Source organism: Spea bombifrons, chromosome 3, assembly GCF_027358695.1.
Source record: "Spea bombifrons isolate aSpeBom1 chromosome 3, aSpeBom1.2.pri, whole genome shotgun sequence".
Taxonomy (NCBI): domain Eukaryota; kingdom Metazoa; phylum Chordata; class Amphibia; order Anura; family Pelobatidae; genus Spea; species Spea bombifrons.
In genome coordinates, this window is record NC_071089.1 from 90,015,328 (window position 1) to 90,073,990 (window position 58,663).

Sequence of the window (58,663 nt, forward strand, 5' to 3'; positions counted from 1 at the left end):
TGAATAATAAAGTCAATACTAGCCATCAGAATGGCGGTATAAAAATGATTTTGCTTTCCAGCTGAAAGGCCAGGCCGGTGAATGAACAGAACCTTCCTGGGTCTTGTGTCCTGCAGGTTTAGAATAACACATCAAGTTTCAAAGTATGGCTTTCTGATATAGGACCAAGTGATTTAGTAGTTGCTTTTAGCAGCTGTGTTAGGTATTACATCTGATCTTCACTAAGATGGAAATAATAAAAATATTGTATGCTTAGTGAGGGAAAACTCAGATTAACATGATTTTTAGTAAGGTGTCTTGGCATATTAAGTGGTTGTTTCTACAGTGAGCCCTTGCAAATCCCTAAAGCTAAAGCGGTTGGACATCAAAATATCCTACAATAAAATAACCGGAAAAAAGAGTCTGAAAGAAATTAAAAAGCATTCTTAAAATACCCATGCTTATCACGACATCACAGTAGAGATTCTTTTTTATTTTGTAACCTGAGCTACTGTCTGACTCACCCGCTCAAGTATTAAATGTATTCTTCTTTCTAACCAAAACCTTAAGACGTTCCAAGCCAAAGTCCACTGCCTACTTCCTGGGTTGTTATTTACCTGCGTACGCTGAGCATTCGTCTCATACAGGTCTGTAGGAATGCTATCTCATACTAGAGGAGCTGGTTTGACTGCAAGATCGTGTTCGGAACTGGATATTTTTAACTCCTAATCTCAAATCTTAACAGTATGGAGTACATACAATCGGTATACGTAGGATTTATGGATTGCTTATGCAGATGGCACCTATGAAGCTACACCTGTTTGAGGAATCTTGAATTTGAAGGGGTTGGATTCATTACAAAAATGGTTTTTGGGACTAAACCAGCAGAATCTAAAGCAATCCAAATGGAGACCAAAGGTGTGTTGCTGTTGTCTGGATATTTCTTTGTTTCCTTTTTACAATCATGTACAGCTCAAGCCAAGAGGAAAATGAAAACTCTGAGGCTAGGTTTTGTATATATGTATTTTTTAGATACATGTTTTTATTTTTAATATATCCAAGTAATAGGGGATTTTAGTAGTTTAGTTTTATATTCATCAAAACCACCGTCACCACCCTGGATTAATCTTGAATACACAAGGTACAGAGAACTAGGTACTGGGTGTACTGTATGGATATGTTTGTACAATTTAACAGGGACATCAGTCGGAATGTGTATTCACTGTCAGCTTAAGAACATAGCATATGTTTTGTGATCAATACATGCTGTATGACTATTACCTGTCCACAATGAACTACTATCCTACTTAAACCTGCAAATATTCCAGGTCTGAAACAGTCTTTTCCTGCAGATGTAGTAACTGTTTTACATTTTGTTTTATTATTATGGTATTATTATTATTATTATTTATTGTTTTATATATTCAGCGGGTAGACAGGACATGACAAGTAGTATGTAACATAACGTTAGACATACAGAAACAACAGATTGGCCCTGCTCACACAAGCTTACAATCTAGAGGATATTTATAATTTCCTTTCTTAATGTGTGGTGATGCAACCATTTTTACTGTAGCTGGGATAGTTCCAAAACGGGTAAGATTTAACCCTAGAGAACATATACATCATTATAACACTAAGTTATAGAGCACTAGCAGATGCTGTCGCGTTGTTACAGTTGGGGAACAGCGAAAATTAACAACAGTATCAAAATTGCCAATATACAATTTGACAATAAGATTACTATGCATTGGGACACAGTGGTAGAGAAGCTTACCGTCTATTAGGAGGTTAAGGGGAATGAGATGGAAGGACTGCTTGGGCGAGGATGATTTAATTGTAGTGAAGTGGAGAACTGAGTGGCCTGGAGATCTTAAAGTAAAGAGGGCTTTTTAAGAATGTAGGTTGATTGTATTAAGTTGTATGCTTCTCTGAATTTGTGGGTTCTTATTGTTTAAAGTAAGTAGTGGGGAATCCGACCATTACAGGATCGGGAATTTTGGAATATAGGTAAAAGATTCCTGAATATGTACATCCAAAATGCCCACTGAAAAGATATTTTCTACTACTACTATTTCATGTTTCATTTTCCAAGTGTAAGAAAAATGTATTCTCATTCTCTCCAGGCCTCAAAACTCAGGCTTTTCAGGTTTTCAGTGTCTACACCTCACAGTACCAATCAGTATGGTAGAGTTAATACTCGGGAGCCCCTCTGCCTCAGTCCCACACTTGTGTACCCCCTATACCCCTAGCCTGAATAGTAATCCCTGGAAGAAGCTGTCCTTCTTTAACATGGGAGACTGGTGGAAAGGGGGTTTACTTTTTAACATTAAAATAAAAAAGTAGTGAATTTATCACTGTGGAAATAAAATCTGCATAACTATTTTGCTTGTGAAACGCAGTGTTTATTATCGTTTTGTATTGTTTTTACAGGAAAAAATCTTAACCTAATATTTTTCTCATTTAAGATGGACAAGAATCAGAAAAGGACCGTGATGTTCAGAAAAAGTCTCCTTTTGATCTGATTTTTAACCAGATACAAAGAAAAAAGTCCAACAAGGGAAAGAGTGATTTTTTCCAAGTAAACAGGTTTTTCAGAGGATTTGAGAGAAATGTGGCAAAGCCTGAGAAGGAAAATGCACCCCAGGAAACTGATGGAGCACAAGCTACAGATCCCACCCCAGACAATGTTGATGGAAACTCTTCTACTGGTATATGTACTTTGTTAAATTCACAGACTAATCAATGTGAGGCAGTTTAAGGCACAGTCATACTTATGTAACTAATGTAAAAGGGACCAATTGCCTTCACCCCAGGGTCACCTTAGGATCCTGCAGCAGTTGCCCCTTGAGCCCCCAGGAGCCTGCCATAGTCTAGTGGATAGACTTCTAATGCTTCCTACTTAGAGTCCTGTGCACTCCGCTCTTGGAGAATGGCTGATATAATGTAATACCCCAATGCCCAGCATCAAGTGTTAGTGTCTGTACCCCTACTAATAGATATAAACAGGCTCACAGGAAAGCTTCCCCCAAGCCTTATTATATTTGAAGAGTATCCTGCTGGTATCCATTGTTGCTATGGTAACAAAGCAACTTTTCATACGTGATAATACAGAATTATTTAATATATGTAATTTATGATGACTAAATGCCCCCTTAAACTGGAGGTTCTTATCAAAAAAAGTGCCTTATGGGGCTTCACTGAGTTTAATGGCTGAAGTAGCCATCTTGTTACTCTAATATGACCCCTCTTCCTATGGAAATGTGATCTCATAACTTCTGACTCATCAGTCAACCTTAAGAGCTAAAAACCCAAGGACCAGCACCGAGGCCAAGTACTCGATAATATGCCCATGTCTAGGTAAGCAGGGACCACTCAAGGTTTTAAAGGGCTCTAAAGAAAAAAGAAGGCCCGTTTTCAAAATGAGTAATGAAAAGTTTGTTTAAAAAAAAGATACATTATAGTGATATAAATTAATGAGGAACACATCCCACATCAATTACATCAATGAGACTTCTAGAGAACGGTTTAATCTCATTGTATGATATCCCCACCTCTGTATTTAAGTATCACAAAGGTTTAAAATATTTTTTGATGGTTTGGTTATATTAAATATACGGTAATTAGCATTATTTTTAAAACCAATAGTATTACATATTGCACCCTCATTTTCATGACACTACTAACTCTTTTGGGTCGGCCACTGACTACAAGAACACATTTCACAGAATCATGCAATAAAATGTTGGCTGCGTGACTTGCTTATATATTATGTTAAAATGTTATTTAGTGTTATGTGGTTTTACAAAGTGCTACATTGTTAATTTATTTAGCAGAAAAAACAGAATTTGAATCGGAGGAGTCTGCTTGGTGGAAAGTGGAGCAGTTGATGCAGAAATTTGGAAAACGAGCAGAGAGAAATTATATCACTCTAAACAACTGTGAACTGACAGCTGCTGACATGAAAGAACTCAGTAGGTCAAATGTCAAATTATTGAAAATGATATTTAAGATACTACTTTCTGCAATTGTCACTAGATGTCACATGAAGGTGTCAGGACTGATTAGTCTAATACTGTTAAAAATGTCTATGTTCAGCACCTTACTTTGCACTACATAAAGAAAATGTAATGTCAAAAAGCCATGGATCTTCAGGGCATCAGTGCCTTTTTTACTGACAATGTGGTAAATACATGGAACAGCCTGCCAGCAGAAATGAGAGAGGCTAATACAGTCATGCATTGGATAGGCATATGGCTACTCTGACTCTAATCTGAGACCATAGCCTAAGGTTTGAGTCTCTACTAATGGAAAAACCAGTTGGTTCTTATTTGCCATCAAATTCTACGTTTTTATTTTTCTAAGGAGCGAGCCAATTAACTCTGAATCCCCCTAAGCAACAACGGAATTTAAATATTAACTGGTCTGTCTGTGAGGTAGATCTATGGGGGAAATAAAGTATATTTATGGCTTTCAATACTAGCTGTATGCTGATGACACTCAGATTTACCTATCCTCTTCTGATCTCCCTCCCTCTGTCTTAGATCGTGTAACTAACTGCCTGGCATCTGTCTCTAAATGGATGTCGGCATGTTTCTTAAACCTCAGTCTCTCCATAACCAAACTCCTCATATTCCCTCCCTCCAATGTTAAGATTCCCTCATCAGTCTCCCTCAATGTTAATGGTGCAATCATCTCCCTGTGCCTTACTGCTCACTGCCTTGGTGTCACCTTGGCTTCTCTTTCACCCCACGCATTCAGTATGTCTCAAAAAAACTATCTCCATCTTAAAATCGTCTCTGTTCGTCCCTTCCTAACACAAGATGTCAATAAGGCTCTTGTCCATTTTCTCATTATCTCGCACCTTGGCTATTGTAACTGTTTTTGCTGGGCTCCCTCATACCCATCTCGCCCCTCCACAATCCAGCAAGAACGCTGCTGCTAGACTTATCTTCCTCTCCAATCGTTTTATTAACACCTCTCCCCTCTGTCAGTCTCTTCACTGGCTGCCTGTTCGTTTCAGGATTCGTTTCAGGATTCATTTCAAAATCCTGACTCTTACTTTTAAAGCCCTTCACAGCGGTTCCCCACCCTACATCTCCTCACTCATCTCAAAATACGCTCCTAACCGGTCACATCCAATGATCTCTGTCTGTCCACTTCTGATTTCTAGCTCTCATGCACGCTACAGCATTTCTCAAGGGCTGCCCCTATCCATTAAAATTCCCTCCCGGCCCATCCATCTTTCCCCCTGCTTTCGGTCCTTCAAAAAATCCCTCAAAACCCATAGTTTTAAGGATGCCTAGGAACTTACACAATAACACCCCCCTCCCATATTCATTAAGCTCACCTTTCTTAGTCCCTCTCCCACAATACTTATGCTAGTGTAGCTGGTCCATATGTAACAATGTTATGTTATATACTAGCTGTTATGTCCTGTGTACCCATTGTACAGCTCTACGGAATATGAAATATAAAAAATAAGAATATTTTTTTAATAATTAGTATCACAAGCCCATATGTCTGCCAAAGTGACAGAAATTTGAGTTTGTGACAAGTAATAACAATAAAATCTGGCAAATTTAGCAGCTTATTCCAACCTGCCATACCTGTTGGATTTTTGCTACATTTTGAATCTGGCCCTTTTACCAACAGGCAGCATCACTAAATTCACTAAAGGGAGGGTTGATCGGAGTGTTTGCAGGAGAGTTGTGCTTCAGTTTCTTGACTTCTCTATACAATAGAGCCGAAGAGCTTGGTTGGCCATGTATAATACATGGTAAATCCATCCATCTTCTCATCCATTGAACTATGCATTATAGAAGGCCAGATCAGCCTTTCTTGCCAGAGGAACTAGCTAATGTCGGTCCTTCATAATGAATAGTGAAGTCAAGCAGTTAAAACCGCAACTCTCATGCCAAATCTCATTTTAGTGAATGAACTCCTTGTGTAATATGCTTTCTTGAGTGCTAATTGTGTCTTGTTTTTGTAGGCGTACTTCTGTGTTGTCTATCAGATGTGGAAGAGCTCGACATTTCATGGAATGATCTGATCGGTGGATCTGTGCATTTGCTGACCTCACAATTCAGTCATATTAGCAATCTTAAAATACTGGCTCTAAGTAACTGCAGTCTCACGGTCAATGACTTTGTCGCTTTAGGTAAAGTGGAGGCTTTATTGAAAAAGGTTCATAAATGATGGTAAAGCATCTGCTTCTTGTGTTATTAATTTTAACATATATGAAGTTGTCTAAGGTCCTCATTGGCTTATCAGGCCCCCATAAGACCTATATTAACATTAGCAGATTAATGTTTTATCACTGTGATGATTATTTCTTTAGTAAAAAATGTCTGGCACCAAAGACCCCTGCTGTTAGTGAAAGAAACTTAGCGCATGGAACGCAGAGAACAAAGCTAGATTAATTTGTTGTTTTTTATCAAAGAACAAATATTTATAGGGACATGTGGGACATGTTGAATGACTCAAGAACGCATGGTATGTTAAATCTCCTAAAGTTTAGGATGCAGCAGGGTTTTGCTTATTAGTCGGGAATGTATAACCCCAGTGAGTCCACTCAATAAGGCTTTACTGATCGATGCATTACTCAGATAGCACAATGACCCCTTACTTAAGAAAAAAAAAAGTTTATTCTGTTACATTTGTCTATGTTTATGTCATGAAAGACAAAAAAAATAATGCTGTAGGAATTTCAATGTACCAATCACCTCCCTAAAAATAAACAGAAGACCGAGTTATGCAAAATAGTTTTCACTTGCCTATTTACAATGGGTGGATAATTCACATATAGGAAAGCTGCCAGGATCCAGTTAAACAATACAGAGCCATGTGTTAAGGGCATATAACTGCTCAGGGTGAATATGCGGTATAGCCACATACACTGTACTTTTGTAACGTTTATGTATAGCTGACACTTTTGATGATCCTTTTTTTGTTAGGAGAAGCTCTCAAATTGGTTCCTCATTTAGAAGGACTTGATTTGTCGTGGAACACTCACCTAGGTGGAAATCTGACCAGCGTCACCCAACACTTCTCCAGCCAATGTAACATAAAGAGCCTTAATTTAACAGAATGTAACCTCAAGTCACAAGACATTGACGCCCTAGGTAAGATGCCTCCTACTATTCTTCTGGCCTTCACATGTGCTCTGGTGAATATGTACAGTATATATAACTAAATAAACTAGAGAAATTACTAAATCATGTTAAATGAAGCATAGTTGTCATAAAATGGTACAGGATTAAAGAGCCATCAAACATTTTAAACCACCTAGGCTTCTATGTAGAACACTACTTTCTAGTTTAACACTAATTATTTTTGGCTTCTAGCACAGGCTCTAAGTAAGATGCCGAAACTGGAGTCTTTGGATCTTTCAGCAAACAAAGAAATTGGGGCTGTTATCATGAAAATCACTGAGGAACTGATGCTCTGCTCTTATCTGAGGGAATTAAAGCTTCATGCTGCTGGCTTAAAGCAGGACGGCATCAAGAATTTAAGTGAGTAATCATGAGGGATTAATAGTGTTGTGAAAGTAATTGTAAAGGAATCCAGTGGTGTGAGTGTGTTTCCTAAAATACATAAATCTAAGTTTTACTTTACTGTCTTATATATATATACAGTCTGTCTATCTATCTATCTATCTATCTATCTATCTATCTATCTATCTATACCTTCATTATCCTAGGCATAGGGCATACCAGTGCACGGGTTCATCATAATGGCCATTTCCGCAAAGCCTTTAAAAGAAGCAAATATGTCACACAATAGCAAGGGAGATATCTATAGTTTTCTCATACAGTAGACAGTGCAGAGAAGGTTAGGTATGATTCTTCCAAAAGGGCAATGAAAAATAGGTAAATACAGGCCAGGTATGACGCTTGTTTCTTTCTCCCTGCTTGCGTTCTGCAGGCCTTAGTAGAGGATTCACTGTTCATGTAACTCTCAGCTTGCATGATGTTTAGGAATCAAGTGGTAAGTACACAAAATCTAACATTAGACAGGGTTGATGATGCTAATGAGCACTGGCTGCACAATTTGGTGACAAACAATCATGTCTCACGCCTTGAGCGGTTATTTTTCTTTCACCTGATTAACGGAAAAGTATCAGGTTTGGACAGACAGGATAAACCAGTTTTGTGTATTACATGGGTGAGATCTCGTTGTTCTCATCATATCGCAAAGGATTTTACTGTAAAAATGTAAGGGCGCGGGCTTATTCTTTTAGTTAAAATACCAGTTTTTTTTGCACATACTAAAGAGCGCAATAAATGCTGGAACCAGATTTTTACCTTGTGTCATATATGTCTTTGATTGAAATAAATAAATGTGTATTTCATATGTTTACAGTATTTAATAAATAAAAATGACTCAAGCTTGCTTATTGATACAGACCATATCACATGTTCCCACCTAGCACCGAGTAACGTCACCTTTCCTAGGTTCTGCGTTTGAGCACTGGCCATGTTTACGACAGCTTGATCTGTCTGGGAATAAGGAAGCTGGAGGAGGATTTCGAGAAGCGGCGGCTCGTCTTACGTCATTCAAGCAACTAGAACTCTTAGATATTCACAAGTGTTGCCTTTCAGCAGATGACATCGCAGCTCTTAGTAATACCTTTTGACTTTTTATTTTTTACATTATAATGTCGAGTACTAGCTCTCTGAAAAATAAGTCACTATACATATATATATAAATATATATATACATATATACACATGCACACTACATTTCAAAAGATTGGGGTCACTTAGCTGTTTTCATGGGAAAACAAGAGACTTTCTAGCTGCAGTAACATAATTGGAAAGTGGTTTTCTAACGATCAATGTGCTGTTGGAACCCAGGCATGATAGGAGTGATAAAAGGGCTTTTGTACGCCTATGAAGTTTCCCGCTACAATATTCATTTACAAAATTAACATCTACAGTGTATTTCTGAACTATTTCATGTTATTTGGCAATAAACAATAATTGTTGCAAGACTCACAGAGTATGGAAAAGCTTCGGTTGACATTCTTTATCAAAAGTCCGGTCATATGTCAAATCACCATATATTGCTCCACCATTGATACTGTATATTCTTCTAAAATGCTTTGTTTTTGTTTTAAAAGCCCAGGTCATTCCTTTGCTATCAAATCTCCAAGTGCTGAATATATCATCAAATAAATCTGTTGGCCAGTCCCCTGAACATCTTTTCAGTAGACTGAGATTTTTGCCAAAGCTCAAATCCGTGATCGCCAGCAACTGTGCCTTAAGGACAGAATCCATTGTAGCACTAGGTACGCTCTTGTTTTTATTTCTACAACATCCCCAAAGTAATTGCAAATAGTTATAGAACATGTCCCTTGCTCTTCTTCTTGTCCTATTAAAGCTGGACCCTATAGTGCAACATTAAACCATGCTCTGCCATATTAAAGGGATCGACACGCCAGCTTTTTTTTGTTTTAGGAATCATTGAAACAAAATTATGTATCACTGGAATGATAACCTGTTGGCCAGACTAACAAGTCAGACTAACTACATTTTATATGTTCAGCTGAAGCATCCAACTATCTCTTGGACCTGGAAATTCTGGATCTATCATGGAACAAGTGTGTCGGAGGAAACCTAAAACTATTTTCAAAAACCCTAAAAAACACAGCTGCCCTCCACAGTCTGATGCTGAGTTCCTGTAACCTGGTGACTCAAGACATGGCAGTGTTGGGTAAGTGTTATAACCATGAAGGCTTGCCATTGTTTACAGAAAAATAGCAAGACATTCTCTTCCAATTGTATCTTTCGTTGGTGACAAAACTATATTTTAGCTAAGGCATAGGCTTACTATATTGAAAAGAGAACATGTATTTATAATGTATAATCCTACAGAGCAGAGAGTGAAGCCAAACCTGTAATGTGTATTTTTCATTACCCTCTAGAGGCAAAGGGTTGGCGTATTAAATCTACAATAAGTTGTCTTTTAAGTGGATATTTTATCTAAAATGAATTAATGAGTTGGAAAATTAAAAAATGATTTGTTATTAAACATATATGTTTAGTGCCAACTTTTTAAATAAAATGTCAATACTAACTTAAAAAATTTTAATACGTTGCTAGAAAAATCCTAACTATGGACATTGTAGAAAGTACTACCTGCAGTTTAAAACAAAACAAAACATTGAATTGCAAAGACATTTAACTGATATACAAAGTTTATAAAAAATATTCTGCAATAGTTGTATTATCAGACTTATTGTTATGTTTCAAGCCGTATTCAAGAATATTTACGATACTTAGAAATTCCCAAATTATTTCTTTAATCAAGTACAATTTTCATAATCGTCAATCATAATTTTAATTGAGAATACTTCTCATGTGACACAAACACGTACACTGAGGTTGTTACTGTCAGAAATGGGATATATTTGGGGTAAGGGAATTCCAGGTGCCCAGTTACTACAGAATTGGGGAATGCTACATATATACAGTATATACAGTATATATATATATATAAGACAAAATGCCGCCTGGGGCGAAGTTTAAAATGCCCCCCCCATTATCTATCCGCCCCGTAATTACCTTTCAGCAGTGCTGCGGTGAGTCTCCCTGCTCAGTCTCGGTGCCAGCTTGTAATGCCGAGCGCCGGAAATGACATCATCTTCCGGCGCTCAACATTACAAGCCGGCACCGAGACCGAGTTAGAGGGCTTGCAGAGGAGAGAGTGAGGGGCGCCGAGCGGGTACTGACAACTTGGTAAGATAAAACCACTCGGCGCACTCTCTTCTCGGCTTTTAAAAAAAAAAAGCAAAGTGCCGCCTCTTCAAAAGTGCCGCCTCTTCAAAAGTGCCGCCTGGAACGGTTGCCCTGTATATATATATATATATCAATATTAAACATGCACAGCATAAAGAATTTGCAAACAAAAAGAAATGTGTTTTGCCTCATTTGCACCAGTTTCAGATTTTATCACATATAAATATATATTTAATGTATTTAATATATAATGTATTTAATGTATTTAATATATATAATGTATGCTAGCTGTAGGGTACCTGCTCCTCACGTGCTTACAATGTTTTTCAGCATCAGCGGTACAGGATGGACACCTGCAGGATTTACAGCTACTGGATCTTGCGTACAATGATACAATATCTGATGAAGGATGGGGTCTATTTTTTGAAAGTTTAGGTGACCTAAAGAACATTGCTGAACTAGATATAAGCCTACGGCCTTCTTCCAGTCGTCATTGCGGACCATGGTTCATTCATTTGCTTTCAAGCTTCTTAAAACTGCCTAAACTCAAAGACCTGGGAATGCAGAGATGGGTGCTTTCAGATGCAGAGCAGCAGCAACTGGACCGTGTTAGTAAAGAGAGAACTATTAATATTAATTTTGACTGATCTTTGTCCCCAGTCTACCCACAAGTGTTGAGCACACTTTCTTAAAGACAAAGTAAAGTCTATGTATATATAGCTAGAATTTATTATCATCAAATTATTTCATGAATTAGTTAAAAAATGCAATTGGACAATAGCATTGTTAGGCCAGAGATAATTTAAAACATTAGTTAGCTGTTTTAAAAATAATGCTACACTAAGAAATAGATATAGCCCAGAGAACATGGAATATTTCATTGTTTTTTTTGTTACCAGAAAATGTTTCCATCTGAAGAAGAGGTCTTGAAAGCTTATGTATCTTTTTTTATCTTAGTCTAATAAATCACCACTGTGGCCTTAATGGTTTGTCAATATTCATTGACAGTAAACATAAAGAATTTGCAAACAAAAAGAAATGTGTTTTGCCTCATTTGCACCAGTTTCAGATTTTATCACATGGAGTCAAGTTATCCATTTTGCAAGTGTTGTTACGTAACAAATTGATTACATTTGTTTAGTGCATCATGTGTTGTATTTAATGTGTTCATAATGTGTTTCTACAATTTTCGTTTTATTAAACATTGTGGATTTTATAAATTGCCATCATTTTGTGAATTATACATAACATTTTGAAAAATAGGGTGTTTCCTGGGCCTTTATCAGTATGTTTTCTTCTTAAAGGTGAATTCCAAATGATCCGGAATTGTAATTCTTATATCTCAATATATTTATTGTATTTGTTTATTATGTAATATAATTACCTCTGTGGTTTTAATTTGCTGAATATGGGAGCTGCCATCTTCCTGCAGTGCCACAACTAGCAGTGTGTTACAACTTTCTACTCTGGCTGATTACAATACAGCTTTCACAAATGGATTATGGTAAATGCGCACAGAATACTGGTTAGTGAACTATATATTTACACTTATTATCACCAATAAAGGCGATGAATGCCAGACTCACCCTAATCTAGAGCCCAGTGTGTTTGCTTATTTTAATAACTGGAAGCCTGGTTAATGATCATAGTAGACAAAAACAGCCCAGTAGTTCTTTACAAACCACAGCCTCCTCGTTTCCAGGATTTGTTCTGTCCTTCCAACAGGGTACAATGGTAAAAAAGCACCTCTGTTTGAAGATTCACTAGTAAGATGTGTAGTAGAGTGAAGAGGGTTTATTTTAACAAAATATAGGCTATACATTTGGCAAAAAGAGACAGAAAAACGTTTTGCCAAATTTACATAGAGAAAGATTCATCCTTACAGACTCAACAATTATTTCCATCAGCGATTCAGATGATATAACCAGGCTGGCTCTTTGTACAAGAGTCACAATCTTCATGTGGTTTTACTACCTTAGGGCTGAGACCCTCTTGGTACATAACTGTTTCAATGAAGCAGCTGGAGACCATGGATTTCCACAAGCTTATTCATTCCTGCATATCTCCTCAATTATACCACACGTAACCCAGGTATATCTGTGCAAGAAAACATCCATAGTAGTCTAACAGGCTAGCTGAGACTTACAAGTGCTCTCAAACAAATGCCCAAGGTGGCTCTCAGCCAAAGTCCCAAGGTGGGCTTTGTTTTCTTGTACAGATACACATGATATAGTAGTGTAGCACTGAGCAATTACCCAGCTACAACAGATTTTGAACTTTGCTTAACACAGAAGTAGAAAAGCAAACTGATAGTATCATTACCATTTATTCACTCTGTTGCTTTGTGTTATATCATATCAGAAGTAGAACTGGTAAATGATGCACACAGTGACAGAAAGTATACAATTCATGTCTATGTATGTTGCATTAGTTTATTGCCTATAAATTCTTAGGAGCTGCTATCAAATAGATGCCAGCTTGTTGTCCTCAGTTTTTCTTCTTCCCTTTTGTTTGACCTTTCTTGTCTTTGCCTTTTGTTTTCTTATCTTTTTTGGATTTCTTTCCTTTTTGTCGAGCATTGCTTAAATACGCAAATGGCCCCAGTCCTTTCCGTACCAAGAGCCCACGCCACCATGCTTGGATCTGAAACACATATTGAAAATTGTTATATACTTGTTATCATTACTTCCTGCAGATACCAGAAACATTCCATACATCTGAGAGACATGTGCGTGTATTGTGGTATTTTTTACTTAAACTTAGAGACACTATGAACTTATTTTTTTTTTTTTTTAAAAGACAAGATTGCCTTATGTAGGGATGATTCAGAGAGAGTTCATTACTAATTTGAGAACATCCAGAGACATAAATTAGAATAATGTATTGGAAGTATAGACCTACTGGCTTCATTACTACATAACAGTTAGAACCCTTGATAACAGCCCTTGATGATCACTCAGCATGGACAGCTGCCATGCTCCCCTGTTCCCTATGGGAATGTTCACACGAGGCATTTGCCTGTTATGCCCAAACCACCTGTCCTCGACTGTCAGTGGGATATCTTGTCTCCCTGAATTATCTAACATAATAGAGCTTCATGACGTAACATGGGGTGGTTGTGATTGAGTGGCACAGACATGGATTCAAGTGGACAGGATGTTTAAAGTAATCTTATTACACACAATACCTGAACATAGAAGAAACATCTCTGTTTATTGTTAAAGTAAAATGAAGCTGCATAAAATGAGAAAGGACACATAAGTGGTTGGTGGAGAGGGTAGGGAGACATTCAGAGAGCGTGAGAGAGCATTTTTGTTTGTTTCATTGGGGGCCTCTCTTTTTCTGTTGTTGGGCATTCATATGAATTGATGAAATTGCCAAGATGTGTCTAGTAATTAGTGATATTTACATTACTACATATGTAATAGCAGTGATGCTGAAAACAGAAGATAGTTTTCCTGCACTTCCTAAATGAAAGGATGCCATTGGATGCCAACAATTACTAATATTATAGCTACTACTTATAGAGTGCCAGCAAGTTTTCCAATAATGTACTTCAGGATGCATATATATTTCTGATATAGTGATAGTGTAGACATCATACCGTATTGGCCCGAATATAGGCCGCACTTTTTTCCCCCACTTTAAGTCTTTAAAGTGGGGGTGCGGCCTATATTCGGGGTCTAGCGCCCGACGCCCGGGACATGCAGTCCCGGGCGCCGGGCAGAAAGCGGGGTCAGGATACAGATCCCCCGCAGCGGTGCAAGGGACCTGTATCCTACTGTCTGATACGCTCAGACAGCCTCCCCTGCCAGCACTTCCCACGGGGGGGAGTACCGGCACGGGAGGTTGTCTAAGCGCATCGCACGGACGTTCACCGGCAGCGGCGATGCGCCGTTGCCGGTGAACGTGCGCACGATGCATTCTAACCCCCCCGACTTACCAGGGCAGACTCCCGGGTGTCTTGCAGGGCCGGCGGAAGACATCTACGCAATACGCGTATACAACTTCCGGTGCCGGCACTTCCGCTGAGTGCCGGTACCGGGAGTTGTATACACGATGTGCATAGATGTCCCCCTCCGGCCCCGTAAGACACCCGGGAGTCTGCTCTGGTAAGTCGGGGGGGGGGGACAGAGTGGCAGCATATCGCGGGGAGGACAGAGTGGCAGCGTATCTCGAGGGGGGGGGACAGAGTGGCAGCGTATCTCGAGGGGGGAGGACAGAGTGGCAGCGTATCTCGAGGGGGGGAGGACAGAGTGGCAGCGTATCTCGAGGGGGGGGAGGACAGAGTGGCAGCATATCTCGGGGAGGGGGGGAGGACAGAGTGGCAGCGTATCTCGGGGAGGGGGGAGGACAGAGTGGCAGCGTATCTCGGGGAGGGGGGGAGGACAGAGTGGCAGCGTATCTCGGGGGGGAGAGGACAGAGTGGCAGGATGTTTTTTGGTGCTTTTTTTTAAGAAAAAAAACTTTTTCTTTAAAAAAGCACCAAACTTTTAGGGTGCGGCCTATATACGGGGGCGGCCTACATCCGAGCCAATACCGTATATCCCAATTAAGAGTTGTTACGACTATGGTGAATAATGTTGTGGAAAATATTTCATTTATGGTGCATACCTTTGTGGCAAATGCATTTTTACGCCTCTTTTCCTTTAAGTATTCCCAGACATAGGATTTTCCGAGGTTGTACACCTCAATGGGTGGGTCTACCAAGGCATTTCCATCAAGCAAAATCACCTCCAACTTCTGCAACAGGTCCAAGTTTTCTGGAAGACTAGAAAGTTGATTGTTCTGAAGAGACAATTTCTTTAAACCTGGAAGAAAACTTTTAGAGGTTGGTGTTCCCAGAATAAGATGCTTCTGAGGTCTCTTCTTCAGTTGCAACTTATTCAGGAATGTGCTGGAACCTTTTGGCCCAGGAGAGAAAGGGCTAGATCTGCTGTCTAAGGTAAAAATACTGTACACCTGCCGTCCAATGGTACTACGATCACTTGACATCTACTTCAAGAGACAAAGACAACTTGCCTTAAGTTACTGGTGTGTTGTATACTAAATGGATTGAATATGGGGTTTCTAAAAATGCAACAAGTTTTCCATCTCCAAATGTTTTACTTTTATAGAAATAGTTTCTGCAAAATCAACAATTATTTTGAAAAAAATGTCTATAGCTGTGCATCTGGTGCTCTTGCTCGATATTATCTCAAAATAAATCCCACAGTACAGTGTATGATATTGAAGTTACCTTGAAGCTGGCAGATCTCATCTGGTAGGCGTTTTAAAAGGTTGTTGTGACAATCCAAAACTTCTAGATTTTGCAGTTGGTTAAAAGTTGATGGAAGAAATTCCAAATTGTTGTTTTCAATGTACAACTCCTTCAAATTCTAATGGGACAAAATGATAACACTGCATAAAGTAGTAGTTAAAATACCACGTCTAACCCAGCTTTACACAGCAACACCACTTGTTGTCTTCTTTCTGGAACATCATACTGACTAGGCCTTCTTCATTAAATTATCAATTTACCTCATGGTGAAAATTTTGCTCAATCATACCAACTATAGGTCTACATGGATTATTTTAACAATATGCTATGGTACCTTACATGACCTTATCATTTGCACAGGCCAGAATATTTCCTTTAACCTTTTTGGGAACATTGCACAACATATATTTTTTACATGTTATTTTCGGACATGGTTATAAAAATTATGCACTCTAAATAAAAATCATTAGTCAGATTCAGTTATTTCCTAGTCAACCATCTAGTGCAGGGGGTCGACAAAAAAAATTAGGAGCCTGCTTTTTTTCTTCACACCTTAGAGTAACACACTCTAACACCATATGCTGATACACACACTTATGCAGTGCTGCCTATCTTCTCCTGGCACCCTATTATTTCTTGCGAGGGGTGTGGTGAGGCAAGTGCCATGCATTACGGCCCCCGCTATACCCCCCGGCGGAAAGCAAAGCCACGTCCTCATTATCAAGTGTCAGGATATGATATCCCGGCTCTTCGGTTCAAACTGTTGCAGCACCTTTTATAGTAGTGGGCTGGTTGGGGACATCAGAGATCTCCTTTGTAACCGGCTCATTGAGCTGTGACAGGCCTGATCACCCAGCACAGGGGTCTGCTGCACTTGGCTGACAGCATACGTTGCTGCCCCATCCATACAGTCTATGTGAAAAGTCTTGCTTGAATTCAAAGCCTGTTAGTAGACCCCCAATAAAGCACTTTGTAATGTTGTTGAGTAAGATGGATACAAATCTATATAGTAAAATACAGAATGGCTTTTGGGGCCAGGCGTGAGATAATTTTGGGATACTTTTTTACCCTTCCATGCAGGTTGTGTTAGTTTAAGGGATGCATATTGGGCTGACTGCAGAGTAACTTGTTACTGTATATTGTTTCTAATATCGAGGAGCTGATGATACTGTTTCAGGCTGACTGACGGGAGACTGGGCTATCCATAAGCAGCCTGCTACCCGAGATTACTGCAGTCTTCAAAGTAATAGACAGCTCAGTGGCATTAGAACTGCCTACAGGAACAATTAATTTTGCAGATAATGTTTTTTTGCATCTATAGGGATTTAGAGAATTTTACAGTCTATAAGCCACAGTGGACCAAGTTCCATATGAATCTACTTACTGACAATTAACAAAAAAACTAAACAGATGTTGTAGGGTTGGCATACTTCACACAAATACAAATATTTTTACTATTCCCCCTTACCTTTAACTTAGAAATACTTTCTGGTAAGTTTGAAAGTCTGATCCCTTGATCTTGTCCAATATACAGTCTTTCTAATGACTCAATGAGGCAAATTTCCTCTGGGAAGGAACTAAATCTGTTTCCACTGAGTCCCAAGTGAGTAAGTTTGGAGAGTAACTTCACTTCCGGGGTAATCTGAAGCAAGTAAAATGGTGCATATTATGATTTAGAGCATACCCTTGTACGCGCGGTGCATGGTACATCCACTCTGTGAATCTTTTATTGATTGTATTTTAAGATAATACTATCTATCTACCTACTGTACATTGATTATCTCTCTTTAGGTCAAGGTCTCAGAGTGAAGGAGCCATGTCTTCTGCTTGTTCCAAACCTTCTAAAGGATTTTACTAATTTCCAAGAAAAATCAGGTTAATTTCAAAATAGGTCTTACTCATTCTTAAAATCTAAGCAAATTTGTGGTATATTTTAATGTAAACTCTTAAATTATAATTTAAACTTTATCCATACAATAAAATGATGTCACACTCATAACTGATATGGTGCTACAGGAGTCAAGAAACCTGCGTATGCAAATAAAATGTGTATTTGTATATTTACAAAACTAGAAAACACATTTATACTTACCATACGTATTAAATTGTCATCCAGAGATAATATTTGGAGATCATTCAGGCCACAGATTACATCAGGAAAATCTGTGAAATAATTCTGACTAAGATCCAGAATTCTAATGAAAGTCAGTTTGCCAAATGCTGGCGGTAGGTTTTTTAGGCCAGTGTTTTTCATGTACAGAACACAAAGGGACTGCATTTGGCATAGTGGGGATGGAAATACGCGAAGTTCATTGTCTGACAGTGCCAGTTCATTTAATTCATTTAGACCAGTGAGTTTATGAGGAAGCTTTTGGAGTTTGTTATAAGATGTGTCAAACACAGTCATCCTTGTACAGTGGTACAGGGATTTTGGAATGAATGAAATGTTGTTAAAGCCAACAAAAAGTTTGCGAAGCTTTGACAAGGATCTGACTTGAACAGGTATTGATTTGAGTTTATTTTGTTCAAGGTCAATCACTTCAAGACTAGAAAGTGAACAGATCTGCAAAGGAAATTCCTCAAATTTGTTGTTCTGCAGGTAAATTTCCTTTAGGTTTATTAGGTTAACTATTTCTGGTGGAAGGAACTTTAAATGGTTGCTGGATAGGCCAAGTAGTTGCAGGTGGTAAAGGTTTTTGCATAATTCGACTGGGAACACTTCAAGATTTATACTGTAGAGTCTAAGTTCACGGAGCTGATGTACTTTGCTTATTATTTCCAATGTGCTGGAAGACAGTGGATTGTTGCTAAGATCTAGGCTATGTAGACTTTGTAGGTCTGCAAGCTCCTCACAGACATGTTTGATATTATTATTATTCAGGTAGAGGACTTTCACATTCCGAAGGTGGCTAATCTCCTTTGGAATCACTTCGATTTGGTTTTTCTCCAAATGAAGTTCCTCTAGCTCTTCAAGGTCTAAAACAGGAGCAGGGATTTCAGTATGCTTTTTTCCTGCGAAATCCATAAAAAATACATGATGCCGCAGCTGCCGTGGTAACTCCTCCTCTGGCTCGGACTCTTGTTTGACTTGAACCATCTCCAAGAATTGCTCATTAGTACCCAACGAAACTGATGTGACGGCATTTGAAAATCGAACGCTCAGCATCTTGCCAGTCGTGTTTTGACTGAACTCAGGCATACCTGCATTCAGATGTAAACTATGGAAGAATCTACAAAAAAATAAAAGCAACAAGTTTTTTTTAGAATGTCATTATTATTTTTATTTGATGAAAGCAATCACAATGGCTTTGGGAGCTGCAACTACAACTAAAAAAGTCACTATGTCCATCAAGGCATAGTCTTAAAAATTAAAGTATTTTTTGATAACAACGCTGTCCAGCCGTTGCGCCGGGAGGATGAGGGCCCATGCTCCGAAAATTTTTGAATACCCACCATGGCTTCTTTCCTTTTCTGTTTCTTCCAATCCTTATTTTATAGCTGCCACGGGAGAAAGAAAAATAGCAAATTTGGCTGATACATTTACTGGCTAAGTGAAGTATAACAGATTGCACGATGACATGACCATATAGGTCTATTCTTCAGACATACTTTGCCTTTTATACTAACCCTGAAGAAGAGACGTAGATTGTGTCCAAGTCTTGAAATCTACTATATTTAAGATAGCCAATAAATATATCATGACATTTATTTTGACATTATTATCAGCCTGGGAATGCTAAATATAACAATGTGACTGGTACAAACCTGCATAGAGTGACGGCACTCTAAATAAATGCGATTACATCCCTTCTTATGGGATGTACAGGAGTGAAGGGCATACGTGGTGTCGCATATATGTGCCATTAACATATGCATATACAGAATTAGGAAACTTCATAATGATATGTATATACAGAATTAGGAGACTTCATGGATTCTGCTGCACATGAAATAACAACACTATACTTATGGCAGCTTTTTGACAGATTAACACAATAATTATTTAAATGTGAAATGTATTTTGTAAAAATTTTAGCAAATAAATCAGTAAATATTAATATATATACTGATTTGCTACAAATTTTACAGGATTGTCTCCTGAGTCCCTTCCATACACAACACAAAGATTTAGGTACCGTGACCTATAAGTATAACACCACCAAGCTCGGCTAGTGATAAATGCGCAGCATGTCTTCCTCTGAGGTCTGACAGTGTGTTCTGCGTGACACACACCCGTCTTAGCCCGTGGACCCACACTCATTGGTCGCTCTCGGTTTACCTGTGTGTGTCCGAATTTGTCAGGCCCCCCGAAGTTTCGGACCCGGTGGGTAGAGGTTACACAGGGATCAGCCGGGCCCCGTGTGAAGGGTATTACTTCCAGGAGATTGGTCACCATGGCAACCGGGCGCCAACAACACGCACGGAGCAACAGGCAGCCTCTGTGTATTTACAGCGACGGACGGGCTGTACCGGGAGAGTAGCAGGTAACAGCCCCGTGATTACTATCACACATAGGGGGTATTAACGTATACCGCCATGTATATGACTGCAGTCATTGTGTTCTGTACACATTGATGCGGTTTTTACGTGTCCCGAATACTTATATACTAATATGTATGGTGGCTCATAGTCTGTGCATATAATATATAAATAATTCAATCCACGAATACCTACATGTATCTGCAAATGTATGTCTCTCTTAATACATGTTTCTTAGAATCCAGCTGCCCCATGTCTATATCCACTTATTTCTATATGAACATGTATAAGTGCAGCCACCTATATATAACAATGATCATAGTGACCATACTTGTAACTTGACAATGTCATGAAGGAAGGGTTAACTATCCGTATTAAACTTTCCAGCCATGTCACTAAACCTGAAGCAGCAGTACCTGGAGGCTTGCACTGAGTATAACCATCCAGTAAACGCATTCATAGCCGAAATGTTCCTACAAGTACAACTTTCTGAGTAAGTATGTTACCGTCAATATGTCAGAGCACATTGTCAGACTACACATCATGAAAACTAGCATGCATATTTCAGCTGTCCAAATGCACAAGTGCAATTTGTATACTATACACCCATAAGCTCCCTACTTCAGGTTAGCTCCTGGTGAGCTTCCACTCATACAGTTCTCAGTCAGCCTTTGGCTATCCAGAAGCTGGCTGACATTTAGGAATTAGGATTCGGTAACATCTGATGGTTTGTTCCATAAACCTGAGATTTAGAACCTACTAGTCAGAGCTACTAGTATGTATGTATGTATGTGAACATGAATGTGTATGAATACATGTATGTGAGCATGAATGTGTGTGTTAAGATGAATATGTGAAAGCGTTTGAGCATGAATGTCTAAGTGTTAGCAATGGTGTGTATGTGTAAGTGTATGTGAGCATAGATCAGTATGTGTAAGTTTTTGTGTGTGAGCATGTATGTGTAAGTGGTGTGAGATGGTATGTGTGTTAGCATGATTGTGTGTTTGCGTGTTAGCATGGATCTGTATGTTTTGTGTTTGTGTGTAAGCATGAATGTGTATATATAAGTGGTGCGAGAGGGAGTGTGTGTAAGAATTAGTGTATACATGTGTGTTAGTGAGGATGAGTAAGTACATGTGTAGGCATGTGTATGTGTTTTAGCATGTGAACATTTGTGTAAGTGTGTTTACATATATGTTCCAGATTATATGTTGCAAGAAGGCACAGACAGGCTTTTTGAGGGCAATGATGGCACAGACCAGCTGCTTGGGGGCACTGACAAGCTGAGGGCAAATATGGCACTGGCAGGCTGTTTAGAGGTTAATATGGCACTGATAAGCTGCTTGGGGGCAGAGGTGGCACTAACAAGCTGTTTGGGGCATTGGGGGAAATGTTGCTTCATGAAGTTGTGGGGGCCTGGGGCAATTCTCCCACCGGGCCCTGTGGACTCTATTTTCGCCCTGTCTGATGTCCCTCTTTTCTAGGAGCTCACAATGATTTCTGATCACTGCCACGGTAAAAGTCACCATAATACTTAGAGAAACTACAGTAAAGGTGTTTATATAGGACCTTTCTCAGGGACACCTTCAAACAGGAAAGAAACATTTGACGGCAGTTAAGAACCATTTGACCCATCTAGTCTGCCTGATTTTTCCCAGCTTTAAAGACTCAAACCTTTTCAAGGAGACTTATATGCCTATCCCATAGATGTTTAAATTCCCTTACATTGTTATCATCTACCACTTGTGCTGGGGGCTGTTCCACTTATCTACCACTCTCTCGGTAAAACAGCCATAGGTCATGAGTATGCAAAAATTCCCACGCCTGTATACCTTATTGCCCACAGTGTTTATACTTTGGGGCATATTCAGTAATGAGTTCGCAGAATTATTAAGCACTGAAATGGCCCTACATAATGCAAATTTAATTTACGGTATTAAGTCACTCCACCAGATTTTATCTTGAAAAAGAAACCACTTTATTACAATGCGGCAGCTCCAGATGTATTTAGGTAATGATTTTTAAAGCATAAAAAACAGAGCAAAGACATGTATACTATCGCTGTAAGAATCCTGCAGTTCCTTATTAGATAGTTTTTTTTGCCTCTCTGTAGACAGCATGCCATCACTTTAAAGATCTGTGGAAATAACCGTCTGGTCAAAGTGGAAAGAGTTACTGATGAAGATTTCCTTGTTGTTTCTAAAGTTTTATCTCAAAACAGTTTTATAAAAGGTAGGTATTTTATTTACATTAGTTATGCCAAGTATCCATTCACAAAACAAATCATTCTAGTTTGTTTATATCCACTATATAGGCATGTTGGCCCTTTAGGCATATGGTAGGTTAAATCGGGCTGTACAACTCTTCTCTCAACTCCCTGATTAATGAATACAGTCCATGTATGTAATGATCAAAATATTATGAGTTTAACAATATATATATATATATATATATAATTTGAAATCGCTTGATTTTATAATAACACTTACAAATCCCCAAAATTATATGAGCGGCTATAGATTAATAGATTGTTAATGTTATTGTCCTTTTCATATATTGTCAGCTTTCATTTCACGTCACTTTTGTAACAGAATCTACTGGCACTCTTTTTTTCTTTCAGATCTTGACCTTAGATATAACAATTTAACAGATAATGGGGCAATCCATATTGCAAACTTTCTTAAGGTAGGCATTATTATTATTGTATAAGTTTGTACCTCATGAGTACCCATCAATGTAAGTTTGTATAAAAGTATAAACTGTACATATTAAAACAATCGGAGAAAAATATTGTATTAAACCATAAATGAGTGTATCAAAACCATCATTTTTTTCTGATTTCCAGGACAAATCATCTTTACTTAGTTTAAATCTAATGGGAAATGACATTGGTACAGAAGGTGCAAGACATATTGCAAGAGCCCTACATGTAAGTGAAATCCCAACAGTCTCAGTCTGCTTTATTAGCATTTTCCTTTTTTATTGGTGAAATGATGCACTTTGTTCCTCCCCGTAATTAAGATATATATTTCTCAGCTCTGACATCCACAAAATGCATATTAAGGGTATTTCATGAAACTTTCCTTTATTCCCAATGATCCTTCAAGAGAAGGATTCCATTATTGGACGGTTCCAGCATTTTAAGTCTGCTTATGTTTGGAAATTTGTATTGATTTTTTTCACAGAATAATGAAACTCTCAAAAGCCTGCGGATGACTGGTAATAAAATTGGAAACAAAGGAGGAATGTTCTTTGCTTCTATGCTGCAAATTAATTCAGCACTGGAAGAGGTGGATCTTGGTGACTGCGACTTGGTAAGTACATCGTTTTTAATTGTATATCCCCTACTCAGTTATTGCGACAGTGACACTTCTGCCTTAAGTTTAAATTCCATGAAATATTTGCTGGGAGCACTTACTGAAAACATGTTTGGGGGTCTCATTATACCCCTTTTAACTCTCACATGAGCCAGCGTTGGAGATGGCTGGCAGTGAGTATGGTGCATTTGCATGCTGGCACGCAGGAGATAGGGAGTAGAAGAAGAGGATAATGCATAGGAGGATTCTGATAAATCCCTCTATTCATTTATAAAGAGGGGGGTGATTCATTTAAAAAGGGACATGTAACTACCATATGCATATAATGGCTGATATGTCCCTTTAAATATACTTTTTTTTATCAATTATGTTGTATTTTCTTACAGGGTATAGAAAGTCTGATAGCATTTTCAACTGTGCTGTTGCACAACAGATCTGTGAAATCAATCAATCTAAATCGTCCTTTATTTTACGCCTTACAGGTATGTTTAAAAAATACAGCTCAAAACATGCACAAAAAGTTAAAAACAAAAATTATAATTTTCTTCTCCTCTCTGTAAGTTTATCGACTTAAGAAATGTAAAATACTTCTTTTTCAAGGAGGACACTACAATTCATATCGCTAAGATGTTGAAAGTCAACAACACTCTTCGGGAACTCCATCTAAGTAAACACGAGATGACAGATTTTGGGGTTCAACGTCTTTGCGAAGCATTGCATGAAAACTCCACTTTGAAGTATCTTGATCTCAGCTGGTAATAATTCTTCCTTTTGCTCCATAAGAGAAGGCAAAAAATCCATAGCTCCTTAAAACACAGCGCAACCATAACTGCTGTTTCTTATTCTGTGTAAACAAAGTGGACCAGCATGGGCCTTTATGTAAGCTTGATCCTTTCTAGAAGCCATGTCTTGTCCCAACGGAAATTCTAAATATTAGCACAGTTGTATTTTAAATTCTGACCATGCATCAACTTCTCATATGTGTGGATTTTTATTGTAGTTTGTAAATTATAAATCCAGGTATATAAAAGAAGTAACTCTCAGGTATTTGTATTGGTAAACTCCACGATGTGGCCAGGCTCTGCTCCAGTAGGATTATGCCCCTGGTTCTTTTGGAACAGATTAATAATAAGTTAATGGAAAAAAGTTTTACACTTTGTGTATTAAACTTTACTGCTTTTAAGCTGAAATATCACCATTTAGCAGGGAGATGTACATTTTTATACACATGCTGTGTGTGGCCGCACACTGCAGGACCTGATCTACTGCTGAGCGGTAGTATCAGCAAGCATAAGACTGTATATAGTCACCGACCAACCCAAGTCCAGGCCTGACCACAGCTTATCTGTTCAAACTATGGCAGTATGTAATCTTGTGCAACATCTACACCTATGCGCAGCACTTTAAACAGAAGGAGGTGAACTGGGACACTCAGAAGGTTCCCAAATAAACCCCTTTAGGTACAGGTCTCAGTTTGTTTACTTAAAAGGGTTCACAAGCAACAAACACATGTAATTAGGACATGAGGGATAAACAATATACTCATGTACATTTTATGACAGGTGCACTTGAAATAAATGTTATGATGGGCAGATTGTACCATGTTTCAAATGATATTTGATATGTAGGGCTTAAATCATCTCAGCATGTTCCGCTGTTACTGGCCCTAATATTTTGTTTAAAAATATTTACTTTTGGGTGAAGTGCTTCTGCTTACAAACTAATAACATAAAAGAACATTATTCTTGTTTTATGGTTCCACTAAATAATGCATATTCTACAAATGTTTATTTTTAACTCATCCAGCAATAAAATAACTCGTGATGGAGTTGCGTGTTTGGCAGAATTGCTGAAAACAAACACAACGTTGGAAATCTTAGACCTTACGTCGAACAGGATGGAAGACGACGGAGCAATCTATCTCGGGGAAGCCCTTCGATTGCACAACAGACACCTTAAAGCGTTGGTATTCCACTGAACACGTCATACTGAACAAGTATTATTAGGACAGTGACACCAATTTATGTTTGATGGGGCAATACTTGTAGGTACTTTAATCTTAATAATTTAGCTGGTGAGGTGCTGTAGATGCCTAATCTTTCACCATCCAATCATTATCTTGCTAGAGAAGATAAAATGTATTCACTGTAGCTGCAGTTCCGTTTTGTGGATACATTTCTACAAATTTGACATTCTTCCCCGTGTTGGCCTGTAGTTTTCTGAAGTGTGATCTTACGCTTCACATACAGACATGTATATATATATATAGGGTCCGTAACTGTTACCCCCTCCGGCATATAATCATGCCATAGCATGCTTATTGCTCCAGAGTCTAGAACCAGCTCTGGGTCATATGTGTTATTGGTCTCCTCCTTGGTGCCGATTTTCTTTTGGATCTATACAATGATATGAAGCTCGAGGTGAGTAGGTCTCAAATAATCCCTAAACTAGATGCATCTGGTGTATTTATATTTATCTGTTTTTAATTCTAGATTATCAATAGTAAGCAACAACATCACAGGAAAAGGAATTAAAGCCTTGGCAGCTTCGATTAAAGCAAACGAGAGCCTACAATACATCTACGTTTGGGGGAATAAACTGGACGAGGAAGCATGTGTGGTATGTTGTTTTTTATGTTATAGTACAGATTGTTATTTAAACACGTATCACTTTGATTACAATAGAAACACATATCCAAAAAAAATCAAGAGGAAGAACTCAAGCAAGTAACTGTCCTGTGTACATAGCTGAAGTACTTCTGGTTTACCTTCAATAATATTCAGGAACGTGATGCAGAAAATGTATCATCTACATTTAGTGTATGCACAGTAAGCAAATATTGTGTTGTCGTTTGTTATTTTAGCCTTCGCCATATCTGGAGGAAACAGACTGATAAAGACCCTTTGTTTGATGTCTCTATAACTTTCTGTTTGTAGGCATTTTCAGACCTCCTTTACACTGGTCGCCTAAGCCCTTCCTCCACAGATGTGCGGCCATATGTAGTAGACGGACATATCTATCTTGCAGAGCTTTTTCATGGACTCAAGAAGCATTATTACTGGACACCAAGCTTTGGGCCTGACAATAACACAGTTTGTAATTCTGCTCCTACATTATCAATGTACTAAATTTACCTAAGAAGCTGACATTTGATAGATATCAAGTAGTGTTTCTTTAGGATAAAAACTGTATTACTTAAATCAAATAAATTATTTTGAAAATATATTTTTCATTCCAGTGCTTCCAATATAAATACAGGGTTATTATGTCTCTTGTCATCAAAAGCGCAATCCATCACTGGCAAAAGTAAGTAACAGCTTGTCTTTAACACGGACGGAAGATTCAATGCTGTTTTAAAGGAACTGTCATTCATTTAGCGACAACCACAGTTGAAGATATATATACAGAGCAATTCTGGTGCCATTTTAAAGAAAATAAATAAAAGGAGAAAAGAGAGACGGGAATGAAGAGACAGAAAATAGAAAAGGGAAAAGCGGAAAAAGGCAAGATAATAAAAAGAGGTGTGTAAGAAAAGAAGAGAGAGATAAATTAGGTAAAATAGGTAAAATAGAGAAAAAATGGAGGGGGGAGAAAGAAAAAATAGATAATATACCTATTACATCTTTAACAAGAAGCAAAATCTGCTCAGAGTTGCAGTGCTCTGGACAGTGTCAGTCACGCTTCCCACAGAACCTCCACTGACAGAACTGCTGCTCAGATCTCCGGCATTTGCAACCTTCTCCAGGAGCATGAGTGGAATATCAACTCTCCTTAAACAGTGAATATCGTTCCTTTCCTTATGCATTCCAGGGCCCTGCTAAGGGCGGCAGATCAGCTATTTTCGCTTGTTTAGAGTCTTGCCAGTCCCCACCCTGCAGAATGCAGACTAACATGGCCACAAAATAGGTATTAAGAGGTACATCTGAGAACTGGGTCAACCTCTTCATTCTAGTGAAATGTCTCAGATAGTAGTAAATAGAACCTTGAACGTGACCTTGAATGATATCCCCAGAGGACCAATGACGTACGTGATTGGTCAGAAATGGTCCCATGTCATCACAGTCTACTAAATGAGAAATGGTCCTGGGTTAATCCGCCCAGTGCTTCCTTCTATCTATAGGTCTACAACAAAGTACAATAAAGGGACAGTTACAGTATCGTTTAATCAGTTTATGATGTAAAATCACACAAACGTTACACAAGATGAAAATAAAAAGCACTTTTATTTAAAACAATAAAAATGCACCAACTCAGACATAATGCCCATCTAATATATCCAAAACCTTGAATTGCAATTGGCTACTTTTCTAATGTAAAAATGGTTATAGCCATTATGTGTTGTGAGTTTAACACGTAAATTATTGCACATTGTTTCCAAAACAGTAAAAAATGCACGTAAAATGCAAGATACTATTTTTGATTAAAATCCAAAATATTACACTGTGAACAAGGCGTTAATCCATGATAAAACAAAATGTCTATTTAGAGAGACAATAATGCCACCTGCAGTCCTCTATGAAAATGGTGGTGACCTCTACCCCAACCTGAATGAAAGCTATAAGGCACTAAGAATAACTTAATTTTCACAGGTTGTCATCCTGATAGGAAGGAGAGGCACATAACATTCATTGGGAAAGATTATTACAAAGAGATGCATTTAAATAAAGAACTCAGGGGAGAAAGGATGAGATGACTCAAATGCATTTTGATAATAAATTCATTAAAATTACATATAACGCAGCCACAATGTAAATTAGTGTCATGAATAAATATTTTCAAGAAGGGGAATCTATTGATTTGCATACCAGCAACGTTATGACCAGGGGACTTTCTGCGCCACGGTTAAACAGCAGATTTTAAGTACCGTATTTGCTCAATTATAAGACAACCCCCCAAAATGTGAATATTAATTTAGGAAAAAAAGAAAATGCCTAAATATATTTTTTCATATTTAATAAAAACTATGATTGAGAAAAAAATATGATATGCCTTTTAACTCCCTATATGCCACTCTGCCTCCAGAAAACCATTGAGCATGACTTTGCCCCAGTGCACAAAGCACGGTCCATAAAGACGTTTGAGCCGGGGAACTCACGTGGCCAGCACATAGACCACATCTTAATCACACTGAACACCTTTTGGATGAACTGGAACATGAATTGTGAGCCAGGCCTTCTCGTCCAACATCAGTGCCTGACCTCACAAATGTTTTTTGGCTGAATAGGCCAAAATTCCCACACACACTGTCCACTCTTATGAGAAGGTGTTCCACAAGATTTTGGAGGCTGTTAAAGCTGCAAAGTGGGGAGCAACTCCACATTAGTGCCCATGGTTTTGAAATGGGATGGTCAGAGCTCCATATACTTTTGGTCAATAGTGTACACTTAACATGGAAATAGGGGTGAGTGTGTGTTAAGAATCAAAACTGCTTATTAACCTAAATAGCTTTGGGGGTATGAAATGCTATCCTAAAAATTACAGCAAATTGATAACTCAGTAGTCTATAACTTGTTTAATTCATTTACTGTTATGGGCACCAGTAAGACTGCCTTTATGAAACATCCTAAAAATTAATTTTTAAAAAGGGTTATTTGAAAACTTTCATTCAACATATCACTGCAACCTACACTCACTTAACACACCCATGAGCTTACTATACCTCAAATGGAAAAACACTCCCCAAATTGTAAGTGAACCTTTTAGGGTACCTTTATGATTCTAGATATAACTCTTCTGCAAATGTTTCAGTACATCTGTTGTAAAAAAATAAATTGTGGTTCTGAGTAATTGGCTGTTGCCCTCAGCAGAGTCTCTGAAGAAAGACTTTGGCTGTCTGATACTGGTAGCAACACCTGCTGATCTTCAGGAGCAATGTGAAGGGTTAGTGGTAAGAACAACTCTGATGGTTTCAGATCAATATTGTCTTGTAACAGGCTTTTTCTTGAAGGATCATCATCAACTGGGGTATCCAAGACTTCTGTCTCCTCTTCTTCTCTAGTTCCTACAATAAATTAGTGTATTCTATTAACTCCTTTACAACCAAAGGGAGACAGCATTTTTATTTTTATTTTTTACGTCTGGAAATTTAAACCATTATAAAAAGGCAATATGAAACACATTATTGGTACAAATGTACATAGATATACATATACACACACACAGTTACACGTGAAAATGTTACACATGAAAACTAATTTTACTTGGTTTATACTACAGAGAGAAAAAAGGCTCACCACAATGCATTTTCAACTTGTGTTTTTTCAAATTTTTCACATCGGTGTATGAATTTCCACATAATTCACAGACAAATGGTCTTTCTCCTGGAAGTAGAGTATTAAGATCAAATCAAAAATAAAAAAATTTCACTTCAATAAGTCATACATTACTTCATGCATTGTATTAACGGACCAGCTGTTCGCTTGCTATCTGAGTGTATGTAGTGAAGCCGCAGTTGCATATACTCTAAATAACCTGTGCTAGTGCTTTGGGGGCAGCCAAAACTCCCCAAGAAAATAACAAACAATGAACGAACTACAGTGATAAGAAAAGATAAGTAAATCCTTTGGAATTACCAGCATTTATGTATAAATTTGTATAAAATATATTACGATCTTCATGTACAACAACAAACAATCTAATCACTTCAGGAAAAGCTAATTGGAGTCAGGAGTTAGCAAACCCGGAGTCTAATCAATGAAATGGGATTGGAGGTTTGCTTTGGAAATACTCAAACAATTTCAGTTTGCTATTCCTAAGAAGCATCTGCTGATGTAAACCATGACCCACAAAAAAAAATCTCAGAAGGCCTACAATCAAGAATTGTTGCTTTCCATGAAGCTGGAAAGGGTTACAAAATAATCACAGAGTTTACATATTCATCAGTCGTCAGTTAGACAAATTGTTTGTAAATGGAGACAATTTAGCACTGTGGCTATTCTCCCTAGAAGTGGGCGCCCAGCCAAGAGTACAATGCTTTGCTGCCAGGGACACCATGCCTTTATGCATTTAGAGTGGCCCAATCAAACCCCAGACTTTAAACCTAAACCTTTAGAGATGCCCAAGACATCCTTCGATTATGGCTGATCTTAAGCAGTTCCGTAAGGAAGAATGGTCTAAAATTCCTCCTGAACGTTCAGCAGATTTGCAGCTGCCGGAACCGCTTGTTTGACGTTAATGCTGCCAAAGGATCTTCAACCAGTTATTAAATCCAAGGGTTTACTTACTTTTTCCACCAGTACTGTGAATGTTTAATGAGGGTCTTCAAAAAAGACACAAAACATTATCATTGTTTGTGTATTATTAGCTTAAGCATGTTGTGTTTATCTATACTTGTGACTTATATGTAGATCAGATCACATTTTATGAAGAATTAATGCAGAAAATCAGGTAATTCCAAAGGGTTCACTAACCTTTTCTTGCTACTGTGTGCTATTTATTCTAAGCATTCTCCACCTAACTTTAACCCCTTAACGCCCAATGACAGCCTGGTCTCCCGTGCAGCGGCAGGGATGTGTCCCTGACGCTGCACGAAGGGCTGGACGTACCGGGACGTCCATAGGGGTTTCTTAGTGGGCGTTTTTTGGAGGTCCCGGTACGTCTATAGGGGAATGAAGGGGTTAAAGATGGCCCTATTAGGACATGGGGGCTGCAGGACCAGATGTCAAAGCTCCAAGTTAAAAAATGCGCACTTCTTAAATGTGGCATTTTACCTCCCAAACAACCCGACAAACCCATGCATGGGGGTATCACTGCACTCGGGAGATGTTGCTGAACACATATTGTAGTCTTGTTTGACAGTGACATACACCAGGATCTGTAAATCTATACCTGAAGTACAATGTTTGTGATAAAAAACCCACAAAAGAAATTACTACCACAAAGTCTGACAAAGGGTGGCAGTAGAATTAGTGCATGGAAAGGGTTAAAATAGCAGCAATTGAAATACCTTGAGGTGTCTGGGTTTCAAAAATATATGGTTTGATGGGATAAATTGCATTGGCCGGCTTTAAAGATACCAGAAATAGCACATGGGGCAGAACGACCAGATTTGGGAAAAAATTGGTCTTGAAATAGCAAAACGCTACTTGTACTTATTGGCCAAAAACTTGCTAAAAAAAGCAAAACAACATAAAAACATTGGGTATTTCTAAACTCAGGACAAATAGTAGTATCTATTTAGCAGGTTTTTTCATTAGCTTTTTTGGATGAGTAAAAGATTTTTCAAATAAGAGGTTTTTTTTAAAATTTTTCATCATATTTTATAATTTTTGAGTAAAAGATTTTTCAAATAAGAGGTTTTTTTTTAATTTTTCATCATATTTTATAATTTTTTTTATAGAAAATTAGATGATCTGATATATGATCTGATATATCTGAAGAAGGCCCTTCTTGTCCTGAAAAAAAAACCCAATATATAACTTGTGTGGGTACACTAAATGAGTGAGGAGAAAATGACATCTTAACATGAGCACTGCAAAAGTATTAAAACAGCCTTGGTGCCAAAGGGTACAAAAAGTTAAAAAATAACAAAACAACAGCCTGGTCCTTAAGGGGTTAAATAAAGAAGCAACTATCGCTACACCTCAGCAGTGTTTCGAAGGATTATACAACAAACAGCTAATGTTAGGCCACGTATTTCTTATGAAGTCCTTTTAGCTTATAGAAACAACATATTTGTTATTGTAATTTTGACCAGCTCTGCAGCTTTTAGGCTAGAGAAAGTTAGAACAGAATGGGGAAAAACGAAATGGGAGAATGTGAGGTACGGATGTGACATCACTCCCCCCCCCAATTGCTTGTCGTTTAGAAACAAATTAATTTTAACCAAAAAAGATGCACAATTTGGTCAACAAATTATGTAGAAAAGCTTCACTTACCTGTATGAGAACGAAAGTGTTTATTCAGTTCTCCAGAAGAAATGAAGCTCTTTCGACAAACCTCACAAATATATGGTTTCTCACCTGAATCAAAAAGATTCCACTCATAATTACATTTACTAAAAGGGCCAACCGATCGGAATTGTATTTAATACTGTGAGTGGAAATCTGCACAGAGAATTGGGGGGGGGGGGTCCCAGATTGAATGCAGGCAAAACTTTGTTTTTTAGCATGTTTTTAATTTCAGGGCTGCTCAAAAGAGGGTACTATTTATTATTATTGATTATTATGGCGTACTATTATTATTATGAACTTGGTAAAAACCACACTGGGATCTCTTAGGATCAGATAATGACTCACATTCTATTAAACCTATAGGGCACTAAGCATAACACGTTGAAGGCACAAAACAATTCCCTGACTAGTTAATAAAGGCTGTAATGGAATACAATTAAAATTGTGTTTGTTCTACTGCATATTCAATAAAGGGTACAAAACAAAATAATTTAGCTGCACAGCATTAATCACCTTATAGCTCAATGAGCTATAGCTCATTTCTTTGCTTATATATTTAACCCTTTAGGATGAAGTGTCAGCATTTCTCATCTAGGGTACCCACCCACACTATATGTTGCTTTTTTGTCAGGACAAGTAGGTATTTCTTTGAAAACCATGCTCACAATATATAGAAGTTGTCAAAGAGCAGATAAATGGTTGATGTCTTTCACACATTTCTCTTACCAACTATGAGATAAAACACATACTCCGTGTTAAACAGAAATACATAATTTGCATGAAAAATATTCTTCTACGTGGAGGGGTACAGGGTTTTTAATTGTTTTTTTACACCGTGACTAGCAACCCCTTTGGCTATTTGTGGACCTCAAGGATCTCTCTCCTAACTAGAGGGAACCCCTGATGTTCTTCATAAGATCACGTCCCATGTCCCATGTTTTTTTTTTTGTTTTTTGTTTTTTTTTACTTTCTCTGACTCTCCAACTCACGCGTCAGAGTGAGACAGGCAGAGAACATGATACAGGCACCAACTATTCTTCCTGAATCATCACATGTATCATGACAATCCTTTTTTCCCCCAAAAATGGCAAACATTTTGCCCTACCTTCAGTACTCAAGCCAGTCATTGTTAAGGTGTTTAGAGTCCCCAAATATGTATTGCACTGAACACTTTATTCAGCGTTACATATGAATGGTTTAAAAGTTTGAGGAAAACATGTACTTTATCATACCTGAATGCTTCCTTGCATGGGTTATAAGAGAACTTGATACAGCAAATGCTTTCCCACATGTGTCACAAACGTACGGCTTCTCTCCGGTATGTCGACGTACATGGTAAGTGAGGGTGCTGGCCTGTGCAAATCTCTGGCCGCATCTATCACAGACATATGGCTTTTCTCCGCTGTGTTTTCTAGAGAGAAACAAGGAGATGGTTGAGATATAAACAAAACAAAAAAACAATCAATGGTTCTGTTGGGTAAGTAGTTAGGCAGAGCATCATGGGTGCTGCAGTTCACACCAGGAGAGAGCAAATCATTATACACGTTCTAAACCAAGGGTTCCCAACCAAGTCTTCAAGGCACATCAATGGTTCAGGTTTTTTTTTGTTTTTTTTTTTTTAAAGAAGTTTTATCTCCATATAGAAACAGAATGTGGTATTTACTAAATACTGTCCTGTTAGCGTGCCTGCACGACTGGGTTGGGCACCATTGGTCAAAATGTCATAAAAGCTGTATTCACTAAACCATGAGTTGGTAGCAAGCTGAACATTTAAATTCATCATCCTACATGAAGAGCCAACAACGTTTTATTTTTGTTTTTTTAGGCCCAAGATGACCCTGTATAATACATAGTTAACACAGCTCAGCAGGAGTGTAACTTCCAACATACAATCTAACACACATGTAAACATACACAAATTACACACATTTACTCATACTCACTAACACACATACATTCTAACAAACACTCCATCTCACCCCACTTACACATCCATGCTCACATACACACACAATTACACATCCATGCTCTCACACACACACACACACAATTACACATCCATGCTCACATACAAACACACTTACACATCCATGCTCACATACACACACACTTACACATCCATGCTCTCACACACACTTACACATCCATGTAACATGACCCCCATACGTTCCTGTCTCGCAACTTGGACTGAGCCGGAAGTGGTCGTAGGAGTAGCCCCTGGCCCCCTAGAGGAACAGGCCGTTGTGACCGCTGCGACCCCTGTAGTTACTGCAGTTCAGCCCATCGTTAAAGGGAGCTAAATTTTAGTTGACCCTTTATAATGCATAGTTACGTTATTCATGCAATAGCCAAATCACTAAATGAACGTTGCAGTTTGTTATTGCTCTTTGGAATATTTTGCTTACCTTACATGAATCTTTAAGTTGCTCGATGTTGCAAACTGCAGATTGCACACATCACATTTAAATGGTTTCTCTTCTCCATGATGCATACGGCTGTGAAAAACCAACTGGCATTTTTGAGCAAAGCTTTTATCGCAGAGATTGCACTGATATGGCTTTTCTCCTGAAAATTGAATACAGCCGGTTTGAAATTGATTAATTGGTTACCACACAAAGCATAAATATAGGTAATGTACTTGCAAGACGCTCGCAATTAATGGTTTAAATGGGTAGTATATCATTTTATCCCTATAGGTTTATGTGGATTTAACCAATTCATTTCATTAGTTACCACAAAGATCCCACAGCATGGAAAACAAGAAGTGCAGATGTCTATTATCATCAACATTTTTCTGTAACAAAATACCGTGAAACCAAGTGCAAACAGGTTGTTCACTCAATCTCAGTGCTGTTCTAATGTAACCACACAAATGCTGCCTCGCATCCACAAAACTGGCATCTGACATCTGACTCTCCTCAGTTTTTTCCCCCAGGGCTGTCATCAGGAATTTGTGGACCCACCATCTGCGTTGTAAGGTGATCTTTGAGATCACTTCTGTTTCCCAGTCCTCTATTTGAATTTTCCTGCCCCCCCGTCTATAACTATCTGCACCTCCTCTCTTCAGTGTCCACCTTTCTCCCCACCACAGTGTCCATACCTGTCAGCCTTCTTTCTCCTCTCAGTATATATACCCCCTCCCCCCAGTGTCCATAGCCCTCTGCCTCTAGCGTCAGTGTTATACCCATCTGCCCTCTAGCGTCAACCCACATTTGCTAAAATCCATCCTGTGGCCATTCCTCCCTATCATCTGTCTACACATACCTTTCATGCTTTTCACAGGCCTGGTATGTAGTGCAGGGCCCATAAGGTAATGCGTCTGATGTCAGCGTGGGGCTGTGAAGACCCTGTGCTGCCATCTAACGCGTTACCTCCGTCTTCCTAACTACCAGCATGGCTATACATATAGACAAGCAAAAATGTAGGCACAAAGGAGTCAGTGGGCTACATGAGGTGTCAGGGTCCCCCTGGAGGCTCTCCCTTTTCAATTGTATCAGCTGTATCCCCGATAGTTAACCACAACATGCACAGACTGAATGCATAAAGTGATGCTATAGATTAAGTCACTTAACGAAATGGTCAGCGCAATTATCTCCAAAACAGCTGTTGAGTGCTCCATGGAGCTTAGATAAGACTGACATGGTTTCTTACCTGTGTGAGTCCGAACGTGTGTTTTCAGCTGGTTACACTGAGTAAATGCTTTCCCACACAGATGGCACACATAAGGCTTGACACCTTTATGGATGCGCATGTGTCGCCTTAGGCTGCTGGCTTCGGAGAACACCTTACCACAGGTATTGCACACTGGCTTATTCTTGCAGAACTTTTCATGCAAGTCTTTCTCGGATCTCTCCATCTTGCACATGTTTCTGGGGCTTGTAATATTAGCCATGTGGTGTTCTTTCAAAGCACAGTCCTGATACGACCTTAACTTCTTCACATGCAAGGTTTGTACAGTAACATCTTGCGGTGCGTACATTTCACAGTCTAGAGTCGATGTCAACTCTAGCAAGCAGCTACCTTTGTCCTGAGTACCTTGCTCTGCTATTCCCTCGTCAGGCATACTAATATCCAAGTCAAGATCAGATGGCACAACTGGAATGGGAGCCAGATGCGGGAGTGACTTTTTCTGAACTTTGTGATAATTAGATACAGTCCTTTTCCATCTTTTGCTTCTATTTGTCTTTTTTCTTGTAACTACCTTCTTGCATTCCAGCTGTGCACATGAACGTTCTGTTTTATCAATATAACTTTCATCTACACAGTGTATCAGGGATGACTGTCGACTGGTGTTCCGGTCAAGATCTATAACAACAGGCTTGACTCTGGCCTCAGATTCAATTTTGATTTTGCATGAAGAGACGACCTCCTCCACTTTGAGATGTTCAGCAGCCTGACAGATTTCCTCTACCTTGCAACTGCAGACAGAAACAAATAAAAAAAAATGGCATCCAAACTTATATCATCCCCTTAAAGGGCAGTCGTGGTATTTCTCCCCAGGAACCAATGAGGCAAACAATTTGTTTCACTGATTGAACCTAGCTTTCTACCTAGACTTGATAGCTTGCTAGACTGGCAAATGCGTTATCACTGAGAGGTAAGGGAGCCTCAGAGTGTTTTACATCCAGACATTCTGGAAGGCGAGGAGGCACTGGAGAGATTTCAATCTTTTCATATTAGAAAAAGTCAAGTAAACATAGACCTGTGCCTATAAAATTGCAACTATATTCCCTTCTATTAAAAAACTATAGCACAGATCAGTACGGCAAAATCAAAAGTATGTTTGGGTACTGTATTTACTCTACGACTGAACTTATTGTACCTCCGAGAAGTAAATAAAAATCTAAATGCACATATATATTATTACAATGAATGTTTCCGCTTTATAATATTTTATTAAAAGGGTTGACACATAAGTAAAACCTCATGTTTCTAAATGGAGGAATGGGGCAATTTTAACCCCTTAAGGACAATGGGCGGTCCCTAAACCCATTGAAAACAATGCATTTTGAGCCCGTACATGTACGGGCTTTGTCATTAAGGGGTTAATTGGATTTTCATTTGAAAATTCTCAAAAATGCCAGGAGCCAGTAGTAACGTATTTAAATAGATAACCTTATCAATTAAGAATATACCAAAACCCTACATAAAATAAAAATGTCATTATATCTGTACATCCATGAAGTATGTACACATGCATTGTAAAAGATAATTTCTTTCTATACCATGCAGAGACAAAGACTGGGGGGTTGAACACTGTTAAATGTATAGTGTAATACAATAACACCTATTACATATAGGTGTGTATATATATATATATATATACACACACGCACACTTTACCTATCAAAATGTAAGTTTCCGCTGTAGATAAAGTCCAGGAGTATTTCAAACCCAGACACTGTCACTTGGTTCTGATCCAGGACAACATTATCCAAAGTATCCTTGAAGAGGACTCTGAAATATTCACTAAAGGAAGCCAGCACATTTCTGTGAGCTTTAAACTGAAATTCGCCAATAAAAACTGTGCAGTCACAAAGAAATCCAGCCTCTCGCTGCTTGTTTAACTTCTCTAATAGCTGTCTACAATGATCGAGACGTGCCATGATGGCAGCAACTGCAAATCCATGCCTAGAAGAAAAAACAGACAGAGTTGTGATATCCACAGGAAAGCAACAGAGTCTTTCGTATTCTGATATGCTGGCGAATCAAGTGTGTTAGAATCACACTAACTAGTAATTACGCTATGGTGCGCAATATGAAAATGGTTCTTATCTGCTATTAATTTCTATGTATACATGTATATAGATATATATATAGGTATATATGAAACAAAATGCATGTTGTAGGATCTCTCTCCTTTCTATCACCTGATCAGTTTTTGTGTCAATTCAGTTGAAATAAGCGAACCTTATTTTTTGTCTCTCTTTGTGTTATTTAGTCTGCATATGTTATCCAGTACTACTTTGAGCTGCCTGCACTGAATCACTGACGCTATACATCCATATTGACGACTATGAAAGCATTCTGTAAAAAGGACGTTGGTTACTTGCACACACAGCTCTATATTGCTGTAGAAAAACAAATAATGGCGTTGTCTTATTATTGTACATCACCATGGTTAATGGCAAACATACTGAAATCAAACATGTTGATTTGTTTGTTTTTTTTGGGGGGTATATGTCTTTTTTTTTATATAAGTCAATTCTCTTTATTGAAAAATAAAAATCGTAAACGCAGATGTACAATGCAAGTGTGACAGCGTAACATCGTTACAGTAGAACAGCGGCATCAAGGCGCTATCATACATAGTACAGAGTGTAATGTATTTTTTTTTAACCATATTCATATATGTAAAACATTTTAAGGTTTATTAAATGTGTTTTTTACCCATGACGTCTATCACTGGTCCTGTAGGGCGTGAAGTCAGGAAGAGCACTCCTACTGAAATCAATGGGAGCACTTTCCTCACAGGGGGGTCTCATTGGATCCTCCATGCCCATGACCGGCAGGTACTAAACCCAGTGTCCGGTACACATCTTCTGCACGGCCAACAGCTGGGGGCTGCAGAATTCATCAATGCATTTTCAAGGGGAAACCACATAAGCTTAAAGTGACTTCTCAGGTTCCATATGCATTAAAGTGAATATGATGGCTGCAATGTCTCTTTAAGGGTCTTTAAAGGAACGGTTTGCCTTACTTTCTTCCTCATCCTTTAATCAAGTACATTTCTGTCACATTCATATTTTGGGCCGGGAAAGCATAATTGTCATGTGACAGTCAGTCTCCGGTAATAAAAACCATTGAATACCATTCCCATATTTAGAAGTGTTGTATTATCCACACACAACTGCATGTGCCACCAATGGCCGCCCTGCAGGATTCACCTGGCATGAATGTAAATGCCATGTACTCATAACATACGCACAAGCAGCATTAGTATGCATGCAGGCATGTCAGTATACATAGCTGAGTGCCGGCTCATTGGGTAGCGAGCCGCGGTGTGTGTGGTAAATATAATAAGCCAGTGACGATGTTTGCGCCCTTCTTCAAATGTGCTTCGATTATTCCGAACAGTTCAAGACAAATACAACGAAACACGCTGAGTTCTATGAGTAACCCGGTAGAACGATGTCCACACTCCAGGGGAGGGCGTCTTGGCGTGCACACACCATCTTTCCACTCACCTCTTTAGTCAGCCATTGAATCAATGCGTCAGACGTAAAGTACGCCTGCACTCGCGCTGCGTGACGTCACCGCAGCTCGTTAACGCTTTCCGTGCCACAGGGGACTGCGCCACCTTCACCGTTAACTACGTTATGCGCTTTTGAAGCAGTGTGGCTGCAACTGGAATCCCGATTACAGCTATACGTGTAGCAAGTCCTTTATGTTAATAAACTGTATCATGTTGTATTAGTGAGCAGCGTAAGGTCAATATTTAGCTTTCGTAAGTACCAACTGAGGTAAGCGGACACTCATATACGATGTACACTCTATTTTTTGTTTAAAAAAAATAGAGGAAAAGTGTTTCCGCCCGGTTTCGAACCGGGGACCTTTCGCGTGTTAGGCGAACGTGATAACCACTACACTACGGAAACGGCGATGAATACTTTAAAGAATATTCGGATTACCACTGATTGTGTCAACAAAACCTACTAACCAGACCGGTAACTATACTGAAAACAATTAAAGCCTCCCCATTTAGCACTTTTAGGAGCATATCATGCAAACATAAGAGCACTCAAATGAGTCAATCCTGTTTTCTTTTTGCCTAGTTCTGCATGGAAATCAAATAACATTTCTGATACAAAGTAGTGGGATTTGTTTTTTAGATTTTTTTATAGATTTATCCATAACAAATTAACACGTAAGTAGATATGTAGACCGCACATTAGTTAACTTTTCACCAAACTGCAGATTTGACAAAAAGATTTGTGACATGTGCTATTATTGCATCACCATCATTCCATACTCACAAAAACCCAGCAATGATAGCACCTTTGGACAAACCTACTGGCCCCTATTGTTAGATGCCATCAGTTTACAGCAAGGAAGATGGAGGAGTATGCCCCTGCAGTTATTCTAGACAATGGCTCTGGCCTTATTAAAATAGGATTTTCAGGAGAAAAAGAACCGCGGTTTGTTTATACAAACATCATAGGCAGACCAAAAGCCAAGCCTGTCATGATTGGAGCTGGGCAAAAGGACTTCTATGTTGGAGAGGAAGCTCAAGCAAGAAGGGGTATTCTGTCCATTAGCTACCCAGTGGAACACGGCGTGGTGACATCTTGGGAAGACATGGAACTGATCTGGAAGTACGTTTATTATCATGATTTAAAGATTAACTCATGCGAGCGGCCTGTTCTTGTTACAGAGCCACCTCTCAACCCACTTTCCAACAGAGAAAAGACGGTTGAAATATTTTTAGAGGAACTCAGTGCACCGGCAATTTATGTTGCAATCCAAGCAGCGCTGGCACTGTATTGCTGCGGTAGAATAACTGGGTGTGTGGTGGACATCGGCGACGGTGTCACACACACCGTTCCCATCTATCAAGGCTATTGCCTTCCCCACGCAGTGCTAAGACTCGACCTAGCAGGAAGAGACCTAACAGATTACTTGATGAGGATTTTAAACGAAAGTGGCATTTCTTTGATTAGCACAGCAGAAAGAGAAATTGTCAAAGAAATCAAAGAAAAGCTCTGCTATGTCGCGTTTGACATAGACTTGGAAATGTCAAAGAGAGTTGAAGAAGTGGAAAAAGAATACACACTTCCAGATGGAAAAGTTGTCACCGTTCATAATCAGAGGTACAGATGCCCAGAAACATTATTTAAACCAGCTAACATTGGCATGGAAGCAAGTGGTATCCATAAACTGTGCTTTAACACCATAATGAAGTGTGACGTTGATCTCAGGAATTCCCTTTACTGCAACGTGATGCTGTCAGGAGGATCCAGTCTATTTTCAGGAATAGGTGAACGTATGGCCAAGGAATTGATAAATCTTGTTCCGGAAGACTCTGAAGTGAAAGTCTTTACTCCACCTGAAAGAATGCTCTCAGCATGGATGGGAGGCTCCATACTATCCTCTCTCCCTGGCTTTCAGCAATTGTGGATCACGCAAGAGGAGTTCAAAGAAGTAGGGCCAAATATTGTCCACCGAAAATGCTTCTAAGGGGATGGCCTAACCCGGCAAACCAGGCACTAGGCGAATAAACGATGCATTAACACACTGCAAAAAGCTTGTCTTCATTAATGCAAGTATTCTTTGGACCGGGGTTGAGGTCAAGAGCAGAAAATATTATATTATTTTACTTTTGGTATCACTCATAAACATAGATCACAAATTATGAAGAAAATGTTGGTCTTCTGCTGAAACAAGTTCTATTATGCAGATGTTTACGTGTTGGGACTAGGTATAGCATAATTTCCAGTTTTATAACAGTAAATTTCACATGCATTACGTGACATTTATAATTATAATTGTTTCACCAAATATACACCCCGTGCCTTCCCGGCGTATATAACGCCAACTAACATTCTTTAGCTGTCTCTTTGTACTCCCATTACCGTTTACAAGCCTGTGTGACATCATTTCCATTCTTTTACTTAATTGGTTATAATATTCCCGCCACACAACTAATTATATTACAGAGCGCCAATGAGGTTGTGGCGCGGGCGTTACTCGAGGTATAAATACACCTGCGACAACCTTTCCCTCGTACCGTGGGAGCGGGAGGTCTTCACTTTTTCTAACCCTAACCACCTATTTCTGGCTCTTTAACGGTGCTCGTTGTTTTTCTTGCTGGCTTTCAGCGGGTGTAAAGAGCAGGGATGAGACGCGGACTAAAAAACGCCAGCTCGGGAAGCCTCCCTTTCCCATAGCCTTGGGTCACGTATCGTGCATCGGGCGCTCCTTGCGGTGTACCGCGGCTGCCTGCCTCCAAGGCCGTGGTCAGCCACTTCGGTATTGCTGCTGCGAAGAGTTCGTCTCTGTTTGCCTTATGGGGCCGCGGGGTGTGGGAGAGCCCTGGACTTGTCCAAGGAGAGTAAAAGGAGCCGAGCACTTTATCACGGTCTGTCATCTCTAAGGCGTGAGATGTGCCGACTGCAGCACTGCTCCGACACTTGCAACGGCGCTGGGGAGGGCTGTACGGGCATAGCTGATCCTGCAGACCATTCGGCAAGGCGAGAACCTTTGGGGTTCCGTTAGCGCTCGGTGCAGGGGGGGCTGCGTTAAGGTACGGTGTCTGGTTAAGCGAACAGGGCAGTACAGACATGTGAATAACAGAATAAAATCCATTGCCTTAATTATATTAATATATTCGGTATATAGAATACTGCTAAGCCGCGAATCTGTCGCAGGGCCTGTGATGCTGTTCCGTCTAATGACCTGAACTTTTTTTTTTCTCTTTTGGAAACGGTAGTTGGGTTATTTACTAAACATGCACTGAAATGGTAAATAAGGATACGTTTCTGTCTATTCTGAGCGTGTGGTGGTAGGGTTTCTGGACCCTGTTATTCCGCCCCCGCCGGTTTGTTTTAAGTGTCTGTAAAGCGCCGCCATTATGTACTGGGAAAACGCAACAAGTGTTTCCAGACTGGCGTGAAAAACGTAAGTTCAGGGCTATACCGCACCCAGACTTCTCACGTTTAACTTGCCTGGAGAAAAAAAAAAAAAAAAAAGCTAGTCTATTATATATCTAAAGCTTTGCATTGCAAAATACCTTGGACTCAAATACTTTGCCTTATTGCATCTTACCAACCAGCAGTCTGTTATTGGGAATTGTACTGCTTCTATAGGGTGAAGGCCTGATTGCAGTTATGGTGTCCCTTGGCAAAGGTATCTGCTATTGCAGCACAGATATCCACTGATGCTTTAACTGGGTCCTCCAGAGTCACAGAACACTCTAACTGTGCCTATTGCCCATACCCTAACACCAATGTCTTGATTGTGGTACCTGAAGTCTTGGGGAGGGGGATATAGCCCTCTTAACTCCTTAAGGACCAGGCTGTTTTTTACCTTTTGGGTCTGAGGCCTTTTTAACCCCTTTGTGACAAAGGCTGATTTAACTTTTTGTACCCTTCGTGACAATGGCTGTTTTAACATTTCTGCGCTGCTCGTGTTTAGCTGTAATTTTCTTTCCCGTTTACTGAACCCACACACATTAGATATTGTTTTTTTTCAGGACAAGAAGGGCTTTCTTTAGATGACATTGTTTTGATTGTATCATATTATTTACGATTAAAAAAAAAAAAGCAAAATATGGTGAAACATTTAGAAAAAAATGACTGTTTCTAACTTTTAGTTGAAAAATCTTTTACTCATCTATAAAAGGTAATAAAAAAAACCTGGTAAATAGATTCTATTTGTCCTGAGTTTGGAAATACCCAATGTCTTTTTTTTCTACACCTTATGGGGCAATAAGTACAGGTAGTGTTTTGCTATTTCAAAGCCATTTTTTTTCCAAATGTGGTAATTCTTCCCCCATGTGCCATTTTGGGGAACTTTGAACCCGGCCAATGCAATTTACACCATCAAGTCATATATCTTTTAAAACTAGACAGACCAGGGTATTCCAAATGCTAGTATTTTAACCCTTTCCAAGCACTTATTCTACCATCAGCCTTTGTCAAACTTTATGGTAGTAATTTTTTTTGCATTTGTTTTTTCACACACATTTTACTTCAGGTATGAATAAACAGGTTCTGGTATATGTCACAATCATAAGACACCTCAATATGTGTTTAGCAACATCTCCTGAGTACAGCGATACCTCACATGAATGATTTTGCCTGGCTGTTTGGGGGCAAAAGGGCCACAGTTGGGGCATGCGCATTTTTCAATGTTGAACTTTGGCATTTGGGGATCCACTGCCCATGCCCTATTTGGTACATCTTTGAGCCGGGCCATTTCAGTATGCCCAATAAACCCATATATTTTTGAAAACTAGACACCCCAGGGTATTTCAAATGCTAGTATTTTAACTCTTTCCATGCACCATATCTACCACCAGTCTTTGTCAAACTTTATGGTAGTCGTTTTTTTGCATTTGTTTTTTCACACACATTTTACTTCAGGTATGAATTAAAAAGTTCTCGTATATGTCACTATCACAAAACACCCCAATATGTGTTCAGCAACCCTTCCTGAGCACAGTGATACCCCGCATGAATGATTTTGCCTGGCTGTTTGGGGGCAAAAGGGCCACATTTGGGGCATGCACATTTTTCAATGTTGAACTTTGGCATTTGGGGATCCACTGCCCATGCCCTATTTGGTACATCTTTGAGCCGGGCCATTTCAGTGTGCCCAACAAAACCATATATTTTTGAAAACTACACACCACAGGGTATTTTAAATGCTGGTATTTTAACTCTTTGCATGCACACTTTACCACCAGCATTTTTTCAAAGTTCGCAGTAGTATTTTTGTGTGTGTATTTTTCCCACACACACACCTACTTTATGTATGAATTTACAGCTCCTGGTATATGCCGCTGTCACACGACACCCCAATATGTGTTCAGCAACATCTCCTGAGTACAGTGATACCCCGCATGGGTTTGTCATTTTTTGGGGGGGAACTAAAAGGCCACATTTGGTACGTGTGCATTTTTCTAATTGGAAATTAGATGTGTGGCCATCCCCCCCCCGTGTTAATTGGGACCTTGTTGAACCTGGCAATTCAATTTACCCCATCAAATCATATGTTTTTTAAAAGTAGACACCCCATGGACATTTAATATGCCAGTATTTTAACTCTTTCCATGCGAGAATTGTTTTAAGCTAATATGCTAATTTTAGGACTTGCTCACAAAAATATATTTTTTATATATACATTTTTTTTTTTGCCTTTTAAAAAAAAATTTTACATTTTTTTTTTTTTCAACTTGAAGGTTCCCCTGATAGGGACATCAGTGGGAAATTATTTTTACATTTTACTGGTTTTTTACTATTTATTTCTAATTATTATTAATTTTATTTTTACTAATCACACTGTGATTAGAAAGCTGAGCTCCATTGACTTGCGTGGTTGAATGCAGTACCTGTATTCAACCTGCAAGTGGAGCCAGAGTTCTCTAGAGGGTCTGGAGACCTAGCGAACTTTTTCATCTTTATTGTTTGTTTTTTTTTTCCCGGGCCGCCACCATCTTGCTGATGGGGAAGATCACCGGCAGTTGTGGCTGATCGAGGCATTCCAGCGCCTCCTAAACGCTTTTAAAACAGGCGTCCGCCGCCATACACAGTATGGCGGATGTTGACGCCCCGGGGAGGGGCCAGAGATGGCCCCTTTGTGCCGATCATGGCGTTGCTGAATGCCTCGAGGTCGAGGCATTACAGCAACGCCGTTTTGGTGCAAAAAGCGAAAATAGATCGCTTTCTGCACCCGTTTAAAGACGTGCCGGTCCTGGCACGTCAATTGTCGTTAACGACTTGATTTTCGGTGACGTGCCCGGACCGGCAATTGTCATCAAGGGGTTAAACACTGGCTGTGCTCATGTTTAGATGTAATTTTATTCTCATCCATTTAGTGAACCCACACAAGTTATAGTTCTTTTCAGGACAAGAAAGGCTTTCTTCAGAGACTTTTTTGTTATCATCTTACCTAATTTCCTATATTAAAAAAAAAAAAAAAATCACACCATTGAAGTTTAGGCAATGATCGCCTGCTAAAATTTTGAAAGGGTGATCTCAGTGTTGCTGAAGCGAACACTTCTCATGGGGGGGGGGCAAAAGCAGGCACAATAGGTTGCCGGAGACTATAAAGAAACGCTGCATCTGATTGAGCCATGGTGGGGAACCACATTATGTTTGTTACCCAAAAGACCTTAACAGTATGTCTTGTGTTTATTTAAAATTGTATTAGTTTTAGGTGGCCACAGAATTGCTTGGACAACCTATTACTCAGATTATTCTTATTCCACTTTACAAAACACTAACACTTCACCAATACTGGAACTTCATAGTGAGCGTCAGCTCGTACAATCTTGGGTGGCCCCTAGGTTTTTAATTTGTTAAAGCTGGTTAAAATCCTCTTTGCAACTACCAGAGCTATAGATCTGAAACTTTCATAGTAGCTTCACATCAAGACCCTTGTTTCAATTTGTTCAACAGAAGTCTCTAGCCATGTAAGTGTGCTGCCTTCAGATTCTTTAACCCCTTAAGGACTGGGCTTTTTTTTTATTGTAAATTATAGGGCAATAACTACAAGTTTTATAGTTTCAAAACCTTTTTTATCTGGTCATGCTGCCTCCATCTCTTTGGAACATCTTTGAAGACGGTTAACTCAATCTGTCCCCATCAAGCCATATATTTTTGAAAAATAGACGCCCCAGGGTATTTCAAATGCTGGTATTTTAACCCTATTCATGCACGAGATTCTACCACCAAGTCTGTGGTAGAATTTCTTTTTTGTTATTTTTTTTCACATGAATTGTACTTTAGGAATTAATTCATAGCTCCTGGTATGTGTCACTATCAAACACCCCAATATGTGTTCAGTGACACCTCCCGAGTGCAGTGATACCCCACATGCATGGGTTTGTCAGATTGTTTTGGATTTTGGATTTAAAATGCCACATTTGGGAAGTGTGCTTCTTTTCTCCGTTTTGGTCGGTCTGTGCCCCTATGCCCTATTTTTGAGCCCGGCCACTCAAATTTATACCACTTTCCATCCAAGTGCCAATCTTTACTAAGTGCCACTATCTGGGAGTTGACCAAGGGAGTTAATTCTGCTGATACTCATCCATACACCATCAGGAACTAATCTCATCTCTCATCTACAGATATTCCACTTTGTGCCTTACCCAGTCTGTGTTCTACCTCATTGCTGACTCCCCCTGTTTAAGTAATTATTTATTCAGGTATTCCACCCTTAGCATCTATATCAACCCTTTGTTTGTCCTTTGATCTGTCCATATTGCATTATTAGTACCCTGTTAGTTATAACCCCCTCTTGTCTCTGATAACCCCCATGTGTCTCTAATTTTATTGAAGGGTAATTACTCAATATGTAAATTCCTAATAAGCAGCCATCCCTATATCAGTAGTGACACTGGAGGCACAAGCCTCTTAGCGGCACAGGCCACTTTCCATCTGTGTCACTTTCCACCCAAGTGCCAATTTTTACTAAGTGCCACTATCTGGGAGTTGACCAAGGGAGGTTCAATAAGGGAGGATACAGAGGAACCTGGTGACATCCTGCAGTCACTGCCTGATTTGTCAAGTGCTACATACTGTTCACCGATTGCTCCACTTCCATTCCCATCACCATTTGTCTCAAATTACCGTGTTCAGAATCCTCTTGTTCCTCCTTTCTCCTTCCTCTATTGTTTGTAAAATAATTATCTCTCTCCAGCCACCAGCCAACACTATGTCTGTATTGCACCATCATTACTTTCTTCTCCCCTTCTTTCATCCCAAGCACTTCTCAACTTCACCTCCTCCCCTCACCCCCAGAAATCTCTCTGCTCACACAAGTCCTATTCCCACTTCCTCTCACTCTATTCTATTTCTTCTAGCTGCTGGGGAAAACCCTGGGCCACCTTTGGTGCTCTCTTCCTCATCCAATCCCAGTCAACAGTCCAGAAACCTCAATAATCTTGTTCACATAGCCCTACCGCTCTTCCCACCCCCCCCATTTACCTTTTCTATTCTGGAATGCACGTTCTGTCAAATTTACAGCCCTACATGACCACTTTGTCTCTAGTTCCTTACACCTAGCTCTAACTGAAACCTGGCTAACCTATTCTAACACTGCTTCTCCTGCTGCTCTCTCCTATGGTGGCCTACACCTCACACTCCCAGACCTGATGACAAGAAGGGTGGAGGGGTAGGTTTCCTACTCTCCCTACTTGTACTTTTCAACCTATTCCCTCTGCCCCATCACTCTTTCTCCTCTCCTCTTGTCCATAGTCCATAGTCCATGCTATCAGACTTTTTCATCCCATCTCCATAGGCATTTCTGTTATATATCACCCCCTGGCCTGACTAACATCTTTCTTGATCACTTCTACTCATGGCTTCCTCTCCTTTGATGTTCCTTCTGTTGTCCTTGGGGATTTCAACATCCCAGTTGACACCCCATTGAGTCCCATGGCATCAAAATTTCTATCACCTCCTCTTGATCTCCAACAACATATTAACTCCCCTACTCATGATGATGGTAACACCCTGGACCTTTATTTTTTTCAAGCATGTGCTCTCTCACTAACCTTTCTGCTCTCTTATACTTGCTCCCCAACCCTGCCTAACCAGAGACCTCAGCTCTATTAACCTTCAGGACTTCTCAATCAATCAACTCCCTCTCCTTTCTCCAATCTAAAACATGTCATGCCCTAACAATGCTACCTCTGTCTATAACTCCACTCTCACATCTGCTCTTACTTCTACTACTTGCTCCTCACAACGTTCACATTTCCAACCCTGGCACACGACAGTAACACGACACCTTGAAAAAGTCCTCCCTCGACCCAACTGATCTCTCCAACTACCGTCCCATCTCTCTGCTTCCTTTTACCTCCAAGCTTCTTGAAATAATAATTTAAATACAATTAACTAAGTTTCTAGACTCCAACTTCCTGCTTGACCCTCTTCAATCTGGTTTTCGCCCTCAACACTCTGAGACCACCCTTACTAAAGTTACTAATAACTTACTCACTGCTAAATCCAAGGGCTACTACTCCATGCTAATCCTACTGGACCTTTCTGCTGCTTTCGACACTGTGGTCCACCCTCTTCTCCTTCAAATACTTTATGATCTTGGCCTCCGTGATACTGCTCTCTCATGGCTCACTTCCTACCTCTCTGATCGAACCTTCAGTGTCTCTGTCTCCAGTAAAACTTCCCCAAGGCTCCGTTTTAGGACCCCTTCTGTTCTCTCTTTACACTTCCTCCCTTGGCAAACTGATCTCATCCTTTGGCTTTCAATACCACCTGTATGCTGGTGATGCCCAGATCTAGCTATCCTCCCCTGATCCCTCTCCCTCTGTCTTAGATCATGTAACTGCTTTGCATCTGTCTCTACCTGGATGTCTGCATGTTTCTTGAAACTTAACCTCTCCAAAACTGAATGCCTCATCTTCCCATCCTCTAATGCTAAGATTCCCCCATCTATCTCCCTCAATGTTAATGGTGCCATCATCTCCCCATCTACTGATGCATGCTGTCTTGGTGTCACCCTTCACTCTGACCTTTTGTTCATACCCCATATTCAGTCTCTCTAAAAACGTCGCCTCCATCTTAAAAACATTGCCTGCCTCTGTCCCTTCCTAACACAGCATGCCACTAAGGCTCTTGTCCATGCCCTGATTATCTCCCGTCTTGACTGCTGTAACTGTCTTAGCCGGTCTCCCTCTTAACGTCTCACCCCTCTACAATCCACCACGAATGCTGCTGGCAGACGTATCTTCCTCTCACAATGCTTTACTAACGTCTCTCCCCTCTGTCAGTCTCTTCACTGGCTGCCTGTGCGTTTCAGGATTAATTTCAAAATCCTCGCTTACTTTCAAAGCCCTTTACAGGGGTTCCCCTCCCTACATCTCACTTATTTCTAAATACCGTGTTTGCTTGATTTATAAGACCCCCCCCAAAATCTGAATATTAATTTCCGGGGAAAAAAGCCTGAATATAAGACAACCCTATAGGAAAACTTTTTTACTAGTAAATGTTAATTCATGTAAACTGTGATCTTTTTTTTTAACAAAAGGTTTTTTTTTTTTTTGTTTTTTTTTTTTTCCTTCTTCTTCAACCTGTCCCCCCGGTTATGCACATCTGCCCCCTGGCTTCCCACTCTGCCCTAGAAATGCCACTGTGCCCCATGATATGCCTCTTGACCCCTTATGTGCCACTCTGCCTCCAGAATTGCCTTATACCCACTCTGGCATTTAGGGGGTTTAAAGGCATATTATGGGGCAGAGTGGCATATAGGAAGGTATAAGGCAATTTCTGGGGGCAGAGTGGCATTAAGGGGGTTAAAAGGCATTTTACAGAGCACTCTGCCCCCAGAAATGACTTATGCCCCCCATTTAACACTCCCTCCCCCTCGCTTCTCCAAACATACCGGAGCTTCTGAGTCCCCGGTGCGTAGTCTGGGCAGCGTGTAGAGCTCTATGCGATTCGCGTAGACAACTTCCGCTGCAGCCGGGAGGAGGTGCGGTTAGCAGTGGGGGTTGTCTGCGTCCATTGTGCAGACCTTCCCTGGCTGTCAGATCACGGGGAACTCTGAAGACGCGTCCTGGGGTGTGTGTTTGATGTTGCTGAATGCCTCGCTATCGAGCAACACCGTTTAAGTTTAGGAGGTGATCAACGTTGACACCCTGGGGGGGGCCAGACACGGCCCCTGATGCCAATCTCGGTGTTGCTGTAATGCCTCGAAGCGTTCAGTAACGCCGTTTAAGCAAGGAAAGTGATCGTTGATCGCTTTCTAAGCTTTTTCAATTTAATGACAGTTCAGGACCGGCAAAGGCTGTTAACAGGCTGTCTTGGCGTGATGGCCCTGGACCGTCAAAGGTCGTTAAGGGGGTTCATCAACTTGTAATGAACCACTTCTCACAATCGCTTGGAAATTTGCACACTTGATCTCAGTTATCTTTATCAATTTTGTTAAATGCAAGTTGTTTCATCGAAACTTATGTGGGCAGTGCGCTAAGATGCAATCGGTCATGTGTCAATTAGAATATCTGCCCCTGCACTGCCATTAAACCTTATTAGAACCAGCATCACACAACACTATGGATGCCCCAATGTCATTTAAAGGGTCAAAGATCACCTGTAGGGGTGCGGTCTCAAGATTAAACATGCTAAAATCACCAAAAATATACAGATCTATGAAGTGCACCCGTACCCAAAATAAAAACGCTTCTTGTGGCAGCCAAATAGTTGTTTTAGTTTGGTTTGTTCCTACACCCACAAGTTGTTCCACTTACTAGAAACTTAATTTCTTAGTGCAATTATTTAACTCCTTGAGGATGGGGGATGTAATATTACATCCTGGTAACCACGTCCCATAAGGGCAGGGATGTAATATTATGTCCGCTGATTCTTGAGCTGATCGGGGCAAATTATTGCCACCATTGGAGCAGGGAATGCAACTGCTATCCGACTTGAAGTTGGGTGAAGTCCTACAGCGGTAGTCTGTTTTCCGATGAGATTTCCTCTATCTTCAATAATACTAACCTCCACTCTGTCAACAATACTTTGGACCTTTCTCCTCCTGCTTAAGTGGAGAGGGATATGGTCGTTGACTATGTTGTTGATGACAATGAAGACCTGGGTTTAGATTATGTGCTAGAGGAATAGGAGTCAAGCAACACATCTTCCAGTAATCTTTGTTGCTCTATTCACTCTACATAAGCAGTAGCCGTGAAACTATGTCACAGGTACCCCTACACCCACTTGCAGCAGCAGCACCATCACTAATTCTATCATGGAAGAGAAGAAAAAAAAAACACTACTACAGCTGCTACCTCACTTTGTGGGCAACTCTCTAGTCATTTGGAGAGTGTGGGAGATGGGCGCTCTGCAAAGTACAAGCAGTGTCTTAAGGAAGCCAGGGTAAGATGTTAGGACATCTCACAAATTCACCAACACCTTCTTACACACACTACAGTGCTGCTTTTCTTCAGAGGTAACTCATCAGACTTGAGTCTGACTGGTTCCTGTAGACAGATGACGCAGCGCCATCCACTGCACCAGCCTACCCTAGAACACTTTGTGGCTTTCCATTTAAGGGCATGTCAAAGCAGCAGTCAAATAAAGTGACGCGACTGCTTGGCCAGCTTATTGCTATTGGAGGTGCTTCCTTCTCTATGAAGCTAGAGGTTCTTGCTCTATGCGATCAACTCCCTTGTTGCACCACTAACAGTAGGACTGTAGTGTTCTCCCTTTATCAGTCTTGTGTTGAAGGACGACCTGTCATCTTCACCTCATGACCTTAGGAGCGTTTACAAATCATTTCTACTCTATGCTAAGGTTATGGTTGAGCTGCACACATCAGCTCACATTTTTGCAGCTCTTAGGAAGATGCTGGTACAGTGGATTGGACCACAGGCACAGCAGGAGCAATGAGACTGGTGGTGACTTACAGGGCAACAAACATGGTGAAAGCAGAGATGGGGATTTTGGGTTTGTGTTGTGCAGCACATATACTAAACCAGGTGTTAAGAGCAGTTATTCCATCCGATGCGCAGTGTAGGATGTCGAAACTGAAAAGTGGTATTAGATTGGCGGGCACATAACTGCAGTGTGAAGAAAAGCCAGCAGCACTGCCTATATAGTTACATAGTTACATAGGCTGAAAAAAGACATGCGTCCATCAAGTTCAGCCTTTCCTACATGGTCTCCTGCTTGAATCCCAACCTGCACATGATGAATTGTAGAGCAGCAGCTGGCTCCTGGGTGTCTAGCAAATTGGGGAGAGGGAAATGCGCACTAATGGGGCAGATGGTCCTGAAGCCATTCAGGGGTGTGACTGAGAATTTAAGCCAGACTATTGCCCCTCTGGGCCAAGTCACCCCCTGCTTATCTACCTTCTGGATGACAGATTACATGTGGAGGTTGAAACATTGATCAGAAGGCTGTTCATGGAGTTGACAGCTATAGCAAGCTATCATGGACACCCCAGAGTACATGCTGGTCATCTTCTTTGACCCAAGAGTTAAAGGCAATTTGGACCTTAAAAATAATTTTCAAACTCAGAGGGACTTTATCTGATGTAGCACAAATGGGGCATGCTAAGCGAAGGAGAGATGCAAGAGTTGGAAATGGAAACTCCCAGCAACAGTGGCAGTAGCATCACCCACATGTCCAATTCCCAATCCCTTGCACCCATGTAGATTCACAAAAGCATCAGCCGTTTGGGTCCAAAGTCAGGCTAGCGCCTTGAAATGGTGAAAGCCTACCTTGAAGAGCTGCCACTTCCTCCTAATACAAATCCTCCAGGTTATTGGGACCAGAAAGCTGTTATGTGGCCATGCCTCTTCTTAGTGGTCCAGCAGTTGTTTTGACAGGCAATGTACTTAACCCCGAAATGACACAGCATTCCCCACAGCTGGTGGAGGAGATGGTTTTCTTGAAAGTCAATCTCCCCAAATTATGTTACCCAGTGCTTAATATTGAAAGTGTATGAGGTTCTAGTGTTTCTGCCCTGTCTCATTCCTTACTCTGCCAGTGCCTGCCTGCGCTGCATGCTTTAAAACTGCTGCTGCTCCTCCTCTGTCTCCTTCCTTACTCTGAGGGTTCTTTTTTTAAGTAAAATTCAAATATTGGGCAAATTTAGTCCTGTATTGAATTGGCTGGATGTGTCTGTCTGCCGGTGCCTAACCAGACCCATTGCCCTACTGCTGCTGCTGCCCTGTCTCATTCCTTACTCTTACTTCCCTGCCAAAAGCCTTTTGGACCATCTCATTATTGACCTTTGCTTTTTTCAACAGATTCATTCTTCCTTGGAAGTTCAAGATGGAAACTTAGACCTTCAGGATCCTTATTTCTACATTGTGATCCCTCTTGGTCATCTGAAATCTTTATGGTTGGCTCTAGTGAATTTTAATGGGCTTGTTAATCTTTTGGGCTATTTAGACTATCATCAGACTCTCAAGTATTTACAAAAGTGCTGACTGTGGTAGTGGCCCAATTATTACAACCGGCATTAAAGGTATTCCCATTGCTGGATGACTTCTGACAGCTCCCTCAACATTCTTAAGGCAGCAGGTCAATTCAGATTCTTCCTCCAGAAGTCACAGCTACTCTTCTCTCATAAGACCTTTCTTCTATTAGAAAAGATACACTGTCATGATCCCTCCCATAGGGAGGTCCTTCATGATCCCTCAGGCAGATCTTGGTGATACTGGATGTTTTGGCCAGACTCCATCCTCTATAGACGTTACTGCTCAGACAATGGGACAGCTCCAGGTCCTCCCTCTCCCAAAGCGTTTCTTTACCTATCTATGTCAGATTTTCTCTTAAGTCCTGGGTGCCCCTCTCTGGATGGTGAATTCAATGGACTTAACTCTACGTGGCTGGGGAACATGCCTAAGAAGCCTCTCCATTAATGGAATCTGATCACCGCAGAAAGCCTATTTCCACATCAGTTATTTGAAGCTTTTGGCGATTTGAAAAACTTACAAAAAGGAAGTACTGATTCAGTCACACAACCGTACAGTTATGGCATATCTAAACAGGCAAGGGGTACAAGCAATTCCCTTCTGAATTGCATAGCAGCTCACATTTTCGATTAGGCAGAAAACACTCTCTCCCATTTGGCAGTTGTCCATATTCAGGGTTCAAGCAGACTATTTAAGCAATCATCCAGATGAATGGAGCCTTCATCCAGAGATTTTTCGAGAGATTGTCACTTATTTTGGCCTATCAAATATATACTTGATGGCAGAACTCTTTTTTCTCCCTTTCCTTGGAAGGAGGTCCCCTGACCTTGGATGCTTTCACTCAGGCAGTTTTCACTACTGTCCAGGGTGACCAGGACGATAAGGACAGACAGGGCAGATGTCATCTTGGTTGCTTCAAATTGGCTGAGGAGAACATGGTACGCGGATCTACTATTGATGTCCGTAAGTCCACCTTTTCATCTCCCAGACCCTTCAGACTTGCTTTTCCAAGGTCCTGTGCCTCACCTGTCTCCTATACCACTTCTTTTGACAGCATGGAGGTTGAGCTTACTCTCCTTCTCAGTTGTGGTCCTTCCCAGGAGTCTCAGATATACTGTTGGAGAATAAGGAACGATTTTGGAAGATCTTCTTGAAGTGCTGTTCATTCAGGAACTTTCCATTTCATCAGTCAGTACCCCAAGCCCTAGAATTCCTCCGTTCGGCTTCTCACTACATTTATTTATATAGCGCCAGCAGATTCTGTTACAACAAAGTCAGTAAAATCATTTTAAAATCACACACAATAACAAACTGGTGCAAAGGAGAAGAGGGCCCTGCATTTGACAGTTTACAATCTAGTCGACATGGATTTGGCCTCTTGCCTTTTGGTCTAAAGATTTATTATGGCTCTCTCCAGATTTTGACCTCGGTTCAGAACTCACACACCTCCACTGGACCAAAATTTGTTATCAAAGCACCTTAACATGTCTTTGTTTGAACCTCTTGATTCAACCTTCCTTTCTCATGTTGAAGGTGATATTTCTGGTAGCGCTCACATCTACCACATCTAACTGGAGACTTTCTGGATTGCCCTGTCCTTCTGTGCAACTTTTTTTTTTATGATTTTGGATGACAGCATGATACTTCAATTACCTTTAGAATTAATTCCTAAGGCATAATTTACCTTTGAATTAATAAAGGCATCATTTTGCAATCTTTTTACCCAACTGTTCAATCCCACAGGTCTATCAAGCTGTTTGTTCCCTTTGTGGAGATCTGGAAAGAATTTAAGGTCTCCCAGAGGTCCACCTGCAGGTGGATAGTACAGACACTTCAGGAGCCATATACTTCCAAAGCTTCTCGTCCTCCTGTGGGGCTTTGGGCTCATTCCACACAGTCAATGGCTACTTCTTGGGCTTAGGTAGCTAATGTTCCTCCAACACAGATGTTTAGAGTGGGTGACTGGTTCTCATTCCATGTTTTGTTAAGCACTATAGACTTGATATCTTGTCTGCAAAATTATCTATGTTTGGTAGACATGTTTTGCAGTATGTAGTACTTGATTATTTTCCTGTCATATTAGCTTTTGTATATATCATGTTAAGTCCTGCAAGGGAACACGGAGGGAATGGCAAATACTTTCATGTGAATTGTTTTCCTTTTTTTATATCCCTAACAAAGACCTCTCTATGGGCTTTCATAAATATTTTTAAAAACTCTCTATGGACTTTCATATTACATTCAAGTTGTGAGTGCATTATAAACATAATATATTACAGTGTTTGTGTTTATTTTATTTTCTCCCCTATATTCTGCACATCTCCAATTTGACTGTTTTTGATCGAGTTGTGATATTGCTGCATTGTTGTAGGGGAGTAGTTTAATATTTTTGTCTATTCACTTGATGTCATTCTTTAATGTAGCAAAATTCATTATTTGCATTCATTTTGTCTGTGTGAAGTTCTAATTACTCTTTTTAGACATGTTGCTTTGATGTTTAGACGTTGATGTGAAGTATATCACTTTAATACAACTGTCTGTGTATTTTATTATCCATATATTCAACCAATATGCCTTTAAAATGAATCATTTTAGTAGGCAGAATGAGTCCAGCTGCATTTAAAATAAAATGGCCTAATTGGCAGGATCAGTTCAGCTGTAATTAAAACCTTTTTTAGAACTCTAGGAGGCTTTGGTATCACCACTGTAGTAGTTTATTTGAAGCTAAAAAGTCTCCCCATGAGCGAAATTCCTTAATTTCTTTCATCACTTTTATACAGTATTCCAAATGCGTCATGGGATGGGATGTACTTGAAGCAGCTACAATGTGTCCACGCTGCAAGCATTATGTTTTTCATCACAGGAAACAGCTTGAATTGCTCCTTGACACAACCATATACATTTTGCTTTCTTACAACAGCATTCCTCAGCGCCTCTTACACGCTCAAGGATCGGTATGTTCAGAATATAACCATGAGCCTGAATCAACAAAGGAACATAATGACAGAATGTGCTGATTTTTCATCATTGTGTTCCCGTTGGCACATGTCTTTATCTTCCAGTTTTCTGAGATTTTCAATTAACAGTATATATACTGTTCCCCAAAAATGTATATATCGTGTATATATATATATATATATATTACACACACACACAAATTTTCTTGGGAGCAGAATGCTGCTATTAAAAGGCACTATTTATTTTCTAATGCTACTTATTTCCTTATTTTGTCATACTCATAAAATGCCTCACAAGAAATTATTACAGATCATCAAGGGCATTTTGAGTTATCCTGAACAGTAACACATTTTCTTTATTTAGTACAATTTTACAGATGTGGCCTGCAGATACGGTTATTGTTGCTTAGACAAATCATACACAAAGCATACAACTCATGAGTAAACTAGGTGGGACTACTTACAGCAGCAGACCATGGTATATTCTATTGCAACTAGACACAGCCATGCACAAAATGACCGCTGCATGTTTGTTTGTTTGTGACCTATTTATTTTGGCAAATGATGTCCACTGTATCAGACCAAAATAATTTTATTCCCAGATGGTATATAGACACTGAAATTATACCAACAAACTGCAACCAGCTTCTATTAGACAAAAATAGACTGCATTAAATTTTGATGGTCGCATTACATTCATGTTTTAATAGCATATATGTGACAGCCAGTAGTGTTAGCATGAGTGCTCCTTTTATTTTTGTATAGTAACCTTGTTAAGTGTAACCAGAGATTCATTAGCCCTGATTGAAGCCTGAAAACAGTTATTTGCGTTATTCCAATTAGATGTCACATAGATTTTATACACATATCCATGGCACTTGGAATCCTGAGGCCAATATGAGGCAGCACATGTTTGTGATGGTGTGCAGCTGCTAGGGTTTTTTTCACACATGACAATACAGCATCTAGATGTAAAATGTTTATATTAAAGCAACAGTCCCCATAGCCTCTCGTTCTTTGAAGTGAGTGTTTTATGGCCAATTCATTAAAACACTGCAACTTTTCTTCTTTCCTGTAGTTAGCCTATAGAGTGACAGAGGAGTAATAAACTTAATGTAAAAGGTTAGTTTAAAGGTGATGTTCCACTTAGACAAAACCTTAATTACACTCTCTAATATGTTAAGCAAATAAACCTTAGCAGATTTGTCATCTTATTCTTTCCTCTGAAGGTTTAATCATTTAAAAACAACACAGAAGACTTTCAAATTTCTATGGCAACAGCCTATCAGTGCCTATAGTTTTATGTCGCATGACAATTATTTCTGCCAAAATGATAAATGAAACAAAGATTTATATAATTAACAAATTGTTTCCAGGAAGGGTTTAGGAATTCAATAATACTAGTATTGATGTTTCTAACACTCCATTGTT

General features: G+C 39.7%; 5 protein-coding genes and 1 non-coding gene across 9 annotated transcripts; 3 read left to right on the forward strand and 3 right to left on the reverse strand.

The window, feature by feature from the left end:
* The first annotated feature begins 568 nt into the window (after positions 1-568).
* Positions 569-11,440, forward strand: LRRC31 (leucine rich repeat containing 31). Of its 3 annotated transcripts, none has more exons than XM_053459602.1 (10): positions 569-897; positions 2,448-2,690; positions 3,813-3,953; positions 5,972-6,139; positions 6,936-7,103; positions 7,374-7,493; positions 8,436-8,603; positions 9,104-9,271; positions 9,529-9,696; positions 11,052-11,440. In XM_053459602.1, the coding sequence occupies exons 1-10, from the start codon at positions 843-845 to the stop codon at positions 11,366-11,368; spliced, it is 1,716 nt and encodes a 571-aa protein (XP_053315577.1). In that variant the 5' UTR covers positions 569-842; the 3' UTR covers positions 11,369-11,440. The 3 variants fall into 3 exon arrangements, with proteins under 3 accessions (XP_053315577.1, XP_053315576.1, XP_053315575.1); XM_053459601.1 differs by having other exon boundaries at positions 570-897; positions 3,816-3,953; positions 7,326-7,493; positions 11,052-11,439; XM_053459600.1 differs by having other exon boundaries at positions 571-897; positions 7,326-7,493; positions 11,052-11,437.
* Positions 11,441-13,133: 1,693 nt separating this feature from the next.
* LRRIQ4 (leucine rich repeats and IQ motif containing 4) lies at positions 13,134-19,180 on the reverse strand. Its single transcript, XM_053460386.1, has 5 exons — positions 18,074-19,180; positions 17,450-17,623; positions 15,961-16,099; positions 15,336-15,532; positions 13,134-13,364 (listed from the first exon to the last, which is right to left on the reverse strand). Exons 1-5 carry the CDS (start codon positions 19,178-19,180, stop codon positions 13,209-13,211), a joined length of 1,773 nt encoding a protein of 590 aa, XP_053316361.1. The 3' UTR covers positions 13,134-13,208.
* A 1,669-nt stretch (positions 19,181-20,849) lies between these two features.
* On the forward strand, positions 20,850-27,186 carry LRRC34 (leucine rich repeat containing 34). Its single transcript, XM_053459915.1, has 10 exons — positions 20,850-20,953; positions 22,574-22,692; positions 23,081-23,145; positions 23,306-23,389; positions 23,646-23,774; positions 24,164-24,259; positions 24,378-24,532; positions 25,584-25,739; positions 26,270-26,396; positions 26,714-27,186. The coding sequence occupies exons 1-10, from the start codon at positions 20,850-20,852 to the stop codon at positions 26,903-26,905; spliced, it is 1,227 nt and encodes a 408-aa protein (XP_053315890.1). The 3' UTR covers positions 26,906-27,186.
* Positions 27,187-29,195: 2,009 nt separating this feature from the next.
* Positions 29,196-39,908, reverse strand: MYNN (myoneurin). 2 transcript variants are annotated; one of them, XM_053460895.1, is made up of 8 exons: positions 39,856-39,908; positions 38,012-38,299; positions 36,320-37,086; positions 35,074-35,233; positions 33,901-34,079; positions 32,654-32,737; positions 30,011-30,097; positions 29,196-29,778 (listed from the first exon to the last, which is right to left on the reverse strand). In XM_053460895.1, the coding sequence occupies exons 2-8, from the start codon at positions 38,272-38,274 to the stop codon at positions 29,522-29,524; spliced, it is 1,797 nt and encodes a 598-aa protein (XP_053316870.1). In that variant the 5' UTR covers positions 38,275-38,299; positions 39,856-39,908; the 3' UTR covers positions 29,196-29,521. The 2 variants fall into 2 exon arrangements, with proteins under 2 accessions (XP_053316870.1, XP_053316871.1); XM_053460896.1 differs by lacking the exon at positions 32,654-32,737.
* Positions 39,909-40,193: 285 nt separating this feature from the next.
* On the reverse strand, positions 40,194-40,266 carry TRNAV-AAC (transfer RNA valine (anticodon AAC)). Its single transcript has one exon. It is a non-coding gene; the product is annotated as a tRNA-Val (tRNA).
* Positions 40,267-40,723: 457 nt separating this feature from the next.
* ACTRT3 (actin related protein T3) lies at positions 40,724-41,845 on the forward strand. Its single transcript, XM_053459775.1, has one exon. It carries the CDS (start codon positions 40,724-40,726, stop codon positions 41,843-41,845), a length of 1,122 nt encoding a protein of 373 aa, XP_053315750.1.
* Positions 41,846-58,663: the final 16,818 nt, after the last annotated feature.

Bases quoted from the DNA above. Each gene is read 5' to 3' on its own strand.
- ACTRT3 (XM_053459775.1), top strand. From the start codon at position 40,724: ATGGAGGAGTATGCCCCTGCAGTTATTCTAGACAATGGCTCTGGCCTT.
- LRRC31 (XM_053459600.1), top strand. From the start codon at position 843: ATGGTTTTTGGGACTAAACCAGCAGAATCTAAAGCAATCCAAATGGAG. The intron at 898-2,447 runs GTGTGTTGCTGT...TTCTCATTTAAG, and splicing joins AATCCAAATGGAGACCAAAG to ATGGACAAGAATCAGAAAAG. The intron at 6,140-6,935 runs GTAAAGTGGAGG...TTTTTTTGTTAG, and splicing joins CAATGACTTTGTCGCTTTAG to GAGAAGCTCTCAAATTGGTT.
- LRRC34 (XM_053459915.1), top strand. From the start codon at position 20,850: ATGTCACTAAACCTGAAGCAGCAGTACCTGGAGGCTTGCACTGAGTAT. The intron at 23,390-23,645 runs GTAAGTGAAATC...TTTTTTTCACAG, and splicing joins ATATTGCAAGAGCCCTACAT to AATAATGAAACTCTCAAAAG. The intron at 26,397-26,713 runs GTATGTTGTTTT...TTCTGTTTGTAG, and splicing joins TGGACGAGGAAGCATGTGTG to GCATTTTCAGACCTCCTTTA.
- MYNN (XM_053460895.1), bottom strand. From the start codon at position 38,274: ATGGCACGTCTCGATCATTGTAGACAGCTATTAGAGAAGTTAAACAAG. The intron at 34,080-35,073 runs GTAAGCAAAATA...GTTTCTCTCTAG, and splicing joins AACTTAAAGATTCATGTAAG to AAAACACAGCGGAGAAAAGC. The intron at 32,738-33,900 runs GTATGATAAAGT...TTTTTGATTCAG, and splicing joins CCATGCAAGGAAGCATTCAG to GTGAGAAACCATATATTTGT.
- LRRIQ4 (XM_053460386.1), bottom strand. From the start codon at position 19,180: ATGCCTGAGTTCAGTCAAAACACGACTGGCAAGATGCTGAGCGTTCGA. The intron at 16,100-17,449 runs GTAAGGGGGAAT...TTGTCCCATTAG, and splicing joins AAAGTATTTCTAAGTTAAAG to AATTTGAAGGAGTTGTACAT. The intron at 15,533-15,960 runs GTAACTTCAATA...GTTTTCTTCCAG, and splicing joins TGAGATCTGCCAGCTTCAAG to GTTTAAAGAAATTGTCTCTT.